Source organism: Equus quagga, chromosome 3, assembly GCF_021613505.1.
Source record: "Equus quagga isolate Etosha38 chromosome 3, UCLA_HA_Equagga_1.0, whole genome shotgun sequence".
Lineage (NCBI taxonomy): Eukaryota > Metazoa > Chordata > Mammalia > Perissodactyla > Equidae > Equus > Equus quagga.
In genome coordinates this window covers 16,793,140-16,865,228 of record NC_060269.1, presented here as the reverse complement: position 1 = coordinate 16,865,228, position 72,089 = coordinate 16,793,140, and positions in this window count along the sequence as shown.

The window sequence follows — 72,089 nt, the reverse complement described above, 5'->3', positions numbered from 1 at the left end:
GTCTACAAAATAGGCCCTGTAATTCTTCCTATTTTACAGATGAGAAAATTGAGGCCAAAGAAATAACAACTTGACCAAGGTCACAAAAAAGTGCCAGAGCCAGGATTCAAACACAGGCAGTCTAGATCCAGAGCCCCTGCTTGGAATTCCAACAGGCTAGGTTGAGTGAAGTTTCTATTAGCTTAGATGGAAGTGTTTCCCTTTCCTTCCCTCCTTTCTCTGATCCTCTTTCTATTACCCAGAAAGTCTCTTTCAAGGGAAGCCATCCCAGGAACGTGTTGAGCCTAAACACTACATCCATCTTCTAAGTTCCAGCAGTTATTTGTTGGATAAGTGCCTGATGGATCTCAGCATAACCATAAAGCGGAAACTCAGAACTCTGCTTGACTCCACCCTGTGGACTGGGTTAGGGAAATGGAGGGTCAAGAGTAAGAAGAAAAGCAGGATGGGAGAGAATGCTTAATTGTAAATGCAATATTACAAAGAGAACAGCTATCTAATGCCCACAAAATATATTCTCCAAGTACTGTGATCACTTTTAGAAAATATATTGTTCCCACATGAAATTAAAACTATCAAACTGTTTCCATTACAAGACAATGTGGGCTGTTTATTTTTCATGCTTGTGTTATGCCCAATTGCTGGGCATAGCCCTTAAAGCAACAGCTACTCCTCTGGTAATTCATGCGCTTCACCGGGAGCAGAACAGAGTTAATCTATATAGAGATTTTTTAAAAGGCAGCTTGTGCTTATTTGAGATTTTGCTCTTAAATTTGAGGGCATAGAGTCAAAATGCAAAATTTTCTCTAGCTATATCTTGTTGTGTAACATGTTCAGTTGTAGAGTAAGCAAATAGTTAGATTTAATTACTTTAATTACTTTAGGGCTTTGCAAAGTGAGTTCATAAGAAGGAGGGCTAATCAAGGATGTTTCCATGGAAGTAGTTGTAGTGGTGGGTCATGAAATATGAGCTAAGGAGAAGGAAAGTAAAACATTAGTGAACAATTTAACAAAATTTGTTGTCAATTTTGTCCATTTTAGGCTTCAAAATCTTTTCTCTATTAGGTGGGGAGGGTATATTTAACAATATTTATAGTGTTAATATTAATTAATATTAATTATAATTATAATTAATATTAATATTTAACAATATTTAACAATATCTGAAGGGGATTTTTAACTCAGAATTATTTTAAAAAATAGTAAAATGAGAATGGCTAAATAGAAACTTCTGATAAGACCTATATTTTATTACATGTCATATGCAATTAACTATGAATGATGGATATTGTGTTCTGATCTGTCTCTAATTTCTGAGTCTAAACTGTTGATAAACTTCAATCCGTGAAGTTAAGGGAATAGATATGGAACAGGATAGAGTCCACTGTGTGTTCTAATTTTTTGTTACGTGTGATTTAAGATAGCAGCTTCTTGCTTTAAAAACCTTATTAATCATTACAGAACGTTTTTATTCTCTGTTTAATAACCTGGAAATGGCTGTGAGGTGCCATAGCTCTGTCTCTCTAGTATCTGACCTCTGTGTGCAGCCATGCTCTCCTCGGTCCCGGGACTTGTTCTGTAGAATCCCCACTCTTCTGCTCTTTATGATACACGGACAAAATGCATAAAGATTCTTCTTCAGTAGCTCTATGAAACGTCTTCAAGACAAACAATCTAGAACAGGTGTCAGCAAACCGTAACCCACAGAGGAAACGTGGTCTGCCACCTGCTGTTCTAAATAAAGTTTTATCGGAACACAGCCACATTCATTCGTTTATATATTGTCTATGGCAGAGGTGAATAGTCGAGACAGTTATCATATGGGTTGCAGAGCCTAAGTTACTATCTGGCTCCTTACAGAAAATATTTGCTGACCTCTGGTTTAGAATAGGACTGTGTGTATACCTCAGGTCTGGTAATGGAAGGTTCCATTAGTCTCTCTTTAGAGGTGACTGCAGTGCACAGATAGACAGGCAGGTCCTCAAGGACTTCTTGAACTTACCCTACTTGCCCTGCCACCTTCAAGCTGTAACCATCCTCTTACAGTTGCCAAGGTTGCTGGAATCACTGCCTCGCTCTCTGGCTGTTCCCAGAGTTCTTACTGCCCTTGATAAGATAAAACATGTAAGCAGCATGTGGCAGTTTTTCAACTGACCTGGGAGATGATGCAGATTTTGCTATTCTTAATTTTTTACTTGTGTGTTTTCCTGTGTTTCGGGATAGGGAGACATGAAGAAAATTGCTTCTGCTAATTTCCTTCAGTAAGTGACAGAGTTTAGATTAAACAGACAAGAATTTGTGCTCTTTACTGAGAGGCAAAGCTCCCATGTCATTCTCCTGCTGGTTTATTCATGCGTCATAATGTGAATGGAGTCTGTGGGAGCGTGATGTGTATTCTCACAATAGGTTTAACTCTGAGTGAAAGCACTAACTGAAAAATCAGAAGAGTTTTGTCTGTAAGTGCTCACATTAATGATTACATTCATCCATTTGAATTCTGGTGAACTGGGTTTTTGCTGTGGAAATTCTTATCACAATGGCCTGACTAACTTGTGCCCTGCCTTTGATTTATGAGGTACTTCTTGTTGTTTGCCAGCTCTTTTTAAACGAGAGAATGGAAAGAATATGTTTTCAACAATGACACATCCAGAAGATGATTTCTGGGAGCTTCCAATGCAGGCTTTAATCCTTTCAGGTTAGCCACCGACTCAGGCTGCTGAACAACACTGGGCTTGTCAGACGCATTAGGGATTCCGGGCAGGTTTCATCCAGACACCCTTGTGCTCCTTGCCATTCTAATAGTGGCATTTTGTCTCTCGGTGGAATCTTCTCACATTACATTTAGGGGAAGTGATTTATTTCTAGGCTACAGCTTCCCAAAAGCTATGATCACATGAGTTAACTGAAATTAATTTCCCAATGTATCCTGTTCTGCAGTCTGTGGAGAAGGAAAGCAGATCCTGCTATTTTTTTCTATCTTGTGTCCCCTTGCATTTCCATCAAGTATTTATTGCGCTGGTAAAGATTAAGAAAATGGGAATTGGGATGGCAAGCAAAGGAACTGTAAAAGAAAAATAGATTGCAAGGCGGAGTTTTGTTTTGTTTTTAATTTAGCCATGGGAGAGATAAAGAAAACGAAATCAAAATTCACCGGGGCTCTGGGAATGCGGAGTGAGGATTCAGGCAGCATATTCTTTTAGCACATAGCATGCGTGTGCTGAGTTAAAGTATAAACTGGGGAGGTGTTTGGAAAGCAGATATGTTGTCGTGGGGGTTTTCCCTTCTCTTTTAGAGAATAATCAAAGTATTATAAGTAGAAAGGTCTTTCTTTACTTTTCTTTCTCTTTTTGTATATTTCTTGTGACCTAAATATCTAAAATATTCATGGTGGTTTCTTTACCCTTCTTGGCCAGAACAAGAATGTGCTTGGCAGGAATAGTATGGGAGGAAAGATTCACTTTAAACAATTGGGGTCAGAAAACATTTATTGTAATTGATACAACTGATGGTTTGAGATTTAATTTAGGGATTATCTATTAAGATAGCTATACTTTTTGATGAAAAGTCAAAAAAAGTTTAAGGTTGTTTATTTATTTATTTATTTATTAAGATGGAAAACATCCAGGGGCTGGCCTCTGTAGCATAGTGGTTAAGTTTGATGCACTCGGGTTCAGGGGTCTGGGTTTGTGGGTTCAGATCCGGGGAACAGACCTACACCACTCGACAGCCATGCTGTGGTGTTGACCCACATACAAAATAAAGGAAGACTGGCACAGATGTTAGCTGAGGACAAATCTTCCTCAGCAAAAATACAAACAAAAAAGATGAAAAACATCTACCTCAGTTCAAAAATTTTACTTGCTTATATTAATCATAGACTTGTCAATAAGAATATAGATTTGTAGAAAGATTTCTATGACATAAATAGTAATTCACCTGAAGTTGGGAAACCCAAACCCAAACGAGACAGGAACAGACAAGCTATTGCTTCAAACTTGTTTTATCTAGTGAACATGTCAAAAAATGAGATCCAAATTCTGAGCTTCCTCAGCACATCGTCATCCACCTGGGATTTTTATTTGTTTTCATGCTCAGAGAATATAATTACAAAAACGAGTAATGTGATTCTAAGTAGACTATCACTAATGTTATAGCTATAATTACAAAATAATTTATTACAATTGGTTCACATTTATCAGTCATTAATTAATATATCCAATCATTCAACAATTATTGAGTGTCTACTCTGTGCCAGGTATGGAGCTACACAATAGGATAGAAATTTGAACAAAATGCCCCACCAGCCCCTTATCCTCAGTACGCTGAAAGTCTTTTTCTATGATGCTGGTGAATTAACGGAAGACCAAAGTAGCAGTCAAAATATTTCAGTTCTCAAAATAATCATATCTTTCTGATCAGGCAATAATCAATAATACAATTCCAGCATTAGACAATACTTTCCTTGAAATTAATTTAGTTTTTCACAAGGTATTATAACAGATCTAGAGGTGGAGAAAGGTGGAATGATTACCATAGTATGATACTTGAATTTTTTTTGTGTGCTGAAGAGTTTATTAAAAATTTGTGCAGAATATAAGCAAGTATTATAAATATGTAAAGAGAGATTAGTGCAAGAGAAAGGTCAATGGATTTACTGAGTCTAGGGGTTCATGTAATTCTTCTGTTACCCTGAGAACTCATTTTCCAGAACTGCAGGCTGCTGTGAGCAGTAAGAAACTAATAGACGTGGGAACACAGATCTGGATCTGACACTGACTCTGCCATTTACCAGCTCGGGAACTTTGGTCATGCACCGTCACATTGTTTCGAATCTGAGTTTTTGGATTTTTTTAATGGTCACAACATATCTACTTTACTAAATTACAGGGAGAATGAGGTGAACTCCAACAAATGAAAACACATGCAAACCTTAAAATTGAAAGGATTGTTGATATTAATAGACAACAAGCTTGAAGATACTGTATATATGAGCATGTCTTTCTTTTTTGCATAATCTTATGAAGCACAATTGTTCCTCTTTAATCTTTCTCTTTTTTTCTCCTTTCCTCTAATGTTTGGTTAATTGTCTTAATAGCTGCTACCTCTCCTTTTCCATTTCTCTTCGTTATATTTATAAGTCAAAATTTGATATGAATTGTGACTGATAAATCTGATCACTAGGTTGTAATGAAAGTAAATTCCTACCTCGCTGTGAATTTTGATGCAGAGGAGACCTCAAATCTTAAAATCTTCAAATATATTTCTTCCTAATTCTCTCATATTTGACTCTAACTAAAACAGCATTTCCAAGTGCATTAGATTCCCAAATTAAATTGAAAATCCTATTTACTCTTTATTAAATTTTTCTCTTTCTAAAAAAATTTATTGGTATTGCAACATGATGACTTTTGTCAGTTCTTGTTATAAATGTAGAACATTTTCCACATATTTGGGAATATTTGGAACATTTAAAGGGTCCATTAGCTTTATTTGGCTAACCTGGGACCACCCTTTGTACTCACAGCATTTCGCTTTTATTCTGTTGCAGCATTCAGCACACTTGTCTTCTAAGTTGAATGTTTATCTTCTCTCTCCTTCCTTTACCTTAAAACTTACCCAGAATAGGAATTAAATTCTCGTCCATATTTATACCATCAGCACTAATCCTAAGGTCTGACAATGTTGTTCAATGATGTTTGTAAAATAAGTTATTTTCATTGGAAAAAGTAACATTTATCTATAAGTAGCTTTTCAGTGACTTTTTTAAGTTTTTATGAATAGGGGACTTTCTATGACTTTTATGTACTTGTGACTGTTCACATATGATAGTCACGTTACACTTACTAGTGACTCTTGTATTCTCGTGGGATTTGAACAGAAACAATAAGGGATTTATAGTGATACATTCACAATATCAAAACTGGCCAACTTTGCTGGTAATCTTGAGCATTTGCACAGATTATTTTGGTACTATGGTAGATACTCCTTAGAATAAACGTTAGTTGTAAGAGAATATTAAAGTGAAAACAAAAATCCTAGACTGAAGACTTTATTAAATTATATAAAAATGTATTTGAATAAATGAAAAATCATAATGTATTATCAGAAATAAATACTTTATATCATGTAGGTATCAATTCTGTTTAAACTGTCTTATAGGATAATGCAGTACAAATCAACATTTTAACATGACTTTGGTAAGGGTGTTCTATACAAAATTATAAAAATGTTTTTTTGGAATAATAAATGAGCAAGAATAACCAAAAAAATTTAAGTATTTAATAAAGTTATGGGAAATGTACTAACAGGTAGTAAAACATTTGATAAATCTGAAAATCATTAGAACAGATTAGTACTGTTCTACAAAACAAACAGAAAATAATAGCAATTTCGAGTACTACTATAAAAACAACAGAAAATAAAATAGAACATATAAAATCCAGAAACTGAACCAAGTATGGCTAGTATTACGTAATAATACCTATGCTAGCATATGATAAAAATATTTTTCAAATTAATGGGAAAGTTGTATAATACTCAGCAAGTCTTTTTTTCATTAAAAATACTATAAATATAATGTAAAGGCAAATGAAAAACCAGTAAAATTATTATTAGATATATAGTAGCAAAGAGAAAATAATTTTAATATATAGGAACTTTGTTAATCAGTAAGAAAAAGATGAATGCACTAGCAGATGAAGAAGCAAAGAGCAGCATTGGAATTTCCAACAGAAGAAATACAAAGATGCCATAGACACATGGAAAATATGTCAATGACGCTAATAGCCAATATATGAGAATTAAATCAATTATGTTATTTTATGCATACTAAGATTAACAACATTTTTAAGACATAAATTAATTTTGCGTTAGGTGGCATATATATTGAGAATAGGTTTGCTCAGCATCTAAATATCATGGACAAATTTAAATTCTCCACCATTTCTTGCAACTCAGAAACAAAAATAATGAATAAAAGTAATTTTTAAATGCAATATTAGTATAAATCAAGAAAAAAAGAAGAAAAAGTAATGAAATGCTCAAATTGAATAGAAATGGAAGTAAATGGTTCCTCTTTTTTAGAGAGAAAATTAGCAGCATTTACCAAAATCTCTAAAAGTAAGCACTTTATTGGCTTCCCAAAGTTACATTCTTAGGAATTTTCCTTAAGGAACTAATTAAGGATGAGGGTAAATATTTATCTAACAAGATGTTCTACAGGGCATTGTTTATAATAGAAGAAAACGGAATCTGGTTAAATACCCTCCACAGAGAGAAGAAACAAATTATGGTAAAGTCTACAATGGAAAGCTATACGTTCACTTAAAATAAAATCACAGAAGTATGTTTAACGACACAAGTATGGCTATGTATGTCTATCTGTATGTGTGATATAATATGATATGATGTGATATGAAGTGCGTGAAGCAGTATGTATGATATGATATGATTTTTGCAAGAAGCTTCATTACACTAGGAAAAAGGCAAGAATAGTACTCAAAAGAATGCTAATGGTGCTTATTTCTGGGTGGTAGTTATAAGTGAGTGTCATTTTCTTCTTCATAAGTGTATATATTATCAAAATTTTCTACTTCTATAAAATTGTCTCTTAATGTTGACAAATTGTGATAGGATGCAAATTTGGTAAAGTTGCCAGTGGTATTGTTTATTTAGTCATTCTTGAAAACCAGGGCGTTATTTAGCAGGTATCATTTCATAAATGAGCGTCATAATTTCTACAGTTCAGCATTTGGCATGGTGCAGTGCCGTTAGTCACTTGGCTGAAGAATGTAATATATCTGGTTGCTTCAATTTGAAATCACCCAGATTAATTTAGCAGGGCCAAAACAGATTTTTTTCTAAACATTTGTATCCTTTAGACCTTATATTTATTTGTTAAAGGTCTGTTGAGCGCCTACTACAGAAAGCAAAGCACTGTACTCCCCCAATACTGGACATCTACCTGCCCCAAATCCATCTCTTAGATGAGTTCCCCAGGTCTTTCTAAAAATTCAACCTCCTTAGTTCCTTAAAAATCAGGTCACTTTGCTGGAGGGAGATGCCAGAGCATCTTGCAATGAAAATAATCAACTGGCTCTGAATCAGAAAGAACATTTTCTCTCCATTTAATTAGTAATTGCTCTGGATTTTTCTTCATTGATCTCAATACAGAAAACGCTCTCACTGAGCTAATCTCATGCCAAGTCTGTGATGTAAGATACTTTTATTGCTTTGACTTTGTAGTAATATGAGGGGAGAACAGCTTCTTATGAATTCTGAAGGAGGCAGTAAGCAAACTTCCATAAACACAGATGATGCTCTGATAAAGGGGAATGTGCTTAGTCTTACGTCAGGTCATGAGGGCGACACCTGATGATGTCAGGTGGCCCTGAGTCACACATTTATTTTTTTAAAAATGGTCCTTTTATCCAAAGGCTGAGAGGCCATTCAACATTTATAAAGCATCTACTAGGTAGCAGGAACACTGGGTGTGAGGAACTGGCAGCGCAGACCTGAAGAGGAGAAAATCCTTACTCAAGAAGCTCATAGAAGGTTGGAGAGATAAAATAAATAATTTTGATACAATGAGATTTTGTTGCATTATAGACTTGAGGACAGAACAGATATTTCCACCGGAGAAGGGTCTGAGACATCTCCACTGAAGAAATCGGGGAAAGGAAGTAGAAAGAATGGATTTCATGTGAGGGAATCACACGAGCTAAGCCACTATTGACAAGTTCTACCTGGTAGAGAGTTACCGCTCTGCAAGATTCACCAACCTGAATAGTAACGAAGCCAAAGACATTCACAGAGTTGTTAGAGGTGTCTGGAGAAGCCCACGGTTATCTTCCCACGTTAGATACTGGCTCCATTTGCCTGGTTCTGTTGCTGAGTTCCCCCTGCATGTGGCAGTCGTGTGTGTGTGTATTTCTCCAGGTTTCCTTTTCCGCCATTTTTGTACTGCATTTCCGGAGGATAGTTGCTGGTTTAAGTTGTCTTTCCTGCTCAGTGGTGTTTTTTTGCTATCTTTGCTGGACATTGCACCAACTACAAGTTCTGTTGCTTCTTAATTATCTTCTTAATCTCTATAGGCTTATAACAGAAAGTCTTTAGTTCTGGGCTGCACGAAAAGAGAATGTGAGAGCAGCAAATAATCCACAAAATGAAACCATTCATAATTGTTTAAAAAATAGGAAAGCTAGCAGCTGCTCAATTCCAATTATTTCTGTTATCTGCAGAATTTCTCACTGAAGGCAAGAATAATCACTGTACTCAGCAGCTTGGGAAATGCAGTTTTCTATAAAACACACACTCCATAAAACTGTAAAATAACAGGAAGTTTAGCTATGCTTGAATATAGGGGAAAACTGAGGCTGGGGAAGAACCAAGGTCACCTCAAAATAGTGCTATGTCCAGAAGGCTCTCAGTGTTCACAGATATGTGCTCACCCCTGCTTTGTCTTACTGGAGATTTTATTAACCCCACTTCATAGATGAGGAAACTAAAGATGTCAGCATGTTCAAGTTCATATAACAAGTCAGCAGCCAAAATCAAGAACAGAATTCTGATTTTCCAGTTCCCAGGCCCATGATTTATTCCCCTGTGTCACAGCTCTTGTTTTTCCCACACTGTGACCTACCAGATGGCACCACAGCTGAAGCCAGCGTCTGAATATTCTTGTGTTATGGATTTTTACTTACATAAATGTAATGCGATATTGCCATTTCCTCTGTTAATATGGATGCTATTTCTGCTGGGAACATCTCTCCCTGTCCATCTCACATGAATATTTTTCTAGTAAAGCTTAATGTCTTGTAATCCTGATCTTTCAGATGATGGAACACCCCCTCAAAAAATTCATTTTTCAATTTTCCGTGATAGATATTTGCCATTGCTTTCCTTTTATGGTCCAGCTTCAGTCAATCTATGTCAGAGACTTTATTTATCTTAATAAATATAAGAAGATTCCTTTTTAGCTTTTTCTATTACTGTACCTGCTTCTAGGTATTTGACTGTGTGTCTTGTTCCTATGCTGCCCCCTTCCATCTACCCACTAACCTTTCCCTGTCCATCCCTAAATCCATCCATCTCTTCTTTTAGCCAAATCATTGCTATGTAGTCTTACCAGGTGCAAATAACTATTCTGGATGCTATGAAGAAGACAAAGATTCAGGCACCAAATTCTTTATCTGGTAAGCTTAGAGGCTGAGAGGTTAGCCAGGACATTCATTCATTAAGTGATCCACTCATTCCACAAATTGTTATTGAACAGCTGGTACATACTAAGTCTTGTGCTAGATGTTAGTGAACTAAATAGATGCTGCCTCTGTCCATCATTGACTATAGCTGAGGGAGGAGATATTGTATTATTGTGAGGCTAGAATAGGAAGAGAGTACTAAGGAACACACAGGAGCAACACCTCCTTTGGAGACAGAAAGGCTTCCTGAAAGAAGAAATATCTGATTCTGAAACAGGAGTACAAGTTAGCCAGGAAGAGGAAGAAATGAGTGTTCCAGGAAGAGACACAAAGGCCTGAAGAGAAAGAAAGGTTATCACATTTGAGAATCCCAAAGAAAGTTTCATATGACTGATTCTGGAGTGTGAAGGAGAAGACTAGTAAGAAATAGGCTTCGGCAGGGAAGCGCAGTATGACTGCAAGCACCTTGCAGTAAAGGCTGTTTAAGATATTAGAGCTCTTTAAACACCCTTGGGCATTTGTTTTTAAAGCCCTTTTAAAGCCTCCTTGGTGGTGACAAGACTACACCAGTGGTTCTTCCAGAGGTCTCAGGACCAGCACGATGAGTGTCATCTGGGAACTTGTTATAAATGAAAATTCTTGGACTCTACTCCAGAGCTTCTGAGTCAAAAATCATGGAGGTAGGGACTTACCCATGGGCTCACAAGACTTTCAGGTGATTCCCATGCACACTCAAGTTTGAGAAGCACTAGATTAAAGAGGAACAAAATTGGAGGAAGAGAGACCGTTTAGGAAACTGGGGTAATAAACCACATCAAATTACATGAATAATTACAGACAATCCCTGACTTACAGTGGCTCGACTTATTACTTTTCAACTTTATGATGGCGCAGAAGTGAGGCATTCATAGAAACCGTACTTTGAATTTTGATCTTTTCCCAGGTTAGCCATAGGCAGTACGATCCTCTCTTGTGATGCTGGGCAGCCGCAGCCGCAGCTCCCAGACAGCCGCACCATCACGAGGGTAAAGAACCAATATACCTACAACCATGCTGGACCCATCCAACCACTCTGTTTGTCACTCTCAGTAAAGTACTCAATAAATTACATGAGATAGTCAACACTTTATTATAAAATAGGCTTTGTGTTAGATGATTTTACTAAACTGTAGGCTAATGTGAGTGTTCCGAGTACGTTTAAGGTAGGCTAGGCTAACCGATGATGTTCAATAGGTTAGGTGTATTCAATTCATTTTCAACTTAGGATATTTTCAGTTTATGATGGGTTTATCATGACATAACCCTATTGTAATTGGAGGAAGAGCTTACAATATGAGCTAGAAGGTTCAGGTTTCGTACCAGAGGCACAGACCAACTGCCATGTTTGTTCAGAGGAAGCAGGTCAGGCTGTTAAGACAGGCATTTTAGGACAGAGGTCATTTGAGTTGAAGCTGTGACTTTAACCCTTAATATACTGTCCTGTGTATTACTTTCTTCTGACTATATTCCCTATTATAGCTTTGAAAATTTTTTAATTGTCACGCTACTAGCTTGATATAAATAGTGACTACTGAGTTATCCATCTTCCTAGTGAATAATTTCTCAGTGAATACTCTATCATGAAAATTGTGTAGAATCAATTGACTCAACCCTTGTGTACAATTTTGATAAAATTTACCCAATACAAAATAAATACTTCATGGACCAATATTGAGCACTGAACCTCTTTTTGAAGTTGCTCATTTATATAACCTAAAAATGATGAGCAGTGCATTTACAGTTCTTCCAAAGAGGTTTTTTAGCTTAAAAATTATATATATACATATATATATATATACATAAAGGTTCATATATACGTATATATGTATGTTTGCTCGAGAAATTAACTGCAACATTACTTGAACATAGCATTGCATCTGTCTTTTTTTGTTTTTGCCTTTCTCCTTTCCTGTTTCCCTCCCTTCCTTCCTTCTCTCTTTTCCTCTTTTCTTCCATCTCTTTGAGCTGTGACCAATTACAAAGCCTTAAGAAGTTACTTCTCTTGACCGTGTAGGACAGAATATTTAAAATTACCTGCTGTTCTTTTTGTGTGTAGTCAAATGTAAACTTTGCAAATTTTGCTTTTCTTCCTGTTCACATATTTTTGAGCTAGCCTGCCAAAATAAAATCTGCTTTTTGCTTTGTATTCCATTAACAGCATTATTTTAATAAAAATTTCTGACATTTCTTAATGTCTCATTATACTTAATTTGTTATAAGTAGCATCTGCAATATTTAATTCCAGAAGTGGTGACACATCAAAACTGAGGTGTTGATGACCCAAGTCAAAAAAAAAACCCTGGAACTTAATTTTTGTATATGTCTCCTGTGTACGTATTCAATTTTCCTTTCCTCTTAATTTAAATGTTCTTGTGTAAAATACGGCCAGTGTGAAATAGTTGGAAAAATACTGTAAGGATTAAGAAGGCTGAACAAAGAGTAAACTTTGCCAAGTCTTTTAAAAAGCCAGCTGTCCGCATCTGCTCGTTAGCATGTAGCATTATTCTGAACTGGGGATTGTACACGCTTCACAGTGTCCATGGGCCGTTTGTCCTGGGAACATATTTTGTGACTGCCAAAACGAAACAGTCAGCCAGTTCCCGTGAGAGGAACATGATGGTTCTGAAACAAAGAGAAAAAAGCTGAAAATAAAGGACTGTTCCCCTTGTTAGGGTGAGAAATGTACTGGAAACAGAAGAAAAAGTATGAATCAAATCACTTTAAGGACTTTCAAAACTTTTGAATTTAATGATTATTAATAATGACAAAATATGGCAGTGTACCATCTTTTTGTATCAAGGTTTTGGTAAATACCTTGATAAATAACATGTTTAGGGCACTTTAAAAATACTGTATGGTATTTAATGACACATTATGTTCTGAATAAAAACGTTACTATTTAGCTTAAATTTTTAATTAAAACTTGGAATTGCTTATTTATACTAAGTATAGAATGAATCCTAGATTTTCTTTTCTACCTATTTGCTAGGACTCGGTTCAGATGCTTACAGCAAAAATGAACAAACAAACAATAACAGAAAAGTCCAGACATCAGAGGCTTAAATAAATGAAGTCGTCTGAAGTAATTGTCCCGGGGCTGGAGCAGTAACACCATTAGGTCTTCAGGACCTCAGATTTCCAGCTCTGGGCTGAGCTGTCCCTTAGTGCTAACCTGCCCCTCAGGATGAAAGAAGCCTCCGGAACTCATAAATTTCTATTCCAGACAACACTATGGAAGAAGCAAGAAATAAGGCTGTCCTGTCCTCATGTGAAAACATGAAACATATTGCCAAATCGTTTTCTAAAAGGACAGTGCTATCAGCAAAGTGTGACTGACTTTACCATTGTTAGGATGCTCTCAAAGAACACTAGCTGTTACGGTTTTTAATGGCTAACAGTGCTGTGCTGCTTTTTTCTATTTATTGCTTATTTATTGTTTATTATTATTATTGCAGACTTTTCAATATGTTGGGTTACTAAGTGCACTTTCTCTTGAGGAAATTGACTAAACATATTTTATATCTAGTCATCAGAGGATTTTTTTCAATTTTCCAATCAATTTATATTTAAAAATACAGAGCCAGCCTTGATGGCCTAGTGGTTAAAGTTTGGCATGCTCTGCTTCAGCGGCCCAGGTTTGGTTCCCGTGGGCAGAACCATACCACTTGTCTGTCAGTAGCCATGCTGTGGTGGTGGCTCACATAGAACAACCGGAAGTACTTACAACTAGGATATACAACTATGTACTGGGGCTTTGGGGAGGAAAAAAAAGAGAGGAAGATTTGCAATAGATGTTAGCTCAGGGTAAATCTTTCTGAGCAAAAAGAAAAAAATATAACCTTTTTTCATATTAGCTGTAAATATCTTTCTGGCTATTTTTGCCATTTTTAAAATTTTACAATAGTTCAGAATTTTTATATAGCTGAATGTTGATTATTTCCTTTAGCATTGCTCCTATTGCTTCTATGCTTGGGAAACTTAAGTATTTCCTGGCTTACATATTCATTAACTCTTCCTCAGAGAGTTGATGAATACTTAATTTTCTTTTTTCTGTGGCACTTTAGATCACATGGAATTTTGTTGTATGGTATATAGTGTGGATTAAACTACTGTATCTAATTGCTTTTGGGTTAACCTAGCACCCTTTAGAAAATAATTTTAATATTCCCTGTTATTTTCTTACATCATATTCATCATATATTAAATGTTTATGTAGAATTGAGTCTAACTGAGGTCTTATAATTTCATCGTTCTTCATGACTATTCATGTATAAACACTTCACTTTCAATTAGTATTGTTTAATTCATGTGTTCCTTGATTATTCACTCGATTCATGCATTCATTCAACAAGTATTAACCGAGTGTCTTCTTTGTACCTCATAGTAGACATAAAGTGGTAGATAAGACATAGTTCCACTTCTTGTAGAATTTACATATTTTCAGATGAATAATCTAAATATATAGATTACAGTTCATAGGAACACATCCTTGGACAAAGAGTGCCATGATTTAGGAATGAGGTGAGCTCTGCATTTACGTATCAATTTTCCATGGATTCTGTTTGGAAAAACACGTGTCATCATGAGAAAATGTCTCTCAGGAGTTTCCATCCAGTGGGTGGAACAGTAGGAACAATGCTTAAGGAGAGAATGACACGCTCTACTTCATGGGTCATGCTGACCACATGCGGAACGTGTGCTCTTATTTTACTAACAAAGATGGATTTGGACTGATGGAACAAAGACTCTCATTTCCAAGATGATTGGACCATTTTTCCTCCTCATTAGTGACAGTGGCCTTTCTTCTACTGAAATGTGTCAGAGAGTCACTGTAGCACTGTTGGCAGCTGTAAAGTTTTCCTCATGGCCCCCCAAAATATGTTTTCCTTTCCCTGTGCTAGCTAAGTCCTTCAAATCACTCATAATTCCTCAGGATTCATCTACTTTGGCTATTCCCTGCCCTTCCAACTATAAATGGAAATTCCTGTCAATGGTTTCACACAGACCTGGAAGAGGAGAACTTAAGGATGCTCCTTAGAAGTGAGGGATGTGGGTGTCACACAAGGGGAGCAATATCACGTGTAGAGTATTTACAGAATTTACTTCAAGCTTAGCTGGAGAATGAAATATTTTTGCTTATTATCTTTGATGAGTAGATGGTGAACAAATATGCCAGTAATAAATTCTTAGTTTTTAAGTGAATTTTTATTTTACAAAGTTTAAAAAATCATACCTTCCATAGTTATTGTATAAAATTAAAAAATATTTTTAAACAGAGATGAAAAATAGCGTCTTCTATAATTCAGTTGCTCAGAGAAAACAATTGTAAGTATTTTAGTGCATATATTTTAGACACCTCCCCATATACGTATAACAATTTTTATACAAATTGCTTATAATTTGCCAACTGCTATTAACTACTCATCAATCAAAATAAAATATAAAGATCCTTCCTTACCAGGAAATATATATTTACTGGTTATTGTTATTTTAATAGCATCATATCACTTTGTTTCTTAAATGAATCATAATTTATATAAATAGATATTTTCATGCATTATAAGTAAAACTTTAATGAAATTCTTATAAATAAATATTTGCATACCTATTCTTATTTCCCTAGAAAATATTCCTAGAGATACAATTTGTGGATTAGGATAGCAGGCATTTTAGTGCTTTTAAACTATAAGACCAAAACCTTCAAGAAAACTGGGCTAATTATGATAATCCCAGATGCTCCTCAACTCAGCATTTTGTTTAATCACTGAGAATATTTGAACAATGGCAACTCATTTTTAAACTTTGCATTTATTTGATTAACATCAGGATTGAAGATACCTTTCCCATGTTTTTGGCTGCATTTTCTAAAAATTATAGTTTAAGATTTACTTAATTATTACTTTAAAAGTAATTTAGTCTTTCTGTGATAATATCAATATTATGCCTTTGCACATCAGGCAATTAATGCTTACTGGAGAAGAAACGGAAATATTTGAGAAGCTTGTACCACCTCAAGGATATCAATATGAAGAATAACACTCCCGGAAAGCCACAGAACTGTCAGCTGATGTTTTAGAGATGGCAGTGGCCTAAAAGAACATTGGCCCTGAGAGCTACTGCATCATTTAAAAAGTCATATAGCTGGACAGCAAATGGAGGTGTTTATTTTAGCAGAATACAACAGGAATCTGAATTGAGAAACTGTCTTAAAGGGGATTACAGCAGGTAGAGGAGAGACAAAAAGACCTGAAGATGAGAGCTAAGAATCAAGTTAATGTGAAAAGTTAGCTACCATCAAGTGAAAGAATTATGACACTGATTAGATAGGTCAATTTCAGACTCTTGGGTGGAGAATTCATGTTATGTACACATTTCCTTGATGTTATTTAGTATTTTGGAGTCCTTTCTACTATGCAAGATTTTGTAAGCAATTTAATATGCTGGAAGTATTTATGTGAATTTTATTCAAGATTGTAATATTCATTTTCCTCTTGCACCATTTCTCTAAAATTACTCAGTGATCTACCTGGCATGCAAATCAAATGTCTTTATATTTATTCATGTTCACTGCATATGGCACAAGTTGTTCTTACAAATACTCGTTTCCAAAGAGTTTTAGAAAAACATAAAATGATCAAAATCTCTTTGAACCAACATTTACAAAATACCTTGGGTTTTTATTAATTCTATTTTCAATTAGATAGGTTTTGCTTTATGCTGTACATTTGATGATTCATAAATTTATCAGGCATGTGATATACTATCTAAATGACTATGAATCATGGCAGGTGATTGTAAACCAGTCTGTAGCAGAGTATGATTATGCTGGCATTAAAAATTATTGCCTTTTGGATTCTGTCTCTTCAATAATGTCTATGTGATGCATTTAATGCTTCAATAACAGTTTTCTTTGAATGTAGGTAGTTGCTAATTCATCGAACCACTGCCTTTGAAAAATGCAGCATTGTTACCTTTAAACTAGGGTAAAATATAGGAGACAGAAAACCTGTTTCTTGGGAATTCCCATGGGCCGGATATGTCTGCTATGCATCCAGATGAGAAATCCTTGAAATCACATCAGTGCATATCACAAGGTAAATATGCAGCTGCTAGTCCTTCATTTATAAAAGGAGAATGCCTCTTTGGGAATGAAATGCTATAAATTCAATTTAGTTTATTGAATGTTCAATCTTACTTTTATTTTGATATCAGTGGAAAGCAATTTGAGAGCATTGAGAGTTATCTTGCTGTGTTTTTATCAGTTTATCTTGACTCAAACTATACTTAATTTTAAAATCAAATTTATCTTGATTTTTTTTTTCTTTGGTGAGGAAGATTGGCCCTGAGCCAACATCTGTTGCCAATCTTTCTCTTTTTGCTGGAGGAAGATTTTCACTGAGCTAACATCTGTGACACTCTTCCTCCATTTTATACATGGGATGCTGCCACAGCATGGCTTGATAAGCCGGTGTGTAGGTTCACAGCCAAGATCTGAACCTGCGAACCCTGGGCCACCAAAGCTGAGCATGGGAACTTAACCCCAACACCACCGGGCCAGCCCCTCTCGTTGCATTTTTAAAACTAAAATTTGGTACATAAATTATTAAAAGCCATACAAGTATGAACTGGCCACTCAGCTAAAATATTTCTTTGAGAATAACACTATTTTCTCTAGGGACTCCACAAGTGAGATAAGGCACCAGGGTGCTCTTTTCCCCCTCAATTCTGTTCTCGTGGTTATGTAAAGTATCTAGATTTACCTCCTGTTTCATTTAAAATACATCACCATTTAGCTGTTGAGATAACCTGGATCAGCCTCAATCAGATAAGGGAGATGGGAGTTTTTTAAAGTTTATAGTGTTTGTTTATGGTATTAAAGCACCATTGCGATGTCAAAACTGGATTTGTAATCTATGTGCTCCAGCCGCAGTCCGTCTTGTCAATAAGCTCTCACCCTTATTGAGCGGTTTGGCTGGAGAGAGCTGCTAATTTATCTCCCTTTGCACAGCTGGCTGCTCTCGTGTAAAGAAAGACCTTGTGTTAGTGACGGTGGAGGTAGAGGAGGAAGAAGATCAGGTGTCGGGGACCCAGATTTGTGCTACTTTGGCACTATGTAATGTGCACAATCTAAAGAATTTGCTGGCCGGCTGGACTAGCTGTTTATTCAGAGGAAAGATGATGGACACCTGGCATGCTTTCCAGGAAACAGGCAGCTGAGAGGAGAGGACATGAAGGCTCCCCACCTGGCCTTGCTGAGCAGCGTCTCACAGCTGAGAGCCCAGCAAAGAGGATTACAGCCCTGAACCAGCCCTGGGATCTGTTAGCCTTCCCTGACTCTAAGCATAGACCAGAGAGGAAAGCTGTCTTGACGCTCCCAGGCAGTGGAGAGACGGCTCTGCGGGGCTGCGGTCCCTGCGTGGAGTTTTCGTTTTAAAGCCGGAGGAGTGGGCTGAGACCGGGAAGGGAGCCATCTTTAATCCAGCTCAACTCTCAGTTCTGCCAAGACCTAGGTAGGGCTAGTGGGCAGTGGATTTGGGCAATCCTTTCTCCTTTTGCTGTCTCCTGTAATCGATACCTACAAAAAAATTAGTTTCCACAGACATTTTCATTTTTTCATCCATTAATTCTTTCCTGAACATTTATTGAGTGGCCAATTTATACTAGGTGAGGTACCAAGCCTAGGGAACAAAACAATCAATAAGACACAGCTCTGCCCCGAGGACGTCACAGTCTAGCAGAGGAAACAAACACCAAAAACGACAACCAAAAAAATAAAGAGAAAATGCAGTAAGTTGTACTGACTCCAAACCAGCTGTGCCCTAGTAACCCTGACTAGGCCCTTAGACCCTGGGGTTTTTTTTTTTTCCCTGTCAGCAATGATTCAGGTGAGATTTTAGTGGCTCCAGGTCAGTGGGGAGAATTTCCCTGACTATTGCATGACAAAATAATTACTTGACTAGTTTTTTATTTTAATATTTAAGAGTTTGTAGGAGAGAGTTGAAATATGTAAAAATCATAAGTAAGTCAACATAAGAAGATATTGGAGGACGTTAGTCCCCTAATTTTGGAGGTGTTCCTTGCGATAAAAGCATCGGCATCAGAGAAGGATGGCACTTCCCATTAGAGGGAATGGGGCAGTCGTGAGCGAGGAGTAGGAGAGAGAGAAGAGCAGGGGGGGGCCATGTGCATGGGAGCTGAGGGTAGGAGTTGAGCACAGTCTTAGCTCCTGTCATGGAGATTAAACTCTGGAGATGGGAGACTGTCTCCACGTGATTTTTAAGAAGTCATACTGACTTAAGTACCCTATAAATCCTCTGAACTTCTCCCGAAGGAAAAACCACAGTAAAGGTATGCATATGATTGTTCAAGGTTATTGAACTGCTAGCTTCTTAACCGTGAATCAGCACAGAGATTAGGCTACAGGTCTGTGGAGCCGTCTGCAGTTACACAGACATTGCTGACAGTGTGTTGCCTGGGAAGAACAAGGGTTTGGAAGTGAGGACACCTGAGTCACAGACCAGGGTCTGAACAAGACATTTTCTCTGTCTGGGTTTGTATTCTCATGGGAAGTTGGATTTTTAAAGCTCTAGAGAAGACTTTAGTGATCAGAGACAAGGAGAAAGAATGATCTGGTGAGGGGCTTTGGTGGGGGCTTTCCTGGTGTGTGTGTTCTTTAATTTCTTTTGAAATGTTCTTTCTTTGAAATGTTTTCCTTATAAGCATCATATCTGTGCAGGAAACACTCACATAGAGTGGTTGTCCATGTGCCCCAGATGCCAGGAATAGCAAGCTGCGTAACCATTTGTCCATTATGAAATTCCAGTAGGAAGACACAATGGCAGGAGGGTAGAGGACAGCCTCTCCTCTAGGCGTCTGGAGAGAACACAAAACAAGAGAAAGACTTGAACCTAGCCTGCACTACTCTGACTTTACAATAGTATTCCCATCCAATACACCTCCACTATGGCAGTAACAAGAGTATTCTCGTGGAAACTCTGCTAAGCCAGCCCAGATGTTACCATGAATACCGAGAGATTTGAGGCTTAGCAACAGAGCCTGGTGTTCACTGAGACCTCAGGCTGTGACAGACATGTGCTAGCCACTTGCACTTAAGATGCTTTACATATATCTCATTTCATCCTAAAAACTCCCTACTCCATGAGATAGGAGACTCATGTCTATATTTTGATGAGGACAGAGCCTAAAGTCCTAGGGCTTGTAAGGTCAGAAGTGGTACAGGAACACTACTTTCTGATCCTCAAGCCTATGTTTATTTGTTTTCTATTCAGTTACAATGCTTTTCATGTAATAAGGCTACTTCGTCAGTACCTGTGGTGTCATCAACACTATGAACTAAAGGGAAAGTCCATTAAGATTCTACAGGGATTAAATTATCATGCCCCTGTCAGTCAGCTATTATAGTTTGCTTGATGAAATGGCATGGACGTTTTATTTATGGAACCGTATGAATAATTTGTTGTTATGCAATCATGTATAGACATCACTGATACTTATTGCATAAAAAATAAGATTTTCATGTCCACATGTAAAGCTACAGGCACGCCTCCTCTTATTGCACTTCACAGGTATTGCATTTTTTATAAATTGAAGATTTGCAGCCACCCTGTGTCCAGCAAGTCTATCGGCACCACTTTTCTGACAGCATTTGCTCACTTCGTGTCTCCATGTCACGTTTTGGTACTTCTCTCAGTATTTAAAATTTTTTCAGCATTATTATATTTGTCCTGGTGATCTGTGATCAGTGATATCTGACGTTACTACTGTAATTGTTTTGAGGCACCATGAACCACACCCATAAAAGACACTGAACTTAATCGGTAAATGATGTGTGTGTTCTCACTGCTCCACAGACCAGCTGTTCCCCATCTCTCTCCCTCTCCTCACATCTCCCTATTCCACGAGACGCAAAAATATTGAAATTATGGCAATTAATAACCCTACAATGGCCTCTAAGAGTTCAAGTAAGAGGGAGAGTCACTCATCTCTCACTTTAAATCAAAGGCTAGAAATGATTAAGCTTAGTGAGGAGGGCATGTCAAAAGCTGAGACAGGCTGAAAGCTAGGCCTCTTGTACCAGTTCGCCAAGTTATGAATACAAAGGAAAAGTTCTTGAAAGAAATTAAAAGTGCTATTTCAGTGAACACACGAATGATAAGAAAGCAAAACGGCCTTATTGCTGACAGGGAGAAAGTTTCAGCGGTCTGACTAGAAGATCAAACCAGCCACAACATTCCCCTAAACCAAAGCCCATTCCAGAGCAAGGCCCTCACTCTCTTCAATTCCGTGAAGGCTGAGAGAGGGGAGGAAGCTGCAGAAGAAAGTCTGAAGCTAGCAGAGGTTGGTTCATGAGGTTTAAGGAAAGAAGACATCTCCATAACATAATATGAAAATGAAAGGTGAAGCAGCATGAGCTGATGTAGAAGCTGCAGCAAGTTATCCAGAAGATCTAGCTGAGATCATTAACAAAGGTGGCTACACTCAACAAGAGATTTTCAATAGAGACAAAACAGCCTTCTATTGGAAGAAGATGCCATCCTGGACTTTGCATAGCTGGAGAGAAGTCAATGCCTGGCTTCAGAGCTTCAAAGGGCACGCTGACTCTACTGTTAGGGGCTAATGCAGCTGGTGACTTTAAGTTGAAGCCAATGCTCATTTACCATTCCAAAGAAATCCTAGGGCCCTTAAGAATTATGTTTAAACTACTCTGCCTATACTCTATAAATGGAACAGCAAAGCCTGGATGACATCTGTTTATAACATGGTTTACTGAATATTTTAAGCCTGCTGTTGAGAACTACCGCTCAAAAAAAAGATTTCTTTCAAAATTTTACTGCTCGTTGACAAGGCACCTGGTCAGCAAAGAGTTCTGATGGAGATGTACACCAAGCTTAGTATTTTCATGCCTGCTACTCAACATCCACTCTGCAGCTCATGGACTAAGGAGTAAATTTTGACTTTCAAGTTTTATTATTTAAGAAATACATCCCATAGATAGCAATTCCTCTGATGGATATGGGCAAAGTAAATTCAAAACCTTCTGGAAAGATTCAGCATTTTAGATTCCATTAAGAACACTCATGATTCACGAGAAGAGGCCAAAATATCAACATTAAAAGGAGTTTGGGGGGCCGGCTCTGTGGCCAAGTGGCTAAGTTCTGTGCACTCCACTTTGGCAGTCTGGGTTCAGGTCCCAGGCATGGACCTACTCCACTCATCAGCAGCCATGCTGTGGTGGCGACCCACATACAAAATAAAGGAAGATGGCACAGATGTTAGCTCAGGGTAAATCTTCCTCAGCAAAAAAAAGGGAGTTTGTAATAAGTTTATTCCAACCTTCATGGATGACTTTGAGGGGTTCAGGACTTCAGTGGAGAAAGTAACTGCAGATGTGGTGTAAATAGCAAGAGAACTAGAATTAGAAGTGGAGCCTGAAGATGTAACTGAATTGCTGCAGTCTCATGATAAAACTTTAACGTAGGAGGAGCTGCTTTTTGTGGATGAGTAAAGAAAGTGGAATCTACTCCTGGTGAAGATGATGTGAAGATTGTTGAAAGGACAACTAGGAATTAGGAATTTTACACAAATTTTAGTTGATAAAATGGTGACAGGGTTTGAGAGAATTGACTCCAATTTTGAAAGAAGTTCTACAGTGGGTAAAATGCTATCAAACAGCATCACAGTCTACAGAGAAATTATTTGTGAAAGGAAGAGTCAATCGATGCAGCAAACTTCATTGTTGTCTTACTTTAAGAAATCGCCGCAGCCACCCCAACCTTCAGCAACCACCAGCCCAATCTGTCAGCAGCCATCAACATCGAGGCAAGATCCTCCACCAGCAGAAAGATTACAACTCGAAGAAGGCTAATATGATGGTTAGCATATTTTATCTATAAAGTATTTTTAATGAAGGTAAGTACATTGCTTTTTAGATATAATGCTACCGCATACTTCATAGAATACCTTATAGTGCACACATAACTTTTATATGCACTGGGAAACCAAAAACCTTATGTGACTCACTTCATTGCAATATTTGCTTTATTGCAGTGGTCAAGAACTGAACCTGCAATATCTCCAAGGAATGCCTCTATTTAAGAATTATTCTTGAACTTTTTCCAATTTATTATCTTAGATCAACTGCAAATATTATTTTAAAAGTCATACAGTCCAGGGGCTGGCCCCGTGGCCGAGCGGTTACGTTCGCGCGCTCCGCTGCAGGCGGCCCAGTGTTTTGTTGGTTCGAATCCTGGGCGCGGACATGACACTGCTCATCAAACCACGCTGAGGCAGCGTCCCACATGACACAACTAGAAGGACCCACAACAAAGAATATACAACTATGTACCGGGGGGCTTTGGGGAGAAAAAGGAAAAAATAAAATCTTTAAAAAAAAAAAAGTAACATTAAAAGTCATACAGTCCAATAAGTGAGTACATAGAGTAGTTTCCTCCGTCACTAGACTTTGAGATGGAAGAAAGAAAAATCTCTATACGATTCACCTCTATCTCTAAGGCTTAGCACAGCGCCTGGAACCTCGGTGACAAATATTTTATTGTCTTAAAGATAGAGGTGCTATTGACGATGGGAGTCCGTATGTTTATATGTCATCTTCTCTTAAATATATTTAAAGTAATGTTCATCGAGGACAAGAATGTTTGGTGAATAGCATCTCACATTAGGCAATCAGTGTAACAGTTTTAAGAGTGCAGGCTCCCCGGTCAGGCAGCCTGGGCTTAAGTCCCAGCTCTATGACTTACCAGCTGCATGCTCCCAGCAAGCCTGCATGCTCCTTAGCCCATGATAGGGGTTGATAATCAAATCCACCTCTCACAGTGTTGTGAGGATAGAATGACTGATGCAAGTAAAGTACTTACTTGAGTGATTAAAACATAGTCGGCATCAATAAATGTTTAATATTAAGTGAAAAAGTTAACCTTAGATTCACTAACACCCAAGGAAATGTCTCATGCTACACTATCATTAAAGATATAGAGAAAAATGACCTCTAGGCTGATCCAAAAGCTTATATTCTGCCCTTATTTTCTGAATTCCATCTCTGAAAAAGAGACCATGGCAATGAAAAGAGAAAAGGGATTAACGCATGCTTCAGGGAATCATATTCTTTCTCATTCTTATTGCATTCTCTCTGCTTCTAACTCAGCCTCTAAGTCGGACTGAAACCCCCAGCCTCCTTCAATCTTTTGATCAACTCAGAGTTTAATCCTTTCCATTTTAGCTGGATTTGCCCTAAGAATCAACTGTTGAATTATAGAAAACAACTCAATCTTCACTAAACATAAGTGTATTTGATTTCTGTTTTTATTTTCCTTTTCTTTAATTTCAGGGGATCCTAATGTCAAGACATCTTTCTGGAATTTGTGAGAGGATAAAAACTAAAATGCAAAATAAAAAATGTCTATCAAAAGTGATGCAGAGGGGAGTAAAAGCTCCATTACAGAAGCAAACGACTGTGCTTTTGTGTTAGATGGAAAACACTGGCGTTTCTTTTCATAAGAACCTTACACTTGACAATGAGGAAATAAAGAACCCAAGGAAACATTTTCCTGAGCAGAACCTTTTATATAAATAAATATATTGCCCTCTTCCGTTCTTCTGCAGCAGAGTTAAACAATGGCCACTTAGAAAGGAAATGATGTCAGCACCCTATTGATAAAAATCAAACTGCACTGAAGGAAACACAGTGAAACACAATAGAAAAAACACAGCTCTCTAGCTTCTGAGTTTGTCATGGTAACTTCATGAAGACCAGCCAATTATTAAATTTAAAGCATAATTCCATTACACCTCCACACTGACTTGAGTTTATTATGTTTTAACAGCTTTAATACAAGTATCTTTCAGCAAAGACAACCAAGAAATCCAAAGGAAAAAGTAAAAAGAAATTGTCTTTGGCAGATAGAATTTATAGCTTTAAATGTATGCACTCTTTTTTGTTAAAATTTGATGGGCTTTCCAACGCCTTTCACAGCTATCCATCCTGAGAAAGGCTGTTTCAGCAGAGTTTACAGAATGATTGTGGAAAATATCTTAAAGACCATTTATCAGTTTAATGATACTAAATAAATGCTTGGCAGAACATTCCAACTATGGATAAAAGATAGTATAAAATATGTGAAGAAAGATCCCAGGCCTGTGGCAAACTTGCAGTGCTAGAGTTTGACGTGTTGCAAATTAATCTCGTCCTCCAGAAAGTGATTTCTCCCATGGATGTTCTAGTTCTTGCTGAATAAGCATATATCTAAATGATTTGTTTTGCCAGCTCAGAGAACCAAGAAGGTCAAATCTCTTTAGTCTTATAAATTAATGTCTTGACTCCTCTCAAAATTACCCCCTCATATGCAAACTATTTAGACGAATAAACTATTACAATAGTAATAGGTTTTATATATTTTGCCATCAACATTTCTTCGTTGATTATTAACCAGATGTGGTAATTATAGGAAGTCCTCCACAGTATCTGAATTTAACTATTTAAAACCTTTCATATAAGTTTCATATAACAAAACAGAGCTAATCCTGGCAGTCACTCACAGTTTTTTAAGATAAAACAACAATGTCCTGAACTGTAGCGCTGTGTTATGAAGAGAGAAGGATATTGTTTAAAATGGATGGATGATGTCATCAAATCACCAGAGGTGAGGTGGCCACAACTCACTCCAAGTCCAAAATGTCCAAAGGAAATGTGAAATGCTTTTCATGCCAGACTCTATTCTTCATTTCCTCTAATATCAGAGGTATTATTTTAATCAGAGACCAGGCAACAAGGAGGACTCAGTCCTCAGCACAATTTGCGAACTCAAGGAAACTGTAAAGCTGAGAAGACCACCCCCTGGGAAGTTCCACGTGCTCCTTTAACAAAATCCTCACTCTTCCCAGCAGTCCCAGGTTTCACAGAGTCTAAAAACATCAGTTTTCAAGACAAAAATCGAATAGAATATTAGTCCTTGAAACGACCTTGGAGATTGCTTAGCTGGCTCAATGCTCTCTATGGATAAAGAGACCATGATGAAAAATAATAACAAGAATCATAAAAATACATAATAATGATATATTCCAAGTAGATTGTCTATTTATATAATGAATAAATTAGAAGACTAGGGGAGTATAGAAAAATGTAAAGAAAGGCTTAATCCATGTCACATTCTGAGACTGAACTCAATACAGTTTCTAGCATTCTGTCTTGCCTTTAGTCTCTAAATATCTGTTAAATCAACATAAAATTACTTAATTACAGCCTTATATTAAAAGAGACAGAGAGATGAGAAAGACATCAATATTAGGTGTATGCCTCATTTAGTTGTGGCTGTTAAATTTCAAATTAAAAGAACAAAGCTTAAAATATATCTCAACATGATAACTGAAAAGTTGGAAGACATGAAGAAGAGCTCATCAAGAACTCTGGGTCAATTACTCAGCAAGCAAAAACCTCAAAGCTCAACTCCTTTCTACTATAGTCTTTTTTTTCTGAGCATGTTTATTGACTTTATCAATTTATTATTTATTGAAAGTTTATTCATAAGGAATCAGCTTTCATGCTACTATTGTGACAAGCCTGCAACCCTGAAATTCTTAGGAGAAATTTACTGCATCTAAATTTCTAGTAGACTTTTATTTATCTCGAGAGATTTTGTAATGGAGGAGTGAGATATTAAGGATAATTTCATCCAGAACATTTTTGTTTTTTATTGATTCCCAAACTATTTATAAATACCCATCGAATTATATAAAATTTGTTTTTGATGATAATCCTATAGCAACTTGAAATATATATAAATGACATAACTTGATATTGGTTAACTGTGAAGGAAGGAAGGAGGGAGGGTGGAAGGGAGGAAAGAAGAGAGGAAGGAAGGAAAGAAGGAAGGAAGGAATTAGAAAGTGATAGAGCCAAGTAATGGGGTCACATAATCACACAGTTCCAGATTCTACTTGAAATTGGAGTCTGAGAAACCTATGGTGAATTGCGGTCCAGTTCCTGGCCAGTCCTTCGATCCTAAACCTCAATCTGCATCTAGTCCATGGATGAGAAGCTATGATCATTATCTTTGCTATGAGGATTAAATAATATAACATATAGAGATTGCCGATATAGTGCTACCTTGTAAACATTCAAAAGATAATTCTATTTTTTATTATTTTGTCTGCTACAGAAATTCCACGAGAGGGCAAATATCCTCTAACTGTATATGTGTGAACATAGACAGTGAGGACAAAGATGGACATCATCGCTCTAGGAACTTACTTGTTTTGCACATAATATTTGAAGGATTTTACTGATAGTTAGATGAACAAAGGGAAACCAATATTTCTCCCAAATCAAGCAAACATTCTAATTTTAAAACAGAACACCAAGATCAATTCTGTGAGAGAGAGAGACTATGTAACACCAGAAACTGGTAAGGTTGCCTCCAGGAAGGAGGAATGGAGGACGAAAGTGGGAGTAAACTTAATTTTTACTTTATTCTCTGTTGTGGCCTGAATGTTTGTAGCCCTCTCAAATTCATGTGTTGAAACCTTCCCCCCTAATGTGATGGTATTAGAAGGTGGGACCTTTGGGAAGTAATTAGAATTAGATGAGGTCTTGATAATGGAGCCTTCGTAAATGGGATTAGTGTCCAGATAAAGACCACAAGTGAACTTTTTATGAGTGAAAATGTTCCTTGTATGTTCAAGTACTCTAATTTTTTAAATTTATGCATAGAAAATGACCATTAGAAGCAGCTATGAAATGATCATTCAACTAAGTAGCAAATATTTTTAAAATCCTATGTGCAAAGCTCTTTGCTAGGCTTTCGATGGGGAAGTACTGGGAGGAAGTATAAAGGATCCTATAGATATGGTTAAAATATAGAACTGTGTTTAGATTATGATCAGTGGAAAAGACAGAGACACATTTAAACAACTAGGTAAGGCATTGTGCAATAGGTTTTAGAAATACATGACATTTATAAATTTTCTATATGATGCGGAGGAGGGAAAGCTTTTTGTGTGTAGGGATTATGCCAGAGGTCATGGCTATTTGAATTAATAAAAAAATACTGGTTGAGATGCTGCCCCTTTAAGAGTTTCAGGATAGATCATTTTCAATATCCACACTAAGGTTTGTTCCAATTAAGGATGGTTTTTTTCTTTGAAACTGCATTTTTGTACAACAAAACATTGTGCAGTAAGCTTCCCAGGGTAATTTCCTAAGATAAGGTCTTATTTATAGCTTTTGACTCTTCATATAAATAAGAGATCTTTTTCCAACTCAAGAAGCTGGGGGTTACTTCTGGAATTCTTTGGAAAACTTACACCAGTTAAGTACCTGGCTCACATTCTAAGAAATGCCTTAGTGGTTTAGGGAAGCTTAAGCAGAAGGTCCTCATTGCTGATTTGCCCACAGTGTCAAACATCAGAGGAATTTTCCAATGAGCCTTGAAGAGTTCAGCATTTGCTTCAATTAGGAAGATACCTGGGTGTTTAATGAGGACTTTCAAGCTATTGGAGCAGAACTAGAGTAAATGACCCTGTTTATATGAAGAAATAAAGTTAACAGTGTCACGGATGCTCCATAAAGCAACACATAATTGCAAATGGGAGGTAAGGGAAATAACAGAAGAGAAATTTGCATCGAAGAAAATTATATACATACATGTAGCTGTGTTTCTCTTATCAAAACCTGTAAAAACAATAAACACTTACCAAGAAAGACAAAAGGAAACCCATTTTCATAACAGAATATCCATAAGAATATTCATTTTATTTAGCTGGGAACGGCTTGCATTATCAGTAGAATTTAAACAATTTCCAGCAATATAATTTTTCTGGCTATCGAGAAAGCCATTGTACTTGAGTTCTTGTTTAGACTTATGGGTGCTTTAGTTAAGAAAGGAAGAGTCTATAAACTATTCAAAACTTGAGTATGCTGTCCAAATCATTTTTAAAATAAAGGCTATGATAAAAATCTAGGGTCCCTTTAAGAAGTAAGTTGGTGCCGGAAGGTTCTGGAAAAGAATAGTTATAAAGTAGAAGCAGCCTGATGAACATATAAAAGAAAGTACTTTAGTGTATATTAGCTTTTATGCCAGTTGGTCATCTTAAAGTTTAGGAGTCTCTTAGAAAATTAGAGGAAACGAACACCTTACCAGAAAGAGACCTCTGAGAGGTTTGGGCAAATCTGGGAGTGGAGTTGCCTCCTGAAAAGATTTATATACTGAGGTGGCTATTTCTCTTTTACCTGAGGCCACATGGAACAGGAAGCTGTAAGAATTTGGAGTCCCAGGCCAAGTGAGCTAAGAGCTAATAAGTTGAAAGGAGGCCAATTAAGGCCTTGTCTCTGATCAGCTGTGAACGGTATTTAAAAACTTCCCAAATAAATTTAGAGAGAGCTTTCCATGACGGCTATTTCTATCAAGGTTGTTCTAAAGCAACCAAGTACTAGCACTGGGAGTCCTTAGGGTGTCTGGGAATGACTGAATTTAGGAAAATGCCTTGAATGAGTTAGAAAAAGTTTTAAATTTGCAATGGTTGGTAAAAATCAAAGTGTATTAAAAGATGTTACTTCTTTGAAATTTGTTCTCAGTATTACCATTTTAATATATAAGTAATATGAGTAAATGTTTAAAATGTTAACTGCTGTGTTTGTTATTTTAACAAAGATTTTGAGTTGGTAAGAAAGAAATACAAATGACTCAAAATTTAAGGCTGTGATCAGCAGTGCAGGAAAACATTCAGTACCCCTTTTATCTGGTGACAGCCACCCGTGGTATGCCTGTAGAAATTATGCAAGAAGTTGCTTAGCCTAATAAGCTCCAATTCATGGACAGAGGACAGAAGAATGAAACGTTATTCTGGACAAGTGTAAGAAATGGTAGTTGTAGCTGTTCCATATCTCTGAAGCACAACAAAGTCTGAATTCCAACTTTAGTCACTTCAAGTATTTCATCAAGCTGTAACTTAATCTCAAGGGTTTATCTCTTTGCTTTTAAAGGATTATTCATGAAACTAAGGGCCTACAGCCATTCTGGAATAATCCAATTTGCCCAGGACACATCATGTATAATACAGCCTCACTCTTAGAGGCCACTTTTCTTCCAAACTCTTTTTATTGGTATTATGTTACTAACCCTCTCTGCTTCACTGTGAGGCATGTAGCAATGGTCCCACATTGTTTTTGCAAAAGTTAAACCACAGAGAGTTTGGAAGCCTGTCTTAGGTCAAAACATATAAATTATTGTATATTAATTGTAATGAATATTTGTCTCTTTTTTCTCACTTAGCAAAACGTATAACCAAGGAGTCGATAGGGAAGTGAAAGTAGGCAATTGAATTCATTACTGTCATTAAACAAACGGCAAAATGGAGTCCTCGTAAATTTCTAAACCATTTGCTTGGTTTAGTTTGTGAGGTTATGAAGCCACGTAGCAGAATTGTCACATGAAGAGCAGCTATTTAAATGTCCTTCCTCTTGGTAGAATCTAATCAAGATAAAGAGGAAGAAAATTTAAACAAAACTTTTTATTGGTGACAATTTAATTGGAAGTAAATATGTAATCTTCTTAGGAAAATAAATTAAATTATTTTGGTTTCTTGTCATACAAGGTTGAATCCAGGTTTTATAGGTAAGGGAACGCATACAATTGGGGATCCCTTAGAGAAAAAGAATAAAAAATTGCAAACACAAAATTAGCCATATGTAAATATTGAGAATAAGAAAATTGCAATAAATTCCAAGTTTTTCCAAGGTTGCAAATACACTAACTATCAAAATGCCAGAAAAAGGATAATATTTTTATCAATTTATTGTCTGTCCCTAATTTTTTCTGTAAACTCTTTTTACATTACAATAATTTTGCAATATTTTCTATAGAGAGAATAATAAGATAAGTTAGTCTTTGTTTTAGCATAGGTTTTTGTTATAACATAGCACAAATTCTGTTTTAGCATAACACAAACTTGTTTTGATAGTTTAGAAAGGTTTCTAAATTTACCTATGTTCATAAATACGTCCCATTAAACCCAAACTCAAAGTGTCCTCAAAGTGACTTCTCTTCAGCCAGATTCCAGACATGTTTCTGGCCACTCCAACATGGCCTGACGTGGGGAGTAGTCAGGATGGAAAAAGAGCAATCTTCGTCAATTATGGTTAAAATGTCTTACCATTGCAAATTTCACAAAAATTATTATGACCTTGTGAACATTACTAGGGCCCCTTCCAGGAAGGAGCCTGGGTAGTGAAGAGCTAAATCATGGTAAATTCATCTCTGCTAAAGTTAACAAACTAATAAAGCTACAGATTGATGTAAAATTTAGCATACTAAAATGGGTAGAAATCAAGGTGTATCCTGATGAGCATTCTTTTGTTATGTAATAAATAGTAAATCGGGTTGATTTTAGTAGCACATGTATTGTAGCAATATGAAGTGTAAATTGTAACGTTAATACTATGAGAAAAAGACTTTTATGAAGAGACGGTAATTTTTTTTGTTTTCTGAGGAAGATTCACACCGAGCTAATATCTGTGCCAATCTTCCTCTATTTTGTATGTGGGTCACCGTCACAGCATGGCTGCCACCAAGTGGTGTAGGTCCATGCCTGGGAACTGAACCTGGGCCGTGGAAGCGGAGGGCACTAAACTCAACCACTAGGCCATGGGGCAGGCCCAAGTAATTTTTTTAAAATTTAGTGGATGCTAATATAAGGATGAGTTCACCAAATTAAATTTTTAATAATTAAAAAATTTAAAAGGCATTACCTTCCCCTGAGGTTGTAAAACAAGTGGCCTATTAACTAATAAAATGTTTAAGTGTTTGACTAGCATAATGAGAAAACTGAGCTCTTTTTAGAATACGAAGGTAATCCTGAGATGGTAAAAAAAAAAAAGAGAGAACAAAGACTATCAAAGTTTCAAATATATATAGCAATATTGTTTGAGGACTTCTGACGAAGAGATGATATATACATGACATATACAAGGAAAAAATTGATATCTAAGTGGAATCTTTCTGACTGCCATTTATAAGCAGTGGCTGCCATGAGATGGAAAATATAAAGTGTGTAATGACACACTGGCCTGAAAATCACTACTCCAAAATAAGATTTTGCTCATTGTTTTGTGTGACATGAATATAAACATAAAAATGGGTCAGATGATTATTTTTACTAGATTCTCTTTCCATTTTACGCTAATATATGTGCTAGATTCGGAAAGATCATTATTAGCCACCACTCTCTAATGTTGTTTTTTGCTTGCCGCTACTTAAAAGAACAGTGAACGAGACAGTTACGTACTTAATTGCTCAATTTTCTCAGTGAAACTGCCCTTATTTTGGTTTACTGCTGTCAAAATCTCTGTCATTTTGTCTCTGCTCTACCTCAGACGCTAGGCATGTCAATGTGTAGAGACTCTGTAGTTTGGGTACCATGCCAGCTCCAGAATCCTACAGACAGGCACCGAATCGGCCAGAATATGACCAAGGGCAAGTTACCTCCCCATTTCAGTGTTCTGTTTCCATGCAGGTTCAACTCTGCCTCAGAGGGGGGTGGAATAAGAATGTGCATGTCCAGTATAGTGCTTCCTACGCAGTACATGCCAACTGGATAAATGGTTGGATTTATGGCACTTGTTTCGGTCTGTCTGTATGATAAATAAAAGCCATTCCCGCCACATTGATCTACCCAGCTGTGTTGCTTTTTGTGATGTGGAAGTTGAACTCTGCAGCTACTATTGTGTGATTTTTTTCGAAAGTTTCTCCTGTATAAACTCAATGCAGTGTTGTCTTCAGCAGATCAAAATACTGAAACTGAACTTTCTCTTTCTCTCTCTCTATACAGTATATATATATATATATATATATATATATGTTTTCCCTTTTTTCGGGAGAGAAGGAATGAGGGAAGTGAATGAAGAGAAGAGGGACATAAAAACTTTCCACAATTAAGAAGGCAGTTAGAAAATTTTATTTCATTTTACTTGCCAAACTCTGGACTTATAACAAGGAAAAGGAGTGCTGTTCTCTCAGAGATTATTTCCCCTGTTAGTTGCCAGGGGTAACATACTGTCAGAGACAAACAGGAAATCTGTGGGCCACAGGCTTGCTGTCATTGCCAGAATCTTCTTTCCATGCCACATGTTTACAAACATGCTGTGTTCCCCCTGACAAAAGTGGACACAGACACTCAGGGACTTCAAGGCTTTCCATTGTGTGTGTGAGATGGTTTCGTTTAAGAGCTCCTGCTGTCAATCCTGAGACAATGCAGAGGAGGGGAAGGGAGTGTCAGTGGCTGACTAAAAGCTAGATTGGGCAGGAGGATTAACTCTTTGGGCTCATAAATATAAATATATATATTTTTTAAGGTGAGCAGACACTCAAGATTAGAATTTGTCCTGGAAAAGAAAACTTGGGTCACTTGGCTGTAATCTGAGCCAGAAGACGTTGAACTTTACTGTTAGTGTCTTTGTTTCTTGGAGGTCCTGCCATGGCGCAGGAGGGGGAGTTTAGTTCCAGAAGTCAGTATGGAGATGAAGGGCTGCTTTGTGAGTGCCTGCCAGTCCCGTGACTGCACGCTGCTGCTTACACAACGGTGGTAAAAGTTCCTCACACAACCTGGGAGGATCCACGCTGTGAGATTTCCTAACATTTCCCTCCCTTAGGCTCCTCTAATTCAGGAGTCAAGAGCCAGCTACCCAAAAACATGCTTAGCTCCCACATTCTCTGCCTCAGTGTTGTCCCACTGCAGTGCAGTTCATTAAACATTTAGACTCTATGTAGGTGCTCCTAGTAGGGCCACTGGGTTGCTTTTCCTTTGTCAATCCCCTGCACCCCCACAGAGGGTTCTTCTATGCTGCTCAAGAGCCTAATCCTTAGCAGTTGGAAGACTCAGTGGGGCTGAGGAGCTCAGAGGATTAGCAATTCAGTCTTTGCCAAACTCAACTATATACGGCATTTCTAATATTCCCAGAGGGGTTTCTAATGTCGGCATGCAGAGTCGGGGTGGAGGTGAAGATTTCCACTCTTCAGTTTCAGGCTAGGGGCATGTGGGCAGGCAGCTGGTAGAGAAGGACACTACAAGCATGGCCCTGTACAAAACCGGAAGCAGCTTTGAGAATGGTATTTCAAGGACAACAAAAAGCTAGAAATTTTTGCCTGATGCCTGCAATTGTTCAGTTCCTTTCACTGAAGAATTTATCTTCAATGCAAGTATTCATTCAATAAACATTTTTTAAGCATATATTCAATGGCAGGCATTGTGCTAGACACTGAAGATATAGTAGTGAGTAACACAGACAAGGTCACTGTTCTAAAGAGGCATAATTCAAATTTAATCATTGAACATTCGGGAACTTGGATTTTTCAGTCAGTAACATCTTATTGAGAGTGAATTTATCAGCTCTTTTTTTTAAGGGAAAGTTTTGGAGTGGTATAGGAAAGAAACAGAAGAATTAAATGCTGGAAACATCTCTTGATATATGAGGGGGTTGTGTGTGTGTGTTTATGGAAAAAGAAGATTTAAGGTCTAGAGATAAACTCTTCCTTACTTGTCATTCTTATCTGACGAGAACCAAGCACAATAGAAGAGGTTGACTTTGGACTTGAGTGAGAACGAATAAAGCAGAACACCATGAAAGGCAAAACTAAGCGGATATCTAAAGTTTGTAGACACTTTTGAAAGAAAATATAGGACTCTTATTGAGGAAAACAGCCAGAGACTAAATTTGCTTCCGTGCTGCCTCTCAGATCAGCCTCCAGCGTGTCCCTTGCCTCAAGAATTAGGAGACTAAATGACTGGCATGCTAAGAGATGGTTAGAAGAAATAGATGGTCTATATCTTGGACTTATTCTCTTGCACTGAAAAGTGAAAAGCCAGCAGAAAGCCTTAAAACTACAAATATCACAGATTCAGAAGAGTTAATTTAGTCTTGCCTATATTCTTCCTCTTCACTCTTGTTAATTATGCACGTGTATGAAGTGGAGAAAAGAATCCTTTTTGGTTTTTCAATGTAGGTTTGAAATGTTTTTTTTGTCCAGTTGCTCAACACTGAAAACTTTTTCCCAAATAAGTTTATAAATTAAATATTTATAAGGAAGCGTTTTTGAGTAAGGATAACTAATGAATTAAATAGAACATGTTTTACTGATTGTTTTAGAACATAAAAAGTAAACTTAAACCACTGAAGTATTAGCTTAGAACTAAGGAAGATCAATCCTTTGACATTTGTTTTCTGTACCGTGTATTTTGGCATTTCATCATAGGGGGTTGATATTCACAGGAGTTTGAATTGTTTTTGTTTGTTTAAATATGTTTACATGTTTTGACTGTTGAAAAAGAAAGTAACCATTATAGAGATTTTCAGCTTCCTAAGACTGAGACCATGACTTCTACTTCCTTTGAAGTCCCCGTAACTCCTGGTACCCAGTAAGTGGAAAGTCCACATTTGTTGAATTCAAGAGAGTCAAATGGAGTAGCTTTGGTGAAGCCCACCTGAAGGCAAGACAATCAACTAGATCTATGGAACTTGAAGATTATTCTAAGCTAAGACTCTCTGGGTCACATTCTTTAATCTCTGACATTTTAGCTAAGCAAAATTACCCAAATCACATAAATATAGTCAAACATATCCCATGAGCCTTCTTAAATCTAATCAGTGTTTTAGTAATCAATTCTTTAGGAATGTAGAAAATATGTAGCGTATAAATTTTCCAGCTGCTCTCTTTTGAAACTGCAGGTTTAGGTGAGTGGGTGTAAAAGGAAATAAACATCGTTGTAGAACTTTAGACTTTGACAACTAGCGAATAATTTATGAGAATAAAAAGAAATAGAATATGAGCCATCCTTTTGTGTTCCGAAGAAAATGCCTTGGAAAGGTTATGAATAAAGAATACTCATTGAAGCAGAAAAATTCAAAAGGATGCAAGCTTCACAATTTCAATAACAATAAACATGTTTTTATGTTGGCTTATAATTTCTCTGCGGATGTTACTTTGAAAGTTTGGCCTTCTGCTAGATCTTTAGCATATAACACGTATCTTTGGTCCAATCACTGGAATTTGGCTAGGGAAGGCCAGCTGGAAATAGGTTCTGGAGACAGACTTTTGTGTTTTCCCAAGGCAAACATAAAATTTTTGTTTTGGTATAGGAAAGGTCTTTCTTAAGTCAACCCATTGCAGTAAAATTATGGCATAAATCTGGTTGAGTGTTCTCCAGGGAAGCAGCAGAACAAGCAGAATTAAGTTGACATGCTGTTTCCTCTACCTGCACCTGACATTTACTGATGTCAGCTCATATCCCATTGAGTTTTTATTTGGATTCAAGCAAATCCAAAGTCATATATAATTGATTGCTGCACACAAATGAAATGGTTGGTGCTTTACATATATATATATATATATTTATATTTATATATACACATATGTATGTATATATATGTTTCATCTTTTCAATGGAACAAATTATCACAGAATCATTTCCATTTCTTATAAGGTAATTGGAGATTAATTTAGAAAATGTAGTAGAAACAAAACAAATCTACAGGAAACATTTATTTTCAGAAAGGAGACTACAAATGCATGGTCTTATATTCCTGTGTGGAATTCTGAACAACAGATAATTACATTGAGGGTCTTGGTCATATCCTTTGTTGTTGCTACAACTGAACTTTGTCTCTAGTGCTATTGGTGTTACGAATAGAACAAAACAGCAAAAACGAAAACACACAAACAACTGAAGAAAAACAAACAAGATTTTCATTCAAACTGATGAGCTGGAATTGCAGTCTTTTTATTTACTAACCACAGACTTGCGGACAAGGTTTTTCATATAAGTTTTCCCATTTTTATAGAAGAGGGAGAGATGGGGTGCTAATAGTTATTCTTTGTAGCACAAAGGAAATTTTGTTCATATCACTAACGAGAGTCATTATATACCTATAAAATACTATCCTTATTTATTACGTGTAGTTAGTAGAATAAGACACGAACTTTACAGTTTCGAATATTAGAGTTGTCCTTGCTCTTTCTAGACCAATATAATCTCCTGATACTAAATAAATCACTTAACTCAACTCCAGCATTCTACCACATCTTTCCAAAGTGGAAGACAACTAAACGGTACATCTTGTCATTTCAGAACCACCATTACTATCACATTTATCTAACGTGTCATTTAAATTCTTTTTGGTTAAGTTTAAATATATTTACAATTGGTATTCCTTCTCATTCCAAAACTTCTGCTTCATTTATGTGAAGGTTGTTATGAAAACACTGCATATAACATTTATATTTTTATGCATGAAGTGCTTTCATCTGTCATCTCACACAATGCTCATCATAACCCTGATAAAGTAGATAGTGATGCCTTGCTGTGGATTGAATTGTGTCTCCCTCAAAAAAAATTATGTTGAAGTCCTAGCCTCCAGTACCTAAGAAAGCCGCCATATTTAGAACCAAGGTCATTGAAGATATAATCAGTTAAGACGAAGACATACTGGAGTAGAGTGGGCCCTTCATGCAGCATGACTTTTTTCTTATAAGAAGATGGCCATGTGAAGACAGAGACACACAGGGAGAATGCCATATGATGGCAAAGGCAGAAACTGGAGTCGTATAGCTGCAAACCAAAGAATGCCAATGATTGCGGGCAAACCACTAGAAGCTAGGAAGACAAGGAAGTAGTCCCCTACATGTTGCAGAAGGAGTGTGGCCCTATCAACACCCTGCGTTTGGGCTTCCAGTCTCCAGAACTATGAGACAATCATTTCTGGTGTTTTAAGCCACCCGGTTGGTGGTTCTTCATTAGGGCCACCCTAGGGATCTAGTAGATGAGTCCTTGGCGCTAGCTTAGTGTTCACTGAGTGCTAAGTGTGTATCATGCACCGAGAGTTCTCGCAGTCTGTTAGGTATTTCTCAACATTATTTATATTTTACAGATTAAGAAATTAAGACTCAGAGAGGTAAATTAGTTGGGCCAAATTTGCACAGCTAGTGCATGGCAGAATTTGATTACAGTTGCTTTTGATTCCTGGACCTGAGAACAGGAATCATTAATCCAATTTTAAAGATGAGGAAATTGAGAGTCAAAGAGACAATACCCCCTTCACTTTATCTTTTTGAGGTTAAATGTATTCATTTCCTGTGATCTTTCTCTTGTGCCTATTGACACAAACACTTTCTTATCTTTTGCTTTCCTTGAGCAGACCAAATGCCCCCTCATTTATGGTACCCTAAACTGAGTGAGTAATCTGATCAAATGATGATCAGTGGAGCCCTTAGAGAGAGGGTGACCCTGCTGTTCATACACACTTCAATCAATTCAGCGCTTTGCAGGGCCAGTCTTGAATAGCAGATGAGCTTGGTGCCTGTTTCTTAATAATATTAACAACTTTGTAATTATAATAATAACCATCATTTATTGAGCCCTACTAAGTATTAGATATCACATTAGGTTCTTAAATACATGGCTTTATTTAAGTCTTGCAAACGTCCTATAAGATTATTATTATTGTATAGTTTGTAGTGCCAGAGAAGAGCCCCATAAGATAAAAATAAGTTTTGTTTTATCCTCCTACATGAGTCTGGAATCTACTGCATCACAGGGAATAAATCCCAGAAGTAAGTGACTCACGTGTGGCCACTCAATAAATCAATAATTATTATAAGACAAGAACTAGAAGCCAGATCTCTTGACTTCTAATATTGAACTCTTTATACCAGTAGTTCTCAAATATTGTGCACCTGAAGAATTACTTGGAGAGTTTGTTAAAAATAGAGAAGGTTGGACTCCATTAGGGTAGGACTCAAGAGGCTAAATTTTAAACGTTTCCCAGTAAGGTCTTAAATACTCTAAATCACTGAAACTAGGGTCTCAGGGAAAATATATTAGTCACTCAGCTGGAGTCGGAGGAAATAGTCCTGGAGAAGATAAGATTTAAAGGATGTGACAGGAAGAAGGAAAAAAAGAGAGAGACCTGCATTTTCTGCCTTACCAACTTTGAAGCGTGAATTGAAATCTAAAGATTTTACCTTTTCTAAATTTTAACAGTTTTCTAACATTTAATCACCCACTGATTTCAAATTTTCTTTAAAAACTAATGTTAAGACATGGAAAAAGTGACCAGGAGATTAAATTGTGACACGTTCATTCTCTGAACAGAGTTGTGACTTTTCTGTAAGCATATACCTGGACACAACACAGATTGATTGCGGGTAATAAGAAGATCAATTTTAAGTATGCCTCCCCAATGGATCTCTCATTCAAGCGGGGGTGTCAGCTACAGTATATATTCCTTCTGCGCTCTCTAAACTGTGCTTACTGTGACGGTCTGTGAGTTTGTCAATCTGGACTCAAGCTTCGGATGTTCTTCATCTCCCACTCAAATTCCCTGCTTCCAATACTCAGTTAGCCCTAATTCTTCAGCCCCGTGACATTCCATAATTTTAGAAACTGGGCACACATACAAGACTTATGCTTGAAGTAGGGCTGTTTTAGCAGATTTTTATTCTTTTGGTTACACAGTGGGAGGATTTTCATAGATGTTCAGCTCTTAACTCACTTAACTCTGCTTTCTTCCGAAATCTCACTGCTAGTTCAGCTGTGCCTTGGTCTGTTAACTTAACGTCACTTCACTTTTCTAACAAAGAGCAGGCTTGAATGATTCTCCTCATCTTACTAACACCTCACAGCTTTCTCTTACTATCCAAATAGGTGTTTATGTAAAGTACACAGTAGGAATTCTAATCTTGGCTTAGTTACTGATTAGATGGGTGTTACTATTCAAACTCTTTAAAATCAATATGCCTCAATTTCTATAGCTGAAAAATAAGGTGTTAAAATAAAGGGATTTTAACGGTATCTTCCAGTGTTAAAAACCCATTTTTCTCACATTAGGAGCTAACAGTTATGTTCCAAAAGATTACATTTGACTCTTCTTAAATTGTGTACTTTCATATTACATAAACTTAAGAAAGTCAAAACTATATAGAAAATAAGATAAATTGATGGATTGATAGAAGTAAGAATACTTGGATGGATATGTGACAAAGTGAGTGTAGTAAAATGTTAATAGTAAGTGGTAGATATAAAGATATTCGCTGTAAAATTATTTCAATTTTTCTCTATGTTCAAAAACTTTCGCAATAAATCATTGAAAAATAGTGTCATTAGCATGTATGAGATATGCATATATTATATATATGTATATGATATTAAATCTTCTAAATACTACAGATACTCATATTTGGAATTCTTTAAAATAATTGTATACACATACTCATTAAAACGTGTCTTTTCTGATTTTGTCCAGCATGGCAGGCTACAATTTTTTTTTTTTTTTTTTTTTTTGGTGAGGAAGATTTGCCCTGAACTGACATCCATGCCAATCTTCCTCTACTTTGTATGTGGGATGCCTCCACAGCATGGCTGATGAGTGGAATAGGTCCACGCCTGGGATCTGAACACGTGAACCTAGGCCTCTGAAGTAGGGTGTGTGGAACTTTTAACCACTCTGCTGTGGGCCAGCCCCCAGGCTACCATTTTAATTCCTTAGGCTTTGCTCTGTATTTCTAAAGGATCTGGAGCATTCCATGGTGATTTCAGAGCATGTCAAATTCATTGCAGCTGCAAGACAGCTGGTGCAGGCTGCTCACAGTGGCACTCTGAAATGTGGTCTGAATTGATTAAAAGCTTGCGATTTGACTGTAAACTTTATTTTCATGTTTTATGATGTTAGGAATAATATGGCAATAATATTATATTATTATATTACTTAGTGATTCCTGGCATTTAAAAAAAAAATTTCAACAACGCATTTGAGCTTAATTTATATGATGTTTCCTCCTTGATTTTTTATGACATATGTGTCTCATGTAAGTTAATGCGAACTAAATCAAATATTATTTTGTGAATTGCAGCATTTTGTTCTTTGAGCGAGAAGACGGAGAGGCATTCTCTGAACTTTTACAGAGAACGTGGTACAGCTTCATCATGTGGAGGTTCTGGAAAACAGTCTTATCTTGCCACCTTGAAAACAACACTTTAGATGCAGTGGAAATATTAGTGTGCTGCTTGTTTCAAGGCCTCCCAACAGGAATGACAGTGGCATTAGCTGAGCAGGCTAAACTATGGACATCGTAATAGCCAGGAAGAGGGACTATTCTGCACAGCAGAGGTAGAGGTGCCAAGCAGAATTAGTGAGGATACCCGGCACCAGTGCAAGCAGAACCTGGAACACACAGTGTGACCCAGCAGAGAGTGGCCCTCTCTGGAGCGCAGGAAGAAATGGCTGATGCTCTGAATCAGCTGAAAAGAATTGTCTATATTTCAGTGAAACATCCCTGGGGACACGCTTAAAATAGCTGGAGGTTGTAGGAATGGGATGTCTAGAAATTTTAGATAGGGCCAAGAACCAGTGATACACAGCATACATGTGCACACACACACACACAAAACCCACAAGTACCTCTATCTGTATTTCTAATATTTACATCCCATTCTTTTTCTTTGTTTTTAAAGATTGGCACCTGAGTTAACATCTGTTGCTAATCTTCTTTTTCCTTCTTCTTCTTCTCCCCAAAGCCCCCCAGTAAAATATACTTGTGTATTTTAGTTGTGGGTCCTTCTAGTTGTGGCATGTGGGATGCTGCCTCATCATAGCCTTATGAGCTGTGCTGGGTCTGCGCCCAGTATCTGAACGGGTTAAACCCCGGGCCACTGAAGTGGAGTGAGCGAACTTAACCACTCGGCCACAAGGCCGGCTACTCCCATTCTTTTTTATTTGGAAACTGATGAAATGCATGGGTCACTTGTGGATAAGTCCTTGACTAAGGCCAAAGTCTCTTCCTTCCTGACCTCGATCCAGTGTGCCCTATGAATCTACGCCTCACACTTGTCCCTGGCAGTCTACCTGAGACGGTAATTCCTTGTTTTGTAGCTGATCTCTCTTGCAGTTAGTTCAATCCCTTTACATATCCTCAAAGTTCAAGTGGATAGATATTATGCAAATATTTTTCTCGCTCTGCTATTTGACTTCCATTTGCTCCTGCCCAGGTATGTGCACTCCAAGAACTGCCGGAGATATGGTGTCCTTAAGCATTCTATTGTCCTGCTGCCAAAAGCTGCTCATCTTATTAATGTCTTCTATTCAGTGAGAAAAGGTTACTAGTGATCTTTGGCTTTAATAGGTAAAAATAAAGTATTTGGAGCTGATCATTGTCTGATTTTTCAAAACACCTTACATTCTTCCAATTCCAGCATCTACAGTTGGAAAGTGTCTACTTGGAACAAAATAGTGTCTCACTATGGCTTTGTCATTAACCAGAGTCATGGCTACTATGCATATATATTATAATTGTATACTTTATCTTCTTTGATCCTTGTAACAATCTTCTAAGAATGGTAGGTCACAGTAAGTGTTATCATTTCCATTTTACAGTTGGAGATCAGAGAGTTCTGACTTTTCCAAGGTTACCTCAAATTACTGACTTCGAGGTATTGGGCTCTCAGAGGATGTGAGTAGTTGACTCCGGCCATCTCCCTCCTGCTGTCAGGGATTGTATGTTGAGGGCTTGAGAGGAGAATAACTACTGTTTTTGAGATTGTTATTCATGTGGTGAAAGCTGACAGCCTGGCCTTATGGTAAAATATTTGCTATTGCCTTGGGGACTCTCCTACTCACTGAACCGAGGTTTCTCACTAGAATTTGTCAGCATGTTTGTCTGTCTCACTAAGTTAATAGTGAGAACTCGGGAGGAGGTGAGTGGACATGATGTTGAATAATTAGTTTTAATGTCCAAAATAGAGGCTGATCACCTTCTAAAAAAAGTTCTCGCCTGTGTTTCCCACCTTAGAATATGGCAACTCCATTCTTATAGTTACTCAGGTCAAGATTCTTGGAGCTGTCCTTGATTCTTCACTTTATTTTGCGCTCCATGCCTAATCCATCAGCAAACCTTGATGACTCTACCTTGAAAACATATTTAGAATCTGACCAATTTTACCACCTCTGTACAATCATATTCCTCCAATTCCTCCAATAATTATTGGAATCATGTCCTAACTGGTGTCTTTGTCTCATCGTATCTTCTTCAGTCTGTTCACAACAGGGTGGCCAGAGGGATCATGTTAAAACAATAGTGAGATCACGTTTCTCCTCTATACCAAACCGCTCAACGGCTTTTCATCTCAAATATAAGTCAAAATCCTCACATGGTCTACAGTCTATGGATCATCTGCCTCCTCCACTTCTCTCTCCAAACTCATCTCCTGTTGCTCTCTTTCCCACCACTCCCTCCAGCTACACTGGCCTTCTCTCTTCCTCTAATATGTTAATATATTCCTGCCTTGGAGCTTTTGTACTCACTGGTCCTTCTGCCTGTAACCCTCTTGTCCCAGATAGCTGTGTAGGTCCCTCCCTCATTTCATCAGTCAGATCTTTACTCAAATACGACCTTCTCAGCAAGACCTTCCCAGTCACCCTGTATAAAATTGCATCCACAAGCACGCACTCCTGCTCTACTTGTACTCCTTAGCGTTTATCATCACCTCACATACAGTGTTTACATATCTGTATTGTTTATTTTATATCTCACCCAGTAGAATGTAAATTGAATGAAGACAAAATTTGGTCCATATTTTTCACTGTTGTGAGCACAGCACTTAGAAAACTTCTAGACTCATAGTTAGTGCTTGATAATTATTGTTGAATGTGTGCATTTGTTGAATAGGAAGTAGATCCTCTTTTGGTGAAATAGGATCTTTGCTTTCTTAAGGCTTTCAAAATGACAGTAAACCAAATATAAAATGAATCAAGTCCAACACTCAGTGTGATAGGTGCTGAGTAAGAATTGCAGAAGATAGGCATGACAGAAAAACATAAATATGGTAATTAGTGATCAAGATATAAGGACACATTAAATTATAAATTCTTTTAGTAGTATAACTCTTGGTAATTTGCACAGAAATGTTATATGCTTAATTTGAGTTTCACCACTCATATTTGCAGAAAGAGTATAAAATTTCCTTTTTGTAAATAAGTAAAACAAAATTCAGAGAATTTATGTAATTTGTCCAGAGTCACATTCCTAGTATATAGTTGAGCTAAAGTTTGAACACATATCTTAAGATTCTGAATCAACGTTTCTTTTACTTTTCACACACGCATTTTTGAATCGCATGTTTTAACATCAATGTTTTAGTGAGAAAAAATTAAAACTTCTTAAATCAAGACTAAAAATATTCTTAAATAAGAAAAGTCTAGTAACTACACCAAAATAAAACTTAACACACAGAAGGGTAGAAATAATTTTAAGATATTTTATTATTGGCATTATTTTATGTAGAGAAACCATGGGAAATAGGTAAATACTGCAAAGGATCCTTGGTGGACTTTTATTTATTGCTTTTTTTCATTTTGCTTTCAGGAATGCGTTGGCAAACCTTCTAACTCTAGCAGGGAAATGGAGAATATTACTGACGAAACACGCCTATCAGGAACATGATAGCTGAATATAAAATAGCAACAGAATTATACCAGACAGCAGTTCACTGAAGAAGCTGAGTACTATTCCAGATTTTCTCACTGTAAAGGAAATGTTTGTTCACATTTAAAACATTTGAATAATTGTCATGAAGGAGTAATTGTTGGAAAGATAAAATAATCAGAGGCTATTTTTATTCTCAATTTGTTCAGAACTTCTTGGTACCTCATTAGGTCAGAGTTTAGCAACATTTTTTAACCTTTGCTCTTTTTCTCCATCTCCAAAATGTTTGGTAGCAATGATTTACCATTCCAAATGCCTTGGTGAGAGCCTTGTAGATCCTTTTAGGGATGACATGTCAAACAAATCTGAGTGATTAGTGGCATACTTCTATCTCTCTACAACTATAAATAGTAACATGTGGTGGAATATACTTTATTACTTGTTTTTCTAAATAACTTTTAAAAAATATTCCTTAATATTGGTCTCTTGTTTCATTTTAAAGGTTTTTTCTTTTTGTACCCCAACACAGTAAACACACATGGAGTTACAAAGCAAGGCAGGAAGCAGCGTTGATCAAGTGCTGACTAGTGACTAGATACTTCACATGCATTATTTTACTTGCAATTCAGACCAATTCTTTAGTATGGGCATTAACATCTGTATTTTACAGACAAGGAAGATGAGATTCAGAAATTAAGTTTCCGTAGCTGCTAAGGGACTGATACAGGGTTTGAACTCCATTCTATCTCCAGAGTGATTGATTTTTCAAATGCACCCTCCTGGATCCCATAGTATCTGGAAAATGTGATCCAGGAAACCACTGACCAACGTGGGAATGCTTGGAATGCCTTAAAGCCATCTTGGCAAACAGTTGTCCACATGAACAATTCTTTTTTTGGACATAAATGTTTATTTTTTTTTCCAGTTTTGTTGAGATATAATTGACATACAGCGTTGTATAAGTTTAAAGAAAATGATTCTTCTGACAAAGAATTTATTAAGTTAAGATCAGAATACACTGTTTAAGCTAAAATTATTAACAAATTCTCCCATATATTGAGTCCAGTTCCATCTCTACCAGTCCTTATTTATCATTCGAAGCCACATGCAGCAATTACTCTTCCAATTTATTGCTTTTCAGCCATTTGAAAAGGGCCATTTTCCCCTGAGTTTTCTCTTCTTTACTTACAGACCATTTTAGATAATTCCCAGCAAATGAACTATCAATCAATTATGATCTATGACCTGATAGAAATTTAGAACTCAGAGAAAATTTTGACATTTAATAATTAATGTCTATTCTATTGATGAAAGAACTGAGACCCAGATCAGCCAAGTAACTTTTGAATAAAAATTAGGCTATATTTTCTCTAAGAATAAGAATACTATAATGAGGGTGGGTATGCACTTGCATGTGAACGTATGAACATTAGTTTGCACCACATTAAAACTCTAGAGAGGAACACACTACAAAGGAGTTTTAATGGGACAACCAGCATGCTCATGACTGATAAATTAAGCATAGAGTCTACTGTTTCTTTATTTTGATATCCTAAATGGCAAAGTGTCTTACACATAGTGAAATCAATGAATACTTGCTCAGTAAATGCTTTTGTTAATAACCAGGGCAGACATTTTGAAATAAATTATTATAACTGAAGATTTGATTTTCCTACTCTAGTAGTTTTCTAGTGCTTCTGTAAGAAATTTCCAAAATCTGAAGGGCTTAAAACAGCAGAAATTTATTTCCTGATAATTCTGGAGGCTACAAGTCAGAAATTAAGATATTGGAAGGGCCATACTCCACCTAAACCTCTAGAGGAGGACCCTTCCCTCCTCGCCTCTTCCAGATTCTGGTTGCCCCAGGAATCCCTTGGCTTGCAGCAGTTTGCAGTTGATTGACATCTCTGGCCCTGTAGTCACATGATGTTCTCCCCTCCCATGTCTGTCTCTGTGTTTCCTATAAGGACACCAGTCATATTGGACTACGGGTCCATCCTACCCGAGTATGGCTTTGACTTGACTAATTACATCTGCAAGGACCCTATTTTCAAGTAAGGTCGCATTCTGAGGTACTAGGGGTTAGGACTTCAATATAATTTTGAGGGGGAAATAATTTAATCCATAATACTCACTAACATTAAAAGCCTTATAATAACAAAATGAAGTCCCTAGCATATCACTGCATATGTTTCTTAAGATAGGCACACTTTCTCTGTGCCTGAGTCAGTGTTCCTCAGTCCAATAGCTAAGTGTATCCATGAGTTCATTTCTTACATAATCTTGGCTTATTCGTTAGCCACAACAAGCCCACAGAGAAAGACTGGCAGAGTCCAGTAGAAGGATTATGCTTCCATTCAGTCAAAAGTTAAATTGGGAAAGAATTTAGGATTTAGGATATGTGAAGAGGTAGCCTCAATCTATTTTTCTGTACCATTTCATAGACCATCGTACTACCCAACTGATAATGTAGGAAATCCAAATTCCATGAAGGACTCTCTATCTGAAGTCCGTTGTACCTTTGATGGGTCGACTTTAGGGAGTCTGTGCACCTGCTGAAACTGTATGAAGTGTGTTTGTGTGTGTGTGTAAATGCATTTTCCTGGAAAAGCATTCTTAGCTTTCCTCAGAGTGAAGTGTTTCATCACACTGCTGAATAGGAGCACCAGTGACCTGGAATAGTCAAATCAAGATGGCTCTAGGCAAAATAATGAATATTGGCAAGGACATCTCTCCATGACTTACTCCTCAATTTTCTCTCTTTAACTCTTTCTGTTAGAGGGGCCCAGACTCTTTAAAACTTTTAATTTCAGTGCACAATTAGAGCCTATGTATTTCATCCTAAGTTTTGTAAATTTTCAACCTCTTCCTATTTCACATCATATCTATCGCATCACTCATTTTCTCACGCCCATCAGCTCTGCTTTGCAAACAATGATTAGATTTCTGATAATCAAATCTGTAACAAAATTTAGTGATTGACGCTGAGTCAGTGTTATGTTTCATTCCTCAAATATTTGTTTGGGCTTACTGTGTTCTGTCTAGATATTGCACCAGGAAATAAAAATGTAAAAGATTAAAAAAAATACTCATCTTCTCATTTGAAAGAGTTCACAATTTATCCAGCATTAAAAAAAAATAATGTACATATAAATCACCTGGGGATCATGCTTTAAATGCAGATTCTGCAGTAGGCGGAGTGGTCTAGAATTCTGAGATTCTAGATTTCTCGTATGTTACCAGGTGACACCTATGCTGTTGCTGCAGAGGATATTTCATACAGCAATGGTTTAGTGCATCCTTTCTCAACCAGATTTGAAGAGAAGTAGGTCCTAATGCCCTAACCATCCATTTTATGTATGAATTCACTTCACTTCAATGCCTCTAGAATGGTACTATTTACCTTCCTTGAGAGAATTGAGACAATAGTCTTTATATCATTTTCTTTCTTCTGTGTTCAAGTGGAAACTTGTATCAGCTAGGATTAAATTCAGCTTTAAACAACTAAAAGTCTGTTCAGTGACTTAGACAAATAGGGGTTATTTATCTCAGACAGCCAGAAGTCAGGTGTTAGCAGGCCAGTGCTCCGGGGAACATCCTCATTTTCTCTTCAGTTCTCAGTCTGTACAGGTAGGTCCTCACAGATGTGGTCTCAAGGCTGTGAGATGCCTGCTGCTTCACAGACTCACATCTGCTTTCCAAGTGAAAGCAGGAAGAAGTAGGAAGAGAAAAGCCCAAGGATAGTGTCCTTTATAAATGTCCCTTTTAAAAAGTTTCTCAGCAGGTAAGCCTGGTGACTTCAACTTAATCCTTTTGTGTAGAACTGGGTCATGTGGTCATCCCTCACTGGAAGTGAGTGTGAGAACATGATTATTTTAACTCTAGCTTTGGAGCTTCCCCAGTAGCAGAAGATAAGAAAGTGGTGCCAACCACTTTGGAATAGTCAATCCATAGCATTTGCCACACTTGCGTAATTGAAATGTCACAAGCGAAACAAGAATTATCCATGCTAAAATTTGAAACAATAATGTAGAACCAAAATTCTTTTAAAATGTCCAAGCTTTCTAGAACTTCAAAGTGATGACATCAGGCACTGCCTGTTCTGATTACACGTGGGTTTGGTTATGCCTGCACCATCCACCCAGAGCACGTAGAAGTGCATTTCCCATCTTGGTCTCCCTAAGTAGTTTCCTCAGTTTTAGAAATTCCTTTGTAAATAGAGATAATAACTTAATGCACATAGAAACACATGTATTTCACATTTTAGCTATAAAATACCAACCTTATGTAAGAACATGAAGTTGTGAATAATCTTAATCTCTAAAGTTAGTTACATACAAACAAGCCATTTGGAATGGATTATTTAAATATAGCTTTCCTTTTCCCTTTTGAAATCAAGTTCTGATATTTATAGTTAGGTTGTCTGTCTGACTTTAAAAAAGCTCCATAAAAGGATGCATTGAAAGGTAAAGAATTAATAACAGTATATTGTCTACTATGCCTTAGGTGCTTTACATATTTTAATACCATTAAATCTCTCAACAAAGAATGAAGTCATCACGTTTTCCATTTTCCTAATGAGAAAACTGACGTTCGGAGAAGTTAAGTAACTGCTGAAGATCACCAGCTATAAAACATCAGAGGTGGATTTGAAGCCAAGGGTGTTTAAAACTTTCCAATTCTTTTCCTTCTTAGATGGCATGTGTGGAACTTACCATCTCACTCTTCTTATTACATACCTTAATGAAATTCATGAAATTTGGTGAAAATAGTAAGGGTTCATTATTGGCATCCACACACTTTTTTATTTAGACTTGAATTTGACAATTAAGAATACATCAAGAGAGGCTCACGTGTTGGAAATAAGAAATGCATAGATTTTATTTTAACACTGTGATATTAGTGATAAAAATTAAAGAGAGAGGAAAGAAAAGAGCAGAGACATTACATAAGTGTAGAAAGATGTAGGTGACATGTTAAGAAGAAAATTCAAATAATAAATTGCCATCTCTATCACATATAACAAATAAAATGCATTTTATTTAAAAATTAACCATGAGGGTAGAACTTTATAAAAATGAGCCATCAACAGTCTCATATTTTAGACAGTAAATGAAATATTTAAACACATTTAAAAATATATTTATGCCTTCAAGTTGCATATATGGAGGAAATCTGAACAAAAATTCTGATTATGCAGAATATTTAAATTTTCCATATTTTAAGAATTTATCTTTGTAATAGAAATTGCTCTAATGATCAAGAACAGTATTCTTAAAAAGAAACTAGACAACTTTTTTTTCATAACACAAGGAATTATCAAGCATCAACTGCACTCTAGTCCCTGGGCCAGGAGCTAAGCATGTGCTGAAGTATACAAGCCCCCTGGGCCTGCCCTGAGAAGACCCTGTGGTGGGTGAGGGAGGAGAACACAATTCAAGTGCAGGGGGCTAAGGACATGGAGTACTGGGGGAGCAAAGAGGAGCCGGAGTTATTTAGCTCACTTTCAAAAAGCCTAATAAATTAGAAACCCATTTTTAAAAAGTCCATTCCAAATGAATAAAATATAAGGTTTGAGTGTATAAGGAGGTTTACCCAGTCTTCCTGAAAACTTTCCACTTCAAAATGAATCATGTTGGAAGAATACAGACACTGAGACTAGCTCTAAATGAGTTGAAAGACATTGCATTAAAAAAAAAAGATTTTGGTAGTTAGAAAGGGTAAATGTGTTGGTAGTGGCGTAGAAATTGCATATATATGTAGAAAAATAGTTGAATGTTGAGCAGGAAGTGTGGCGTGCAGAGCCGAAGAAGTGAGGAGGGTCCTGATTGCCTCTGGGAGTTGGCAGGAAGCACCGAGGCTGTGGATAGGAATTAAAAGTATTTGATAGCTCAGAGGAAAACACTGCACAGAGGGAAATAGTGTAAACACAAAGGTCACGAAATAAAGGCAGGGCACCGGGCTTCCCGGTGCATGCAGGGCAGGAACAGAGGCTGTAATCCAATAACCGACAGGGTACAAAGAGCCTCCATCGCCAAAGTAGCGACCTTGGCAGGAAGCATAGATCATACCATTATGTCCTCATTTCTCTCCTCTGTCGGGAACGGATTTTATGACTAAACTTCAGACAGAAGACATTGTAGGAAGAAAAATTATGGGGCACAGAGTTTTAAAAAAAGAAGAAAGTTGCCTCAAGCTTGGTTCAGCCAACCACCTTTTCCTGTAGATTAGCTTTTGACGTTAATGATGTTTATTCTGTTTTTTTTAAGATTAGAATGTAAAAGGTGTAATTGATATCAATATCTAGAGAATTAGATCAAAGCTTTTGATATTTTTTTTTCATTCAAAACTGATTATCAGAGTTGGATGCACCGTGAAGCTAATGAAGCTGAAGGCCCTGCACACCTGATGCGGCATTTGTAATCTGGATTCCTTTTCAAATGGCATCAAAGATATGATTTATAAAGACATTGTTAGGAAGAAGGCATATGACTCCTTGGCACACTTTGTTGTTATTGATGGATTTTGCAGGTGGAATACTTTCTCGCCAGCTCTATGGAGGCCAAATGTCTACATTCAGTGTGAAGAGGACATGACGTTTCAACGAAGTTTTTAGAGGACTGAAAAGGATATTTTAATGTATTTCATAAAGAAAATTGACTCCTTAGTTTTGAAATGCTGCAAACTAAAATTCAGTAGGAATAATACTACTTCCATTGTGTGGATACATGAGGAAAACTATAATTGGTATTTGTCAGCCTCTGATGTTTCAGCACCATCTCACCTCGATAGATTTAACTTAGTGTATAAGCAAATACAATGTGAAATAGGTGTTTTTATAAATCAGGTTTTAAGTCCTTACTTTGATCCTTAAGCCACCTTTTTTATGTAACTGAGTTTTATATCTCATTCGATTAGATACTCAATCAGAACTGATGCTTTGGACTGCAGATAATAGGACACCCAAGTAAAAGCGGCATAAATTATAAGGGCACCTATGATCTCACATTAACAGGGTACCAGACAGGGATGAACAGTTCAGTGATGAAGCCCTGGCTCAGTGATGCCATCATCATTTTTTCACGCAAATTCCCTGCCATCTTCAGCATGTCAGCATCATCTCCCCTCATGATCTCAATATAGCTGTGATAGTTCCAAGAGGAACAGGCAGACACAACCTCTCCAGGGAAGGAGGAGGAGGGGATCTCTTCCATGGGTCTGTTTTTGTTACTAAGGAAAGCTTTTCCCAAAGCCTCCCCCCATTCAGGTGCCAGTTGGTCAGCACTGGTTGCACGTCATGTTAGAGCAGCAAGCTTTCCCAGGATGCTGTGCCTGGCACTTTCGGCCTCTAACTTGGGAGGTGGGCTCTGCCAGGAAAGATGAAGGGGATGTGGGTGAGCAACGAAGCTCTGTCATGATTAGCCTTTATTAAGGGGAAAAAGTAGTTATCCATTTGCTGCGTCTTACTTTGATGGGGTGAGATCTTTGTTTCTTCTCCTCCTTTGGGTGTATCTTTATGCTTGTGAGCATGTCTGTATTTTCACCATTTGTATGTTATATTTTTTGGTCTCACCCTCTAGTAATATCAATGGCCATAAATCTTCATCCAGAGTCTGAAAAATTTCAGACATTTTTGTGTTGATGAAAGTTCCTTTGAGCTACAGACTTTGGCCAAGCTATAACAAATCCACAAAACTGTGGAGATTTAATCTCCCATTAAGGCCAAGGCAGTGGGCCTCTGGGCTAAATAGAATGCCAACCATTCTACACACAACTGTTTGGGCACACGCCAGAACAACCGATGGTTTCTGTCTCTAGTCCAAACTCTGAGCTGCTTCTTGGAAGAGGTCACAGGAGGTCAAAGGATGTTCCCTAAGGACTTTTCTGATCCCTAAGGCCTTACTGGGGATTATGAGACTACCCCAGGCTCCAAGTTTGGTGTTTAGCTGCTGTCTGAAAACCCACGTGTTCAAAACATCTGGGTACTGATTCTACACCTCCATTCCTTCCTTCCTCCAGGAAGCTTTCCATCAGCACAGCAGCCCTCACTCAACTAACCTGAGATTATATAATACGTTGTGTCAGTATCACTCATTCAGTACTTAATCTTATACTATTCTGTGATACCTTTTTTCAGTCGTCTTACATTCAAGGACTTTTTGTACCTTTTCCCTAACTACAAAATACAAACTTTCAGATCAACGACCGCATTTTTCCATTTCTCCTCACAATTACCCTGCATGTGCCAAATGCAGTAGAACACATATGTTTATTGAATAAGTATATGTAGGTTGTGGTAAAAAATGTAATGTAATAAAAAGAATAACATAACATCATGTGGCAAAACTACTATGGGAAACTTCAAAAACAGTAATGAAACAATGAGTCGCTATGTACCTCTTCAGGTAGCATGCGAGGCAGGGATACAGTGATATGCAAAAGTCAACAGGGTACCTGCTTATGAGGAGCTTAATATCTAGAAACAAAGAACTACACTAAATAAACAATCACGCACAAAATGGAAAAATTAAAACATGCTAAGTGCTGAAAGACAGGAGCATAAGCCGTGTGTTGCACAGGTGGACCTGACGTAATCTGCAGATGAGGAACAATTTCTCTGAGAAAGTAATCTTTGGCATGCAGTATGACTAAGAGATAACTGGGTACAAATAATGTGTTCACATGCAAATGTAAAATTGTGGCTGGAGTAGACAGCCAGATAGATGATGACAGAGAATGAAGTTAGGGAAAATGTGGGCCAGAGAGAGCTACAATTTAACAGAGCTTCAAGAGTAACAGAGTATAGCTGCCCAGCCAGGGACTACATTTCCCAGTGCCCTTTGCATTAAGTGTGGCCACATGACCAGTTCCTCTCCAATGGAATGCAAGTAGAAGTGATGTCACTATATCCCAGATAGGATTTTGAGACATTGGGTGTGCTCTCCACACTCACCTCCCATCCTGTGGGCTCCAGTGATGACAGCAGGGTGCCTTTGGAAGCTTTGTGATAAAGGTGGTTGCACTACTCTGAGTGACTGCTTGCAGAATATCCCCTGTCAACCTGGAGCCCTTCTCTTGGATTGTAACATGGAGAGGAATAAACTTCATCTTTAAGTCGCTGAATGTTGGAGAGATCTTTGCTAAGATTGCTTATCCCAAGTAATGCTAGGGAGTTTGTACTGTAAGTCATTTATACTTACTGAATACTGTAAGTTATTTAAAGATTTTAAACAGAGAGATATATGATCAAATCAATATTTTGAAAAGATTTAGCAATTTGCAAAGTGGAGAATGTACTGGGGGTCAGTGAGAAAGAATTAGGAAAAAACAAACAGAAAAGCTATTGCAGAAGCCCAAGTGAGAAAAGCTGGAGGCAGTGGAAACATAGCAGTTGGTGGATTCGAAAGATCTAAAGAAGGGATGTTGATAGGATTGGGTAACGGGAAAAGTTTAGAAAGAAGTATCTAAAGACTGCTACTTCTCGGGCTTTGGGCACTGAGTAGATGGTGTTGGCATTCTCCCAGAAAAGAAGCACAGAGAAAAGTCCTGAGTTCACATTTGCACACGTGTGCAAGGAGATGTCATTATTATGTACAAAGGGCAGCCTCTCACTGCACAGAAATGAAAGGAAAGTTACCAGTAGCCACAAGGGACCCTCTGAAGCAGTGTGCTAATGGTTAAGGTCCTGAAGGCTGAAGTTGGACCCGGTCCTTAACTAATGAGCCCGGCCACCGAAGATGGTTGTTTAACTCTTGGTTCCTCCATTTTTATCTACAAAATGAGGAAATAATAATGCCTGCTGCATAGGCTTGTAACGAAGATGAAATACAAGAATACATATAAAACCCACAGAAGGATATTTATTCTTGGTAAGGACTCACTCATCGTTGCTTCTTATGCAGCACAATCACGTACTCTTATACATTACCCAGGGTTGTGTCATCAGCATATCATGTGCTTTTTAGGTGGCAAAATATATTCAGCTAAGGCACTATCAATTTTAGAATGCATACTCTATACACATAAGTTAATTTTAAGGGCCTGGCTTGGTCACTGAATTCCTTAGGCAAAGCTTTACACTAATGATCCAATTTTCTTCTAACTCTTATTTTGGCAAGTTTGTTTTCAGCCCTGATTTTTATATACACTCAAACTCTTGACCCTTTCTTATAGGGCTCCACATTTGACCCCCCCCCCCCCCCCACTATACAGATAATGCTATTCTTCCATAGCCACCTAAGTCTTAATTTATTTCCACCAATTCTAAACTCAGCACCTCCTTTACACATACTTTATCTAATTTCTTCAGTCTTTTAACTTGGTTAACTTTCATAAATCTTTAATTCTTTTGGTTACTTTCTTCTTAAATGAATCCATAGCTGCTCTAATCTTCCTCTTGCAAGCAGCTTTATACTCAGTATAAATTTCATTCTCTATCATTCCTGCCCATATCTTTCCCATTATCTTTCTGTCTGGTGCCGCATAAAATTATCTCACCTTACATTCCTGTCAACATGATTAAGGGAGGTACATAGGAGGAACTAAGGTAAAAAAAGGGAATATAACAACAATACACACAGTTAGGGTAGTAAGCGCTCCGTGAAAGTTATACACCTCAACCCAAACATGTCAGTGCTCCTTGGGGAACATTGCAATATAATGTTTTAGGCCTATTTGCAGGAGACCCTTCTGAGGTATTGGCTGTGTTCTCCACAAAGCAATTCTCCACTTTTTTCCTGGGGAAAAAAAAGTCTTTTTACCAGGATTCTGTGCCTAATGCTGACTCCACCTTTTTGATATATGCCACTTTAAAATGTTAGCTATGTGTGTCCCAAAATGTTGTCTTTCATTTTCCACCTCCTCATTTTAAAACTAAATAAGGTTTTAAAGAAAAATATTCATATAATTTTTACGTATACACAATTGAACTGTAGTAAAATTTCAGGGGGTTCCAAAAGAGGACAGCTAGAGTAGGACAGGATCATGTAGTTGTGATTATCTGGCTAAAGATCCTCAGAGCATCAGAATATCACGTCTTCATAGCACAGCAATATGCACTGACCAAAACATAAATTATTGACTTTACAGAAATACTCCAAGGGAAGCTTTCTTCTTTTGAAGAAGATAAGTGGCAGAATTCAAGCACTGCCAAATTCACTCCTTCCTCACTCCCTCTAGTCATTCATGCACTTATGCATCCATTCATTCATTCTAATGTTAAGCACTCTTTGACCGCTTTGCTATGCATAGTGAGGTTAGAAAGATGTGAGACATTTCCCTATTTTGAGGATTTAAAAATTCTTCTTGGTAATTAGTAATCTAATTGTGTGTGTGTGTATATATATATATATATAATTTTTTTATTTTAGAGAACCAACCACATGTCAAACCCTATACACATCAGTGTAGTAAGACAAGTATTATTCTCTCCATTATCTGGTGGAGAAGACCAATACTCAGAGAGTTAAGTACTTTTCATAACCTCACCCACTACAACTGTGTCGCACAGCCAGGGATTTTTTTTTTTAAAGATTGGCACCTGAGCTAACATCTGTTGCCAATCTTTTTTTTTTTCCTTCTTTTTCTCCCCAAGCAACCCCCCCCCCCCCCCGCCCCGCGACCCAGTAAATAGTTGTATATTCTAGTTGTAGGTCCTTCTGGTTGTGCTGTGTGGAACACCGCCTCAGAATGGTCTGATGAGTAATGCCATGTGTGTGCCCAGGATCCGAACCAGTGAAACCCTGGACCACTGAAGCGTAGCGCATGACCTTAATCACTTGGCCCCAGGCCGCCTGAGCCAGGGATTTAAATAAAGCCATCTCCTTCTGATTCTAGAGCGTATACTCTTAACCACTATACACTAATTTCTACTTAAAATTGTTTTATCAAAATAAAAGAAAATCTAGAAATGTTCACAACAGATACAAAAAATCTAGATTCGTTTTAAAAATCCTAATTTGTTTTTTAATGATGTTTAATTTGACTTTTTCTCAAGAGAGCTATGTTCAAGGGCATATTTTCTGGTAGGTGATTCTAATTAGTTTAATGACATTTTCTAATGGGACCTAGAATACTTTTCCTTTGTGCCCTTTAAACTCTTACTCATCCTTCAGATTCCAGCTCAAAAGTCACCCACTCTGTAAAACTCTCCTGAAACAACTCCCAGGCAGCACAAACGCTTTCCTTCTTGACTGAACCTTCCTAGCACGTGGTATACCTGAGAGTCATGGCGCCAGATTACACTGGGTTGCATTTGTGTCTGTCTTTCTGGACTGACTTTGAGTCCAACAGGGAGAGTCATATTAGAGCCTCCTTCTCGTGTAGCACCCGATGCATTGCTTTCCACGTAGTTGGTCCTGAGTGAATGTTGAACGCTGTGGGTGTTTGACAAAGCAGGGTTCTGAGTCTAAGTACACCCAGGTATGTGATTCCTTGGCTGTCCTAATAAACCAAATTAAAACAAAGGACACAGAAGGAAGGACTTGTTTGTAATATCTGCCTATGCTTCCCTTGATATAAAAGCGAGCATTGAGAAAATATTATCTAATGGTTACTTTAACTCCTGAGTATGAGTATTGAGCTAGTGACTAGAAGGATGTGTGTGTTTAAAATGATGCTTTATAAATGATTTAATAAAGAAATGTAAGCATAACCAAAGAACTCTAAATAAACGAGAAAATGTTGACTGTGAATATGGAAAACTAGTGCAGGTTTAGGCAAGGTACTGTTAAAACAATTTGTTACTTAACATTGAAAAAGCCGATGCCCTTACTTCCACATTTGAAGATACCGTCTTGTAAGGGTCCATGTGATGCCCTCTGTAATCAGACTGAGTTTTCCATTTACTAGCTTACGCATTTACTTCAGTTTCCTATGTTATACTCATTCACAGGGTTGTTATGAGGATTAAATAAAAAATAATTCACATAAAGACACTAGCTGGGTGTCTGGCATGTAGTAAGCTCTCTATAATTGTTAACAATTATTATTTAATTAAAATTCAGGTTTAGTGATCTAGGCCATCAATATGCTTATTGCTGGACTATGTGAACACAGGACTCAGAAAAGCCTCGTGAAGATAACTAGAAAATCTAAATCACAGAAGAATGTCAAAATGGTAGAAATCTTGGCAAATATTTCCCCTTTACTTTATGCTGCTGTAGCCCTATGCTCTGTTAAGTTTTGTTTCAGATTTGCAGTACATGAGATTTAAAGCTTTCCACATTGGGTAGGGGGTGGGTTATGATGCCTCCTTAAGTTAGAAAATAGCCCAATGGATACCAAAGGACTGGGAGAAATGTAACAGAGAACCATGTCTGGGAGGAATATATCAAACTGCCATCCTCAAGGGATCATTGTTTAGTCATTCATTCAAACAAGCATTTTGCAAAAAGCAGACTATTAGTGAAGCAGGATAAAGGAGGGATTGTACATGAGAACAATCTTCAAAGTTTCTGAAAGGAAGTAGACATCAAATCTCTCCATGAACGACTGGTAGCGTTCCGGGCTCTACTGCCAGCCAGGCATCCATCTATCTGCTTACGCTAAGAAATATTTGCTCCATATTGCAAATAAAGTTAGGAAGGAAGTGCTCTGAGACAAGAAGTCTGCATCCAAGCTTGCTGGTAGACCAGCTCCTTGCCAGTCAATAGGTGGTCCTGAAATAAAGCTCCCACACATCATAATCAGAATAGCTAGAGAACATTGATGACGGGATCCATAAATAAATATGTCAAGAAAGAACATACCGAGAAACAAAGAAAAATAACAACCATGAGAGAGACAGGAAATAGAAGAAAATGAGAGGAATTTCTCCAGGAAATAGATTACATTTTTGACTGCACGTTCTCTGTGAAATTAGAGAAACTATTTCCTCTTTGAAATACAAGCTCAAAGAGAAGATATAAAGATTCAAAGACAAGCTGATATATAGTAGAAGGAAATAAATATTGGAGGGCAGATCCTGTTAGAAGAAATAATGATGCCCAGCAGAGATGGCAATAGTGGTGGCATTCAGGTGGTGATGACAAACTCTCCCAGTGAATGTGATTTGGACAAAATAAGAAGAAAGAAATAGGAGAGGCTGCATGGCAGCCGACCAGATGTGCTGGTGAGCGTATACGAACCATCTCTGCTGCCTCTCCAAATTAACTGTTAAGATTCTGAATTGGATTTATGTCCTGTGCTAGTCGTCAGTGACAAGAAGTAATCTCTGACTGATATAACTCCTTTGTTTGAAAGGGACATCCTAGATTTAAAAAAATGAAACAAAACTTAAAATATTATACATTTGTCTTATTAATGTTTTACCATTTTAATTTTTATCTTCCAAACATAGCCCAATAGTATCTGGATCTAAAATGTCCAAACCCAGCACAGCATCTCAGATTCAGGTAGGAAGTGCACATCTATATTAGATTCTTGGTGAGATTTTGGTTATCGCCTTACATGGATAAAAATGGCCCTGGGTGCAGAGTCAGGAAAGGGCTGCTTCCTACATGTCAGAGAAAAGCTTTAATTAGAAGTATTTACTGCAGGCTCCTTGCTTCCTATCCTCCATACAGAGGAAACACAACTATTGTGTGGCATTAGTATTTCTTGGAGAAATGCAAAGATTAGAAGTTTCTCCGAGTTCAATAGAAAAGATATTAAGAAGCCGAAGACAGTGACTGGCAGAAATTCAAATGAGTGGGAAAGCTATGTTAAGAGACACAGTTAGAGGATGTTAAAGTACGGAGAATGTTCACTGTGTTTATTTTTTAACAACTGAGATAGCATTTTAAGAGAATGAAACACTTCCAGTTATTTAAATATCTTTGGTCCACAACCTCCTTCACCATGGGGGTTATACACTCTAGTCCCTTTCAAGTTCAAATTCTTCTGATCTCATGACTTCACTTTTTATTTAGTTGTGTCTTTGAAAAAAGACCGGAGGATTTTGAAATTTCACAGTGCTATCTAGGTGACGTGGTTCCGTTGCTACCTACTCATGCAGCAGGTTGGTTGTTGGAAACCAGGTGCCAAGCATCTGGTGTTTGCCTGTTGAATAAACAGGTTCATACTAAATGACATAATGCCTGTTGCCTTAAGCTGTGTAACTCAAACAAATCCACACAAAAATTTGAATTTCAAAGTTCTGACCTTGGGTTAATAACCTTGAATGTAGGCGAGAATGGTATTTTTAAAATGCATGCAGTATTACAATTCCAAGTAGTCTTCAACTTTTTGAGTATTCCATGGTTGCAGAATATATCCCAAGAGAAAAGAGGGGCTGTGACTTCGAATTCCATGTCTCCAAGCCAAATTTTACAAAGGTCCCTCGTTAGCTCACTGTTCTCTATAATACCCATAATCTCTCCCTGGAGGTTTGTTATACTTCAGAATAACACCAGGAACCACAGAATCTGCTCAGTTCTTTCAAAAGAAAAGAAAAGAATTTGAGCGGGATTGATATCTATAAGATTTTGATTTAATCTTGCAAAGTCTCTTTTCTGCCAACCATTTAGTTATTTTGTCTCTATTTGTCCAACTATATCTTATTATTTATTTAAGAAAATATCTTGAAATGAAATTATTGGGTCAAAGAGTGCATATTTCACATTGTGATACATGCCAAACTTTCCTCCAGAAAGATGGTGCAAAGTTATACCTCAACCAGTTTTGCATGAGGACATTTATTCCCTCACATTCTGTCTGCCCCTAAATAGTCCCAATAGTATTCCTCCTTCTATGAACTTGCCTGCCCAGTGTCTGACATACAGACTGGGAATGCAAAATATTTGTTGACTACTAAATACAATATACATTTCCTGTCCTATTTATGTACACCAATCACAGTACTCACTTGGATGTAGCTCTCTTTATAAAGCATATTGCATGTATGTGTATACGTGTGTGTGTAACATTACATATTATTTTTCTTTGTAGATATTTGCTTATCACATATGAAACCTTGACAGGTTACATGTATCAGTTGACCAGATCAATCATGAAATATATTTGTTTGGCTATTTCATTATATCTTTCAGGTTTCAAAATGTTAAAAGGCATTCTGTGCAAGATTTAAGTTGGTCAAAGTTTTAAGACCTATAGAAAGTAGCTGACCTATAGTCGTAGGACTTTAGAATAGGTGACATTGTGTTCATATTGCTGAGCCATTTCCATTATTGTACATTGAAATCTAAGATCAACTATAACTGGTCTGCATTAAATTCAGTTAAATTAACATTTAGTGCACACAACTCTGTGTCCAGACACTATGATACAGCTCACCATTTTTCAGACTGTAGTCTCTGAAATGCTGTCTTAGGAGATGTTGAAAGCTTCTTCTCAAATAAAGGAATTCCATGTCACAATACGTTTGGGGTGCAGCACATACTGATATCTCCTCTGAGAAAGTCGTGATCTCGTGAACACATAATTTAACCCATCATTCTCCAAATTTACTCGAAAACAGAATTTTTTCTTTTCTAGGACGTACATGAAGGGCACTTTGGGATTATTTCCTTTAATCTTTACAGCAATATTGTCAACAAGTACTGAACTGAAATTCCTGAAATAATGAATAAATTTCCTTTACACATAAGGAAATAGATGGTTTACCAAGTGTCACCAGCTGTGAGAGGATAGAACCCAGGTCTCCCCATTCTGATTCCAGGACTCTTTCTTCATCAGCTGCCTCTTGTGAACGCTTAAACCATTGTGCCGATTTCCTTATCTAAGAAAGCAGGATACTGCTCTGGAAATTATCAAAAATATTTTTCTGGGCTTTTACCCACCTGGAATACTCCACCACCACGCCAGCATCACTATCACTTTTTTGTATTCTTATTCTCTCAAGATCATGCTCAAGTCCTCTATTCTCCACGAGGTCCTACTATGACAATTTCCTCATCTCCTTCTCATCCAAAATCTTGAGGAATTCTATGAATTCCCCATTCCGTCAGTTACTGTATATTGCATCATGTTGTTCCACAACTGTTTCACGTGTGCCTGCCCTATTTCTCTAACATCAGACAATTTGTCTTAATCTTTTTATATATCTGCTGTCAGTATTAAACACTCTATATAGTACGTGTTGAATGAATGAAAGAATGCATAAGTAAACAGCTAAGTGGATGATGGAATTATAGACACATAAAACGGCAAAGTGTCCTCAATGCATACCAGTTCAATATTCCAGTTCTTAATAGTCTCATAGAGTGGGCAGAGAGTGACAAACTGGGAGGGAACATAGACTTTTTAGTAGTCCAGTGGCTCTCAAACTTTAGTATTTATCAGAATCACGTGGAGAGCTTGTTAAACCAAATTGCTGAGCCCCACCCTCAGAGTTTCTGATCCAGTAGATCCGGGATGGGGCCTCAGAATTTTCATTTCTCGCAAGTTTCAAGATGATGCCAATGCTGCTGGTCCAAAGTCCATACTTCGAGGCAAACTAAGCAGGATGAATTTGACGAGCTCAATTACTGATTTTGCTACTTCCAGCTATGTGACTGAGCAAGGTTCTTAAATACTTAGCTTTAGTTTCATTATTTTAAAAATGAGCTTAATATCCTTAAGTTGCAGAGGTATGATGATATATTAGAAAGGACCAGACGCACAAAAAGTCATTAATACCTATTAGATTGCTTCCTTTCCTCCCTTGAGAGGAAGTAGCTTGGAGTGCTTCATACTGCCGTCCTTTCTTTGCCTTGTCTCCATCAGTTCTAGAAATTTATACCCTACTATTCTTTTATAAATGTGCCCAAGTCCAACAGCACATGCCTTGGAACCAAGATATTGGGTAACAGAAGCAATAAGGCAGACCTCAGCCACAGAATTCATTACTCACAGCCAACAGCATTTCTTAGTTCAGACTACAGTCGGTTCCAGTTACAAATATTCCTTGCTCAAGTACAGGCTTCTGCTTCAAAACACCTCAAAGACACTGACTGCTTTCTGTTTTATCTCCTCATGTAGCAGCGATAGCACTTAAAGTTATCCCCAATCTGATGCCATGCTGTCTCACTCCATCCAAAGGCACAAAGGAGCCCTATCTTTGCTTTCTGACGGAATCCTTTCAACAGACCCTTTGCTTGGGAAAGAATAGAGCTAAGCTTGAGTGATATTGCTCACTGAGGAACTTGACCATTAGCAAAATTAATTGTGAAAAGAGAGACTATAGTAGTTTAAAAGTTCTTTGGTGAGAGATTTCTCCTAATTTTAAGTGGATGGATTACAATGAATATGTGCCTCCCTTCAGGCTTGTATTGTCAAAATGGTCTCTTTCAAAGTTAAAAAAAAAAAAGCAAAACTATTTTGCTGTCTAAATTATTATATGAATTATATATTTTTAACTCATTCACTTCTGACAATCAGAGACTATATTCACCCTGTTCCCGGTGGAATTCTGAGATTGAGCCAAAGATTTGAGTCACAATCAGGCATCTTAAAGCTCAACACCTTTATGTTCTATAAATCCACAGATGGCTGGAGCTGGAAATGTCCACAAGGATCAACTAGCATTGACTGGGATCAAGTGTTCCAGGCTGTCACAGGAGGAGTCAGAAAAGTGACAGAAAGTATTGGGGGCTCCTGCCATGCAATAAAGAAGGTTGTGTATGACCTCCTACTGCTCTTGGAGAGACATTTCCCTCCATGTTTGGGAAAATGAATTACTCCCACTTGGTTTAACTTTCTGAGAACTCTTCTCCTCAGGTTTCTGGCAATTCTGTCCCCACTCGTCAGCATGACAACTGGGCTGAATTAGTCTGAAACACTGTCAGTGATAGATGAGTGAGCTTATGTTTTGGTGACTTTGCTTTCTTCCCTTTGGCATACAGTTTCTTTTCATCAAAGAGGTAAAACAAACCATGGAGAACATGAAGAGAAAAACCCTTTGTATCTCATCTGACACCAGATGGATCACACTCGTCCCTGCCAGTAGCAAGATTGGTAGAATATGAGACAGGGGAACTGGGATCCCCCAGACTTTTTCTCTGCCATCAGGCAGCCACTGCTTACTAGAGGAAATCATAAAATCATATATATCAGTCCATTCCAGATTAATGCTCTCTAATTTCAACTGAGCCTTTTGGCTGGTGAGTAATCATTTGATTCATCTCTTGCTGAGTCATAATTTCATTTGCTATTGTAGTTACTTGAAATTGTCTCCATTCTTTATGTTTAGAAGTTTGAACCCAACATCCTCCAGATCAGTACACCATTCTGCCTGTAAATTATCAAGAACATCAGGACTGTTTGAAAACAGTTTCCTCAGCGTTCCCTCTGGCTGCTCCTGTTCTTTAGATTTGCCATCTCTTTCTGCAAACCTGATACACTTCTGAGGAAGGGGTTCCCATCTCCCTTGCCAAGGCTCTGCATGTGCTCAATCTCACCCTCTCATACTTCCTCTTTGACTGATTAGCTCTTTCCGCACATTGCTTTCTCCTTTTTGGCTCTAAAAAGTCCTATTTCTCTACTTGCGACCATATATGACTATCAGTCTTAGACGAACTTTCCCATAATTTACCTCTCTCTCAAGCTCTTATCCAGTGTCTCTATCTCCTTTCACATCTAAGATTGGCCTACAATCTGGCTTCTGCCCCACTGCTGTTTTATAGCTGCTATGTTTGTCAGTCTACAGCCTCACATTTTCTGTTGAATTGAACAATGTAAAGCTCTGTGGTGGTTTTGTTTTTCCTTTTTAATGTTTTCTTCTTTGATATTTGTAGCATTCACTGTTGCTTCCAAATTTTGCGTCCCTCTTCTTTTGTCTCCTTAATTGACTCGTATTCAAGGTTCCATTTCCTAAATATAGGTGTTCCCGATGAGTCTATGCTAAATCCAGTTTTTGCCTTTCTGTACTCTCCTTTGATGAGCTCATTTATCCTCAGAGCCTGACCTATTTCCACTCAACAAATAACAATCTATCTCCCTGGCCCTCTTCTCTGTCAAACTCAAACCTAATCAGCTCCTCAAACTCAAAATATTGTAAAATAAGTGAAATCCTCTTTTACAATCAACCTTGCCTCCTGGTTCCCAGTTTTGATCATACAACACTATTTCTCTGCTCATGTTATCATTCTCCTACTAGATAATAAGTCCCATAAGAACTAGTTCGTTCATCCCTCTCTCATAACAACTAAAATAATGTTGGCATGTGGTCATCATTACATAAATATGTGCCAGATTAATAAATGGGAGAATTGATGGATGAATTCTGGTTCTCTAGGCTTGAAAAATTCAGCTATTGTAACTCTTCTTTCCATTTCCCCACTAACCAAAATAATGGGCAAGTCTCTTGGGTTTACTTTCACAGCATCTCTTCTCTCTGCACTCTCTAGTCTAACTACAACTACTTTAGCAGTTTAAAATTTTAAATTCTTCTTGGTTGCTCTCTTGTTTTAGCTTCCTAATTGGTCTTTCCGATGCCTAGAAGTAGTTTCTCCCTTTTCTCAATTCCTTCCGCACATTTAGGATATTGATTGCTTGTATAAGGTAGAATAGCTATAGTGTGCATTTTGTAATGGCTTTCTAAATTGCACTCTCATTAAAGCAGGTTTAGCATGTTGACTTCTTTGTCTCTCACAGCATTTAATGTACATTTCTTTATTATTAAAATAATTGGCCAATAAAGAGATGTGAATGAGAAAACACCACTGCCAGAGTAAACCTCTTAAAGCACAACTCTCAGCTGGTCACTTCCCTACAATTAAAATCTACAATGGCTCCTCGTTGCCTACTGAATCAAGTTTAAACTCCTCAATTGAGAATTTAACCTCTACTCTCCCACTCCCTCACCCCCATAATATAGTCCAAAACCACCTTGCCAAGGTTATGCCTCATTCTCTTCTTATATATCCTGTATTCTAACCATTGTAGGGAAGGCAAAACTTTATCTCTACTCATCATAGGTTTTTATCTGGGGGTCCTTATCAGAAAGACAGATTAAAAGAGAAAAACAGGTTGTTACTACATGCTGTGCCCATGATATGGGAAAAATCTTGACAAAAGTAACTCAAAGTGGTGGCTGGAACTCAGGCTTACATAGTGTCTTCAATGAAGAACAATACATCTGTAGAGAAACGACAGGAGAAAGGAAAGTAGTTTTATGGTTCCAAGGACTGAGGACAGCAAACTGTGGGAAGGTAAATATATGGGAAGGAACAAATGGAGTAAGGTTTGTTTGCAGATTCCTCTGGTACCTCTGGGCTGGTAAGAGTCCGTCTCTAGGAAAAGGAGAATTTACATCCTGACTTTAGGCAGAAAAGGGGAGCATAGAGAGAGCTTTACCTGCATTTGCTACTTCCTAATTGCCTTCAGCTCAAAATCATTTTTATGTCAGAGGCATATTTTGGGGTTACATATTCTGATTTTCTTTACCATTCTGGTCTACTTTGCAATTATAATCGTAGTTTTGTTCAGGTTGTTCCCTCCAATAACATCCCCGTCTTTGTCCCTGCTTGCTGAAGTGCTATCTACTCTTCAAGACCCATCTTCCTGAAGATGAAGACCTCTTGTCTTCAAGAGTTCATTAAGTTGGAAACAAAGGTGAGGGAGGTAAGAGTGCGAAGATAGAGAAAATAAACTGGAGACCTGTTTCCTATGGATTTATCTTTTGCCAAATCCCTGCCTGCACTATCTGTACTACTATCCAAAATTTCTGTCACTGTTCTACTATTTGCTGTCTATTTATGTCTATTTATTACGACTAGCATTTAGCATAGGTTGGGTTTAAAATGGTTAAGTCTACTCAAAATTCTCTGGTCAATATCATAGCATATGGATCTAGTTTCCTCCAACCTGAAGTTGGTTACAATTTTGCAGGGGAGATTGGCAAGAACATAACAAAATATAGTATGTGGCAATGAATAAATAAATTAGGGTTAAAAGAATAGGACTGGCAACTGGAAAATCCTTTTCTCATAATATTTTGCTCAATTTCCTTCCCTGTATGATTTCTTGGTTTTCTTTTTTACCTTTAATACCTTTATTCACTGGGATGTGGATAGCAGCCTGAATCATTCTTATCAATGCTAACCTTATAAATACATTTTTACATAAATATAGGCAGTATCGTCTGCTCCCAAGCAGAGAGAGAGAGAAATCTAGGGTATTGCCTAAGCATCACAAATATAGGTATTATTGGATGTACTCTTACAATCAACTGTAAGCCTTTTTCTATATCAGTCCAAGTGACCAACCAAATATGGCCCTAGGCTGGACAAAGGCAGTTGCACAGATGTCCCCTGTTGCTTAGGTGCTTACCACCTGAAATTTTAATTCTATCCTGCTCTTAGGATCTGCCAAGATCAAAAGCTCTGTGTGCCAGTTCTCTACTCAGGAAACCATTAATTAACACCTCTTCACAAACAGAGCTCATTCTGACTTTCCTTCTGTCTCATTTATTCTTTTGTCTTATGATCCTCCTGGCATAGGCAGGTAGGATCAAAAGCTGCACCAGTTACTTAACTTCCATACCACCCTCAAGTCTGCCTTGGTATTCATGTCTCTGCCTACCAGACAAGAGTTTCCTTTCCACTTCACCCAAGAGTATATCCTGTTGTACCGCAGAGCCACAAGGATGCAAGCTGACACTCTGGATAGGATGCTAAACAATGTCAGGGAAATACTAAAAAGCATCCTATTGAGAAAATCATCCGCTTACTGAAAATTAGAACCACAGAGGTATGCCAAACATGCACAAGTAGGAAGGAGACACATAAAAACGGAAGGTCAGAGGGTAAAGGGGTGAGTGACTGAAGGAAAGAAATAAATAGACATCAAGTGACTCAGAGCCAACGAATTATCAAAGGCAATGAAAATAAAACAGCACAAAAGAATGGCGATTATGTAAAAGTTGGGAAGTTATGTGTAAAACTAGACCTTCTTTTATTCAAATTCTATTTAGTTCTTCTGAAAGTAATCTCATGTATTTTCCTATCTTTGTCTTTGAGCATAGTCAGCTCCTTTTCATTCATTTCTAGAACAGACATTCATATGAACACTGCACTTTCCTATGATGTCTAATCTGAGGAAAGGAAAAGGGGCCACAGGCTTAGCAGTGGCTGCCAGATGGTAGCTGGGACACAAACACCCCCAGGCATCACAAAGAAGTAAAAAGAATAGTTTATTGCAGGTGATCACACCACTTAAAGGGATGCAAATCATGACTAACAGATTTGAGAATCCTGTGGATGCTTGTTTGGCATTAACTGAGACCTAAATAAAAATCAACTCTGAATCATCAGGGGAAATTAATGACATTTAAATCTATTCTTCTAAGATGAGAGCAAGGCATTCCTAGATTGTAGCTGGGGCTTTTGTGCCCCGGAAAAATTAGCCTGTAAACCCCTCTGACAAGGCTATGAATAACTCAAATGAATACAGCCTCAGTTCAATTTGGAATTAAATTACCACTTACAGTTCCGCTGGCATCTGTGCTATGCTGGCCTTTAGACAAGTGCCTTGTTTATTATTTATTTATTTATTCATTCGTTCATTCATTCATTCATTTAATTGCTACAGTATGCTTCTGTGTTTCTGGATGTGGTTTAGATTCTGCCAATGAGAGGGGCTTGTACGTAATTTGAAAGGCAGAACATAGAACCCAATTTTCCTTTGCCAGAGGTGAGAGCAACATAGGCTCTGGCAGATGTGAGTTCTTACAAGGGAAATCTGAATCCTTTCTTCTGTCAATCACCCACTTTCAGGCTGTGGGGGAGGCTGAGACGCTGGCAGTCATTTTCTGCCTTTTCCTGACCTCTAGTGGCAGCAACTTCTTGACTTTCTGGATCACAGTTGTATTGGTGCCTAAAAGCTTATGACAGATGCTACACATTTGCCTCCCTGGTCCTCCCAAATGCTTTACACGCCCCTAACTCCCTGTATTAAATCCATTTCATCTGAAATACCTGGAAGGTTTCTGTTCTCCTGAATAAGCCAGCACCCTACTCCACTCGTATGGTTAAAATCTTAGAACATTTTCTCACACATAGTGGTAAACAGTGACAGCTATCTTAACCTGTTGCTTTGCTTTTTAACATCTTTTTTCAGATATGATTCATATGCCGTATAATTCACCCTTTTAAAGTATATGATGTATCTCTACAGTTGATTTTAGAACTGTTTGCTTATCCCCAAAAGAAACTCCACACACTTTAATCATCACTCTGCATTGTGACTGGCTTCTTTCTACTTAGCATGTTTTCAAGGTTCATCCGTGTTGTAGCATCTATCAGTATTTTGTTGCTTTATAGAGCTGAATAATATTCCACTGCATGGATAAAACCACATTTTATTTATCTGTTCATCAGTTGATGAATACTTGAATTGTTTCCACTTTTTGGCTATTAGGAACAAGGTTTCTCCAAACATTCATGACGTATGTTTTCAGTTCTCTTGGGTACATACCTAGGAATGGAATTTCTAGGTTATATGGTAACTGTATGTGTAATCATTTGAGCAACTGCCACACTATTTTCCAAAGCACCTGCACCATTTTACATTCTCACAACCAGGGGATGATGGGTCCAATTTTTCTGCATGCTTGCCAACACTTCTTATCATCTGTCTTTTAGATTATGGCTACCTTAATGGATGTGAAATTGTATCATAACGAGATTCTGATTTGCATTTATTTCATAATGAATGATGTTGAGCTTCTTTTTATGTGCTTTTTTGGTGATTGTATGTCTTCTTGCCCTTTTTTTAAATTGGGCTATTTATTTTTATTAAAAGAATTATAATTATATAATTATATATATTTATATATATAAATATAATTATTTAATATGTAATTATAATACTACAATAATAATTATAAAATATTGGGTTGTAAGAGTGCTTTGTGCATTATAGATGCAAGTCTATAGATGATTTACAAAAATTTTCTCCCATTCTATGGGCTGTCTTTTCACTTTCTTGATGTTGTCCTTTGAAGAGCAAAGCATTCTAAATTTATTTTGATGTTATCCTGTTTATCTATTTTTTCTTTGTGTTGCTTGTGCTTTTGGTGTCATATCTAAGAAACTGCCTAGTCCAAGATTACAGTGATTTGTGCCTATATATTCTTCTAAGAGTTTTATAGTTTTTGCTCTTACTTTTAGGTTTTTTTATCCAATTTGAAATAATTTTTGGTATATGGTGTGAGGTAGAGGTCCACACATCATTCCTTTGCACGTGGATATCCATTTTCCCAGTGCCATTTGTTGATAAAACATTCTTTTCCCATTTATTTGTCTGGACACTTCCATAAAAATCAATTGAATGTAACTGTGAACATTTCTTTCTGGACTGTCAATTCTTTTTCATTAATATTATGTCTATCTTTATTACATTACCACACCATCTAAATGACTGTGACTTCATTAGTAACTCTTGAAATTAGGAGCTCTGAATTCTTCAACTTTCTCCTTCTTTTTAAAGATTTTTGGTGTTGTTGCTGCTGTTCTCAGTCCCCTGAATTTCCATAGGAATGTTGGATTCAGCTTGTCAAATTTCTGTAAAGAAGCCAGGTGGGATTTTGAGAGAGATTGTGTTGAATCTATAGGCCAATCTGAGGAGTATTGCCATCTTAACAATATTGAGTGTTCCAATCCATGAACATGGGATGTCTTTCATTTATTTAAGTTATTTTAAATATTTTTCAACAGTGCTTTTTACTTTCCAGAGTATAAGTTTTACACTTATTTTGTTAAGCTTATTCCTAAGCATGTTTTGATGTTGTTGTAATGGAATTACAATTACAATTAAATGGAATTGCTTTCTTAATTTCAATTTTGGTGGGTTTGTTGCTACTGTATAGAAGTACAATTGATTTTGTACATTGACCTTACATTTTGGTGATCTTTCTGAACTCACTATTTTTAATAGTTTTTTAGTGGAATCCTTAGTATATTTTTATATACAAGATCATATCACATGCACATAAAGGAAGTTTTGCTTCTACTTCTCTAATCTGGATGCCTTTTATTTCATTTTCATGCCTAATTGCTCTCACTAGAACCTCCAGTACATTGTAGGATAGAAATTGTGAGAGTCATTTGTTCCTGATCTTAGAGAAATAGCGTTCAGTCTTTCATCTTTAAGTATGGTGTTACCTGTGGGTTTTTGCAGATTTGGTTTATCAAGTTGAGGAAGTTCCCTTATGGAATAATAGTTTGTTTAAATATTTTTTGTCATGAAAGGATGTTGAATTTTTGTCAAATGCTTCTTTCTGTGTCTGTTAAGATGATCATGTGATTTTTGTCTTTTATTCTATTGATGTGGTGTATTACATTAATTGATTTTCAAGATGTTCAACCAATCCCATTTGGTAGTGAGGTATAATCATTATAATGATAATGTAGTCATAGTGTATTGCTGGATTCTATTTGCTAGTGTTTTGTTGAGAATTTTTGTGTCTACATTCACTAGATATAGTGGTCTGTTGTTTTCTTTTATTATGATGTCATTATCTGGCTTTGATATCAAGGTAATACTGACTTCATATAATGAGCTGGGAACTGTTCCCTCTCTTCTGCTTTTGAAATAATTTGTAAAGAACTGGTCAGCTTGTTGTTTTATAGTTAACTATTGTCTAAAAATTAACTTCTTTGATGAATCCAGAAGTTATTTAGTTGTACAGAATGAGGTAACAAAATAAATTCATTTTGTTTACACTAATAGTTAACCAAAATTTTGTTTACACTAACAGCCAGCCAATTAGTCTAATATTTAGGGAATAATTCTCTTAAATCACTGAAATAGAAAGTTACTTTTTAATAATATTAAATTAAATTATTATACTCTGAATCACCTCAGTCCTCTTTTTTTTTTTAATCAGAAATTCTTGGGGGCTGGCCCAGTGGCACAGCAGTTAAGTTCGCATGTTCTGCTTCTTGGCGAACAACTGGTTGGGATCCCAGGTGTGGACATGGCACCACTTGGCAAAAGCCATGCTGTGGCAGGCGTCCCATGTATAAAGTAGAGGAAGATGGGCATGGATGTTAGCTCAGGGCCAGTCTTCCTCAGCAAAAAGAGGAGGATTGGCGGTAGTTAGCTCTTTAGGGCTAATCTTCCTCAAATAAAAAAAAAAAAGAAAGAAAGAAAAAGAAATTGCTTATCTATTCCTACCTTCTTATTTATCCAGATTGTCTAGATTGTGGAGTCATTCTTTCAAGAATATCCTCAGACTTCTTGGTTGCCACAGTATTATTGTTTCAGAGGCAAAGTTTGTGTAACATTGTGCTTCTCAATCCAACTTATTCAGCTCTGTATGTAATGAAAATCTCTCTGGTATCCTACCCATTGACTGTTCTAGGGGTTTTTTAGTATTGTTGTAAATTTAAATCTATTTCTACATCTTCATGGATAACACATTTGACATATCATG